This window comes from Pungitius pungitius, chromosome 14 (genome assembly GCF_949316345.1).
Source record: "Pungitius pungitius chromosome 14, fPunPun2.1, whole genome shotgun sequence".
Taxonomy (NCBI): Eukaryota; Metazoa; Chordata; class Actinopteri; order Perciformes; family Gasterosteidae; genus Pungitius; species Pungitius pungitius.
In genome coordinates this window covers 10,287,976-10,346,070 of record NC_084913.1, presented here as the reverse complement: position 1 = coordinate 10,346,070, position 58,095 = coordinate 10,287,976, and the positions used below count along the sequence as shown (strand labels likewise).

Below are 58,095 nucleotides of genomic sequence, written 5' to 3'. Positions count from 1 at the left end.
AAACGTCAGCATATATTTACAAGATTGTTACACAACTAGAAAAAAATGCATTTCCTGCTGAAAATGCGTTGGAATGCCTTAAGCTGAAATTAATTTCAGAAAGTTGCTTGAAGTACAGAAATTAAAAAAGCTGATATTAATTCTAGACATTGCTGAAACAACAGAAATTGGAAATACTGAAATGAATTTAAAAATTGCTGAAGATACAGAAATGAGAAAGATAGAATTGGAGAAAAAAAAACACAGAAAATGGGAGAAGCTCATATGAAAAAAATACAGAAATAATAAAAGCTGAGAATTAAATGTATTTTTTGTAGTAATATAAGTAGTAATATTAATTATAGTTTTAATTGTGGTAGTAGCAGTAGAAGTAAATTTTAGTTTAATAGCAGTAGAAAAACCAAAAGTAATAGTTATTAGTAGTACTAGTATTCTAGTTTCTAGACCCCCCCCCAATTAGGACCATGAAGGGCCCCCCAGAATCATGATATTTCGTTGCAGCGTCTAGAGCAGCTCAATTATTTTATCATTGACGTCAGCTGTCCCTCAGGAAGCCCTTCAGCAATTAGCTGGGTTTCCTGCCCCGTTGAGACGTCTCTGCTAGTATAATCAGCTGTAGTGCTAATACTATTAGTCACAGTAACAGTTGTAGTATTAATAGCAATAGAAATAATAGTATGGAGAGTAAAATTAGTTTCATTGGTAGTAGTGAAATTATTAAAAGCAGTAAAAAAACTAATAGTACTTTTTATAGTAGTAAGAGTAGTAAAATCAGTTGCAGTGTCACTATTACTGGTAGTATTAGTATTACATTTCCCCTGGGTCTTAAAACGGCTCAAACGGTCATTGAGAGATGACATCACACTGACGTCGGCTCTTTTATACCATATAAAAACACGTAGAACCATCCAGTGGATAAAATGGTTCTTTTAGAATCTAAAGAACCATTTAAGAACCTTTTTTCTGTTGGATTGTGCTTTTTGGGAAATAGAGATATTACGCCGTAAGAGACATTTTATTATGGTCTAGTTTTGTTTCACCTTCCACAACGTGGGGGCTTCGTGGGCCGCTGTGACTGTGCTGGGTTGAGGGTGTGTGGGGTTTTTGAATCGCTCTTAGTCTGGACTCTCCCCTGAGACCGGTTGTCCTTGGGTCAGCGTACAAGGGCCTCGGGCCACAGAGACAACACAGATCACCGCATCACTGAGCCACTCAAACTCCTCCACCACGTTAAGGTGGCGATTCACACAGTTTTTTTTAATGTGGGAAACCCAAGAAGGGGGGAAACCCACAGGGGAACCCCCAGATGGCGGGTGGGGGGAGGAATGGAGCTGTCAACCCTAGTGTGTGTATATACTGTATAATGCATCACTGCATTCCAACAATAAACAAATTTGATCACAAAAGTGATTTTTATGACATCATTTTACACTTTCTGAAAGTTTAGTCTAAATACCTTTTTTGGAAAGTGAAACCTACTCTCCAAAGTAGTAATGAAAATGAAAAGATTTGCCGTCATAGCAGCCATACTAAGGGTTACTTTAAGGTACCAAGCAGACATTAAGATTAGCCAAGAGCATGTCATTGTATTCAGTGCAAAAACTAGAGAGAAGACACCCAATTTTCACTGAGGAATATGTTTCATTTCTCTTTTGCTTTGACCTTTGAACGACCCCTGGTGCTGATCACAGATAAATGTGCCGTATTGAAAAGAATGAAGGGCTTTCAGACCATTTGTATTGAGCGACAGCTCAAATGCAAATCCGGCATGGGGACATTCCATATATGTGCACATTATTGATTTAGGTACAAAACCTCGCCTGCATCAAGCAAAGCACTTTCCCTCAGGGTTTTTTTTTTTTTAAAGGCCTGCGCTCTATTAATAATGTGAAATTCCCAAAGAAAATCAATATTTTGTTGTAGATTTTAACAATATCTCACAAGGCCGATCCCCACAGAGGGGGAGGATCCTGTCTGTTATTCAATCTCAGTAGCAGAAGCTAAAGTAAAAATCACACCACAGCAGCCTCCAAGTGTTTATGTTTCTAATCTCAGTGCTATCAGGAAACTTCCACTCCAGAGTCCTTGCCCTAACAGTGATAGTTAATGGAAAACACTGAAATGTAATTTTCTCGGCACAAGGGCAAACGCATGTTGAAAGTCCACCTGTCCCTCTTGATAGTAACAGTCTTGTTCTCCATGAACAGACTTAACTAAGCTCAGGTCAAATCTTTGTATTATATTATTTTACCACTTGGGAAAAAGGATGCTCAAAGAGGACCACGGCCTTCCATTCATTACGTAAGAACAAAAACAAGAGTCACGCAGCGAAGGGTTATGGCTCGGGGTCGGGTGACAGCAGCATATGATTCATGGCTCTCTGTGCCCTTTTGTCTTGTCCTCCTCGTGGTGGGACCGTCCACTGCTCTTAGCCAATGTTATTTCACAGCCTTCAGAGGTTGCTCCCTGTCTGTTTCAAGTAAACCGGCAATGTCATTTCCCATGTCTTGTTCTTTGCTCAGTACAGAAATAAAGAAGGAAATATGGCATGTGTCACAACAGGACACGTCCTCTTTTCTTCATTGTTTTGATGTCGTAAACATAAAAAGTATCAGCATTGCTTTTGATTCATCTGTAAAGGTTTCGTACATGGATAAATTCATTGCCTTGACTTTTGTTATACAAATAGGTAATCACCAGACCATTGGCTGGTGTTTGAGGTATGTGTTCAGAAAGAAGAAGAGAAATATGTCAAGGAGAATGAATTCAAAGCACTGTTGATAACCTTTGATATTCTACCCGGGGTCAGACCCAAGTATTTATTTTCTGTCAGATCTTCTTTTTGACCAAAAAGTGTAGTTATGTGCAGTTATAATTTTGTGCACAGGTTACATAATTTGTGTTAATATGAATGTCAATCAAAATGGGAAACACTAAAGCATGATTGAAGCATGCATTTTAATTATTTCAGATTGTTCTGTGTACAGACGCAGAATGATACGTGGCCACCACTACAATAACGTCTAAGCAGCTCATTATAAATATGGAAAATTATGACGATTATCATGAACCATATAGGATTTTTTGAACCACGTTTTCTATAACATTATATACTTTATCATTATGACATATCATTTGCAGTATTGATGTTATGCAGGCAATTTGTGCAAAATATAAATATTTGGTTTCCATATGGTGACACCAAAGGCATGCTTTCGTTTATGAAAATATGTGCTTACAGGTTTATTAAACTGAATGAAGTGGTAGACAAACTGTAGCAAAATGCTTCTGTTTGGTCTAAAGCAGTGTCTCCCCCTCTTTGTTCACACACAACGGAAATGTGGGGACAGGAGTCAAACAGCTGCTGACACCAGCTGTGGTCACTCCGTTTTGTACTGTGGGGCTCTGTGCTTAATGTCAGTCTAAACTTCTTCATGCTTACCTTACAAGTCACACAGATAATCATGGATATTCATTTATTTCATTCATTTAGGTCGTCAGACCCTTGTTAATCAGATAGATATCTGTTTAAGTTGGGTATTGGCTATTTGTTTAACATCTATATTGATTATATACTGAAGATGGTTTGTGTGCTTTTAATTCAGTTGGATATTTAGTTAAATTTGGCTTTGTTAAAGTAGGGATAATTTATGACTACGATACTGACACCAGATAATAAAACACAAAATCTTTGTCGGGATTTATGGTTATAAGGTAAAGATCAAAGGGAGGTCCGTCATCGTCGGTCTGTCCTCAGCTGTCCTGAAGATGTCCGCGCGGGAGTTCCTTCTATCTGCCATGCCCTTCATGGAGTGGCTGTTGTCAATGGGGCAATGGGCTACCCAAATATGGAAACTTGTCTGGGTATAAATTGGTCCGACGTGACAGTTTGACACCCCCCGGTTTACACATCCACGACCCGGCGCTTGTTGCGGATCTGGTGAGTAGGATTCTGCTGGGCTAAAAGAACAACTAAAGAGAACCAACCAGCGGATTTACAACACAACTATCGTTTGATATGACCACAAATTACCGTTACTTCAACCTTTGCTTAACAAAATGTAAACTTGATCTAAACCCATCACATGTAAACATCGGCAGCTGTTGATCAGCGTCGTTTTGCAGATTTAAATACTTTTTAAATACTTAAACAATATTAACTTTACAAATCCACATTCGGCTTTGTTGTGTCCGATATGAAACAATTCAAATCAATCACAGCACACCAACAGATTATTTTATTTCTGGATCTAACAGTGCCACTGTGTGGGTGTGTGAACGCACCGCCGTGTGTCTTTCAGAGCTGACATAATGTGTGACGACGAAGAGACTACCGCCCTGGTGTGTGATAACGGGTCCGGCCTGGTGAAAGCTGGGTTCGCCGGGGATGACGCACCTCGCGCCGTCTTCCCTTCCATTGTTGGTCGCCCCCGTCACCAGGTAAAAATAAACTAACTACCCAAGGAGTCAACAAAAACTCAAGATGATTAGCACTTTCGGTTATTTACATCCCACAATCGATGGCTTTCAACCAGAGTAGTTGTACCGTGCGTAAATGCGCACTAAGAATTTTCTTTCCAACTGTTAACTTTGCGAAACTAATGTCACTAATTATTCTGAAAAAAAGTTATATTCTGAGTTTGCTGGTAGTTGTGGTACTCTGTGATGGTAGAAGTTCTCCTCCACATCACATATTTCCACTATGCGTATTATCAGGGCGTCATGGTTGGCATGGGACAGAAGGACTCCTACGTCGGTGACGAGGCACAGAGCAAAAGAGGCATCCTGACCCTGAAGTACCCCATCGAGCACGGCATCATCACCAACTGGGACGACATGGAGAAGATCTGGCACCACACCTTCTATAACGAGCTGCGTGTGGCGCCAGAGGAGCACCCCACCCTGCTCACAGAGGCCCCCCTCAACCCAAAGGCCAACCGAGAGAAGATGACTCAAATCATGTTCGAGACTTTCAATGTCCCTGCCATGTACGTGGCTATCCAGGCCGTACTGTCATTGTACGCCTCTGGACGTACCACAGGTACACACATGAGGGGTTGATGCCATTTCTTTTCAGTGATTTAATTCATACAAGTAAATGTTCACCTGTGCATATCAAGGTATTGTGCTGGACTCCGGTGACGGGGTGACACATAATGTGCCCATCTATGAGGGCTACGCTCTCCCTCACGCCATTATGCGTTTGGATTTGGCCGGTCGTGACCTCACAGATTACCTCATGAAGATCCTAACTGAGCGTGGATACTCTTTCGTCACAACCGGTGGGTGGACTATTCATTCATACTTGGGGATTTGCTAGCATCATTCAACAATTCTTCAATTTATCATTACTTCAATTCATTGACACACCACGACCCCAAATATCCATACATTCCAAACAAATTAAGAAATGTTCCCAGTGGCGGCTGGTCAAGGCATATGGGGCGTCCCTCCTTGAGCCCCCCAAAAAGAAGAAAGTAAAGAAAAAAATAACATTAAATGATAAAAACGTGACAATATTTATGTTTTTTAAATAAATATGGAATGTGGCCAGTAATATTTTTAAAATATGATATCTGCATGTCATAGCACGTTCTGTCTTCATTTCAGCTGAAAGATTGCCCATGAAGGCGGGTCGAAAAAGATCTTTAGCCTATTAAATAAAATAAAAATTGAAAATAGGTACGTACAATTTAGCCAATCTGCGTCCTTAAAAACACTCAGCCTGGGGGCAACATTGGTTTTTCCAATGATTTCATAGATATTACATATATCGTATTTTACAAATATTTGAAAATTCTTTTCCTGCGCATGTTAAATCCTCCAATATCCATCTGTTACACGTGTTACTTTAGCTTTTTTGTCAATCTACATTTACTGACTTGAATTATAAATCCTTTCCAGCTGAGCGCGAGATCGTGCGTGACATCAAGGAAAAGTTGTGCTACGTGGCTCTGGACTTTGAGAATGAGATGGCCACCGCAGCCTCCTCGTCTTCCCTGGAGAAGAGCTACGAGTTGCCCGACGGTCAGGTCATCACCATTGGCAACGAGCGTTTCCGCTGCCCGGAGACTCTCTTCCAGCCCTCATTTGTTGGTGCGTAAAGCCGCGCGCAGACATCGAAGACCTACATATGAATATAATTTAAACTTAATCTTAAATTTACCCGAAGAGTGGAACAGTGTTCCTTGTATACAGATACCTTTCCTGTAAGGCAAAGGTCTAATGTTTTACCACATAATCAGTCAATTTTTTATCATTACGAAAAAAGGAACAGAAATCCAGCATTATTTATTTATTTTAAAACAACATGAAAGTAATGATGACATTTAAAAAGTTATATCAGAATTTCAGGATAACATCTCATTAAATTAAAATAAACACCGGATGAAACGGTGTTTTTATTGTTCATTGGCCAATTATAATCACCAACTGGTGATCACAGACGATCGAGCTTACTACACATATCTGATACACACATAAGTGATCCGAGCAGGGGTTGGTTGTTCACATCCACACCATGGGGCGCTCAGTGGCGGAGCTGTCCATTTCAGCACCTGTCACGACAGCTGACGACGGATCCGACGTGTCCTCGGCATCGTGGAGTAAACGCCACTAACCGCTGCGCTGCGTTTCCCACAGGCATGGAATCTGCTGGCATTCACGAAACCACCTACAACAGCATCATGAAGTGTGACATCGACATCCGTAAGGACCTGTACGCCAATAACGTCATGTCCGGCGGAACCACCATGTACCCTGGTATCGCCGACCGCATGCAGAAGGAGATCACTGCTCTAGCTCCCAGCACCATGAAGATTAAGGTGGCCGAGGGCTCTCTGAATATGAATGTGACATTTCCCAGCAGCAGTTTCCAAGATTAACCTATGTGCTTGTGTTTAGATTATTGCGCCCCCTGAGAGGAAGTACTCGGTGTGGATCGGCGGATCCATCCTCGCCTCTCTGTCCACCTTCCAGCAGATGTGGATCAGCAAGCAGGAGTACGACGAGGCTGGACCCTCCATCGTCCACCGGAAGTGTTTCTAAGCGCCAGCCTGCCCTCCCTCCCTCACCTCCAGTCACCTTTCTGTGACAACGACCCAATGTGTGGCTCCAGAGCTGGACTTTGTGTGTTGTCGTCAAATGGTTTGTTTACATTCAAGTGCATTTATATCTGGCTATGTACAGGTTTATAAATAAACGTGAACCGCGGGATTTTAAGTCTGAAACATAAGGGGACGGGGTTTAGATCTATAAAAAGCCCCCCGTCTCTCGAAAGCAGCGAGGCTATGTCCTTCTGTCACGTGATGAATGAGTAAAGGTTATTAAAGATTTGAATTAGAAAAGATTACAGTGAGCGGAGCGGATAAGCCACCTCAGGAGAAATTAACCGCACAATGTTTCATTGAGTAAAACACTGCTGTCACGTGATCAATAATCCCCAGTTTCCCAGATTAAACTAAACACTCTCATCTATAGCTGTAAACCTACTGGATACATTTATATGGTTTGAATAATAGATTAAATATATGGCTATAATAAACAATTTCCTACGAAAGAAAAAACGTCTTGACGGGTAAAAATGCAATACATAAAATAACAAATATATGTTAATACGACAGACCGATTTACACAGACAGGTGCATTCTAATAATTATTTTCAAAGTCTATATTAGTGCAATGCAGCAGTTCTAAATTGATCAAATCTCAGAGAGCTACAGGGCGGGGTCACATATTTTTCTTCTATTTTTAAACCTCCACTCAGACACACAGAGAGAGCGAGGGAGAGAGAGAGAGGGAGAGAGAGAGAGAGAGAGAGAGAGAGAGAGAGAAAGACAGGCAAGCAGGCGGGCTGCGATTAGCAACTCGGATGGTACTTTCATTCACTGTATGCAGAACATCATCTTTGCCCGAGGTAAAAACAACAGCTCCACCAGCCGGGCGAGCAGCCTGCACAATGGGGGTGGGGTTGCTCTGGCAAGCAAGGCAGTCCGCTCCGAGACAGAAGAAGTTGCATATACCCCATATGCTTTGGATATAACCACTCCAAGTTTTTGTTCAAATGTTGTGGTAGTGCACATATATTGGATTGGTTGCACTTATTATTTAAAATCTGCATAACAACAATCAAAAGTTGAAAACACGGAGATCACCTTGGCCCTGTCCCCGGAATGATGAACATGTGCACATGTGGTTCTGTAGCTCAGTGAGTCGAGTGTGATAACAAACGCCCAGGGTTGGGGGTTTGATTCTCAGTTGGAGCTGTCCATGCTAAAATGCGTAAACCGGAGAAGGCGTAAACACTGTGCAGACAATCGTCCACAAAAGCATGCACTGACTTTTAAACAATATATACAAAACTGAAGTTCTGTAAATCAGAAGTCCTGGTACCCCTGGCTGCGCTCCACCAACCTGTCTGCACGTACGTGACGCATGGGAGGGGGGAGACTACTTAAAGGCGGATTAACGCTGGCAAGACATTAAATCCAACCTCCCTCCATCCAGACGCAGCGCGCAGCCCATCAACCTGACCTGAAGATCGAAAATAGGAGGGCTTATAGTAATCAGCCCTTCAGACTCCCATGACAAGAGTGTGGCAACGTCGCGGGAGCGCTCGGAACACACAGCAGGACACATACTGGCGCTGTGCGCACAGCACAAAATCAACCAGATAGCGCGCAGAGAGACGAAGGAAACACCGGGGACGGCAGCAGCATCCCGTGACGGATGCGTTTTTTGAGCTAAACCCGGACGCTCTGGAGACCGAAAACCACGCGAGTCAGAGAAAAACAGGACGGGAAATAACGCGTTTTTTCGGAGGGATTTGAAAAGAGTGCCGTTGTGCTCTAGTCTTCTCCGGATGCTCAGAAATGGGGGAATGGACTATACTAGAGAGGCTCCTGGAGGCTGCTGTCCAGCAGCACTCTACTATGATAGGAAGGTAAGATGATCAACAGAAACCAAGAAGAAACGCAGCAGCCTCCAGGATCGTCTTTAGCATGGTTCCCAGTCCCCCGTTTCTGTGTTGTGCCTCAAGGATCTCCTGTAGCATGGTGCCCAGTGCTTCGTGTCTGTGTTGTGGATTTTTCTCTCTTGTTTCACAGATTTTTCCCTTTTTTCCTTCTTCCAACCGAGACAGCTAAGTAAATCAGTTGAGCGCTGTCCTTTCAGAAGATTGGATGGTGCTGCGAACATCATTAACCAAACTAAAATTCACGGCATTTAATGTATTCAGCCTTCCACTTATCCCTTCGATGTTTGGTGTTGGTGAGTTTGAGTGGTGGTTGTGCACTCACGGGTGGCAAAACGATATTGAGAGAGAGTCGGCGTTGTTACCTCTCTCGGTTGACACAGCTCACACATTACACTATTAAAGCAATGGCAATTGCTTACGTGTCATTTCATTCCAGCCATTTAATCAGAAAGCTCACACCAAACAGACACGATACACGCATATTAACAAGAAAAAACTCACACAGAGACGCACATACACACTCATTCTCCACAAGAGCGTCCTGTTTCAGCACTGGACAGCTCCCTAAATTTCACACATTCCCAATTGGACTGTGAGCGCTGCAGCCATCGAGGCGGCGCACAACCGAACCACATTTGTATCAGTGAGCACACATATATTTACACTTATTTTCACATTGTTTGTTTGTTTGTTTGCTTGCTTTTTAGGATCCTACTAACAGTGGTGGTCATCTTCCGGATTCTAATCGTAGCAATAGTTGGAGAGACTGTCTATGATGACGAGCAGACCATGTTTGTTTGTAACACCTTACAACCGGGCTGCAACCAGGCATGCTACGACAAGGCATTTCCCATTTCACACATTAGATATTGGGTCTTTCAAATCATCATGGTATGCACCCCGAGTCTTTGTTTTATCACGTACTCGGTGCATCAATCGGCCAAGCAGAAGGAGCGGCGGTACTCAACAGTCTATCTGACACTAGATAAGGATCAAGATTCACTGAAGCGAGACGAGAGCAAAAAGATCAAGAACACCATTGTTAACGGAGTACTTCAGAACACAGAGAACTCCACCAAAGAAGCCGAGCCGGACTGTTTAGAAGTCAAAGAGATCCCTAATTCGGCAATGAGAACTACAAAGTCCAAAATGAGGCGACAAGAGGGCATCTCCCGGTTTTACATCATCCAGGTGGTTTTCCGAAACGCGCTGGAGATCGGCTTTTTGGTGGGTCAGTACTTCTTGTACGGATTCAACGTCCCGTCGGTGTACGAATGTGACCGCTACCCCTGCATTAAAGATGTCGAGTGCTACGTCTCCAGACCTACGGAGAAGACCGTGTTCCTGGTCTTCATGTTCGCGGTCAGCGGGTTCTGCGTGGTGTTGAACCTGGCAGAACTCAATCATTTGGGGTGGAGGAAAATCAAAACCGCCGTGCGCGGTGTGCAGGCTCGGCGGAAGTCCATTTATGAAATCAGAAATAAGGACTTGCCGAGGATGAGTGTACCTAATTTTGGCCGCACTCAGTCCAGTGACTCTGCTTATGTGTAACACATGGAAAAGAAGCAGCGAAAACATGTAAAAAAGAGAACATGATGGACATGGTGGACAGCTCGCACGCCTAATTCGCGTCATGACCTTAAGAGTGGGCAGATTTCTTTGATTTGTTGGTTGGTCTTTTAAGGACTTCATGGCAAGTGTGGGTTACACGTTTGTTGACTCATTTATTATTGCACTGATGCAACTTTTTAGTAACATTTATACTCTGTAAGATGCTTAATGGACATGTTCACACATTTACTCGTTGTGGGCTTGTTCTGCTGTACTTGAAGAGAGTAAATGCAAAAATTGCACTACGAGGTGAACACTTGAGGGCCTGACCTTATCCAAAATGTGCTACTGACCTGACGGTGTTTTTAAGACTTTTTCTTTCTAACTGTTTTTGGCATCAATCTAATTAAATGGCATCGTACACAGTGTTTAAAGGACAGTGCTATCATCCAGATTTATATTTGCATAGATATAAACATCCTTACTGGCTACGATACGACCTATAGTTGAAATACATCATCGTGATTCATATTTTTATGTTGCCTGTGTTGCACCACTGACCTTAACATATGTAACCATTCCATTGCTTTAGAGCTGACTTGCAAAACAATATCTGGTGAATTTGCTGCACACGCTAACGTCTGTGACTTCCTTAATTTATGACACACCAAAGCGCCCACTGCTTTTATTTGTGAAGTGTTTTTTCTTGCTTTTGTGTAATCAAGTGCCATACTTGTATATAAACATGATATATATGTATACATATAAATATATAAATATATAATAATCATCATGAAAGCTGATACCCTGCTTGGATTATGCTAAATGCCTCCCAATTTTTTATTTGCTTTAAATGTATTTGTTGTGATTTAAATGAAAACAGAAAAAAGAAAGTTAATACAGTTTTCTCCATTTTATTTTGCAAATGACTGGAAAAATAAATGAAATGCTAGTCTTTTTTTATATTCAAGAAGTAAATGTTTCTCCCTAATCAAAGCTGATCAAAACTGAAAAATAGCACAAATTGACATTTTTATCAAAGAATGGGCAATAGAAATCTGCTCCGGTGCTACAGTTTTTCATAGTGGTTTCAATGTAACCAAAACCAACCAGAAAAAAGAAACATCTTTTTTTTCTGTGGAAAATAAAAGTGGGATTCATGTACACCAGCATTGTGTGAGGTGCAGTACTTGTTATCTGCTTCTACTTGTGTTGCCTGACCTATCACACAGATATAGCCTGCTGTATATATATCCAGTGAAGGTTTTGCCTTGGTGCAGTGAAGATGTTAGCCACACCCACTCACTCTGTAAAAAAAAAAAAAACTCCCCACTGCAGGACACACCTTGCACAGAATCTCATCTGTCTGCAATGTGTTGTACTGCTGATGCGGCTTCAATAAGACCTATCAATTCATTAAAGGATTTGGTTGTCTCTGTGCATCAAGTCTATCCCCCGCTCTCAGCATTTATGATGAGCTATATAGACATTCTCAGTGTCTTACTATGAACTTAGTTTGGGACTTGCCTTGTACACTGCAGTAATAAAACCAATTATCATCCTGAATAATGACGGAGCTGCCCTTCCTTCAGCTCTGCTCACCCCTTTTTCTCTCATTTGATAAAGGATGTAAGAAAGCAGTGTGAAGAGAGGGGAAGGTTGAGTACTCCTTGTGAAGGTCAGAATATAAACAAAAGATGAAGTGAGGAAAAAAAAGAAAGTGTTTAAGAATATGCTCACACAAGGGTAAGATACTGTGAATGAAATAAAGACACATGAGATATGTGATGCTGACTGTTGCAGGTGATATGGGAAGGCTTTTCTCTTCACGATTCCCCTGCAAAGCCGAAAGAAATTGAAAAGCAACAGCAGCGGCACATCCATCTCCAACTCAGCAAAGACCTAAGCAAGGACCTCCCTAAGTCATGAACTTAATTAAAATTTAAAATAATAATAAAAAAGAACTGTTTGACTATTTCAATCTGATGCAATGCGGCGCATGCCTGTATGCATACTTGTCTCCCTCTCTTTTCTCTGCATCTGCTTTTTTAAAGAATCTAGTCTGTCCTTTCATGTCCAACTACAAAACCTTTTACACAGAAGGATACCTGACGGCATCACGTAAGTAAAAGGTAAATCATTCATCAGTCTTGACAAATAAAATGGAATATAATAAATATTACAAACGTGTGGTACTTTCAGCACAATGCTTGAATGTAACCGTAGAGTTTGATACATTAGTGGTTCTAATTCCACAATTTTCAGCATGGTTTCAAACTCCAGCAAAGTGGCAAAAGTATTGAGGTATGTTCCAATGCAATAACCTATGCTGTCATGTATTCATATCATACACACCAGAGATTACAATCTACCTGTGCGTGCATTTTTTGTTGTGGTGTCGGTCAGGTTACAGCCCACATAGCGGCTGGCAGATGGTATGTAAAATGCGCACACTTTGGTATACATTGACGCATCTGAAATATTGCGAATGCAGTAATCTCAAGGTCCTACGCGTCTATCTAGTGGCCTTACCCATCCTGACAACTGCAAAAGAAGACATCAAGGCTGCACACAAGCTATTTTAGGACTACAAGGCAAAAGGAACACCTCCAATTTCATGTGATTGCAGGTGCTAAGGGTGAAGGCAGCGATTGTTAAGAGACGTATTTCCTCCCTTAATGCGAGTCTCCAATAGAGACACCCTAATATCAAAGGAGAGGCCTTCTCCCCGGATGTATACTGTGTGGGTGGAAGGCACTTACATGACAATGAAACTACTTTCATGAGCCATGTGGGCCACCTCATCATAACGCTATCCACCATTATTCAAGATTAAAAGTTATCGGATGCTTTACCCAAGATTTATTCTATTTCAAATTCAATTTCTTTAAAATGTGCACACACATAATGCTTAACATAATATAAAAACAAAAATATATGTAAGCATTAATAAGTCTAATGTTTGACGTAATAAAATATTCTTAATTAAGCAGGCAGGCAATTCTTTTATATCTGCAGTATAAATCATCTAAGACATTTATCATGATATAATATAGCACTGTTGCAGGTTAAAAAATGCTGAAGCGGATGGAAATTTTGGCATTCAAATATTTTGTCGTAATACAGCAATCTGTACACATTTTTATTTAGCATTCAAACTCAAAGATTTGACTTCTGTGGGGCGGATAACACAATAAATATCAAAATAACCTTTTAGCATTGATCATCTCTATGGCCTAACTTTAAAAATATAAATGGCTTAGACTCCACTTCTACAAAGAGAGTTCATGTTCAATGAACAAGTCAAAATCATGATTACATGACACATGTATCCATGTTCAAACATTAAAAATTACATATCATTTAGCAACGTAATAGTTTCCTCATGAGAAGGACATCAAAATATATGAAAATAATTGTGCATTGGTATTGCAAATATTTTTTGTGACTAGAGAATGTTCTTATTTTAAGGACACAACCTGGCTGGCAGAATTTAGTGATGGAGCTGGAGTCCTGACTCCTTTATTTACAATCACGCCAATCCCCTCGCAGCATCCCCGGAAATTAAGTATTAGATGAGGACAGTTGAACCGATTCCAAAATACAGCCAAAAGAATCATAAGAAGGCTCATAACAATTGAACATGTGTATAATTTGTCTTCTTACTTACTTACTTTCTTGCTATATTCACTAGAAACTGACCTGTTATTTTGAAAAAGGAAATTCTAAAACATTGTTTTTCTTATGGCATCCTCTGAAAAAAATGTCACAGATTAAACCAGAACTTTCACCTCAGAGTGAATCCTGAAATCCCTCTGCCACAAAATAAGCATGTCCTCCCAATTTCTCCTCTTTTCCCAATCTAAAAAGAGAATGCTGGCTCCAGGGAGCAGAGCTTTAATTCCGCCTTTTGTGCAGATTAATGCATGAAAGGGGGAGAGAAAACAGAAGAAAGACAGTGAATGTGGGTCTTCTTGATCCACTCAACCAGAAGCAATGAAATTAGCCCGGTTACTGCAGCACACATGCATGGCATGGCACGGCATAGCATGGCATAGGCAGATATGGCAAACATGGCAGACATTGAAACAAAATATACTTGAGCTTTGCATCCATGTGGAGGTGGAAGCAATAACGCATTTCTACAGTGTGACCAAGTTTCCAACTTTCTGTCTGCCAGCACAGCAAAAGCATCCGTTCTGTCGTGGCTTTGAAGTCGCTTTCTGCCTCTTCACCGCCGCCGAATCTTAGATCAGGGAAGCAGAGCTGCAAACTTCTTTTTGTGATCTGCGCTTTGGGTGTTTTGTCAATTTAATGTAATATTCAGTACAAGGACAAAAGGACAGAGAACATTTGACGAGGTCTGTACAGAGGGATTTAGGTGCGTTTAGTTGGTGGTTGGGCCGTATTGGATCATAGAAAAGGATTTGGTTGAAAATAAGCACTGGCACTGTCAAAATATACCTGACAGACATGACAGCAGATTAATTTCTCATCCATTTTTTAAATGTGACCCCGGGATTAAGAACTTTCGGGGATTATACACAGATTTGTCAACAGTGGGACAGCCAGTGCACCTGGGTGAGAACACAATGCACCCAAACCCAAAAATCTGATACACCCATCCTCTTTTTAGCCAACCTGAAGGTCAGGTCAAGCTAGAATTAGTTTGGGTGACGTTAGAACTTTGATAACGTTCTATATTTGCAATTGACTTGAAATGTTCTCTACATTCAGCATTTCCCCCCATGCATGTCTCCAGCTTTTGGAGGCCAAACCCCTCTGAATGATACAACGTTTTGCCATAGTGCACCAACCTTGTTTGTCATTTTGTCATTAACACAAAGCAGTCAGGCTGCAGCAAAAGCAAACCCCATAAACCGTTTCTTGCTTGTGATATCATCAATTTCCATTCTGGCATCTAGTGCTTGTTCCACCTCTCCATGCCCCATCGCCTCCTCCGCGTTCCCTAACAGCTTGTACTACATAGAGCACATTGACGCTGATAAGTGTTTAGATTCTGCACCATTACACAGCCAATAAAAATCAATGTCTGGGAAGTCTTAATCGGACACGGAGCGTCCACTGGCCAAACGGACCGATATAGGAGGTAAAGGGAAAGCAGAGTGCTTTGCACGATGGAAGGGACACAGAGGCAGAAGCACGGAGCAATTCATTTACAGTCCACACTCAAATGAAATTACACAGAGAGGAGAAATTGAATCATTGAAGTCTTTTTTTTTTACAAAAGGCACAGAGGAATGCAAGATATTTGCTCGTATTGTGAGATTTGTGGCTGCAGAATAAAATGACCACCTCTCTACTTGTAGCCAGATGAGCGATGAAGCTGAAAAAACTAACCAGGACAGGTAATGAAATGCAAACAAAGAGCAAGAGAAACAAAGAAAAATTGCTACTTAGATGGTGAGTTCAGCTGTGTTGATCCCAGGGGGAGTGTGAGATTACACAATGTTTGTCGGACTCACTGACTCCTCTGCTGCCGCTTGCTCTGTTCACCACACTCCACCTCACTGGGGTTTACCTTTGCACTGTGTGTGCACCAGCCACGTGCCGTCTCTTTTTTTTATTCCACATTTGATTTGCTGCTGGTATCTCTGTTTCTGCTTCCTTCGTTTTCCTTCCGTGTTTTTCGCGCCTCCTGGGAAAGAATTCACGTTTTTTTCTTTGTACAAAACGTTCCCTTCTAAGATTCCTCCCTCGCCGTTTCTCTCATCCTCCTCAGTGTTTTTCTGTTCTCTCCCGTTCTGCCGTACCCATCCCCCCAATCCCATTATGATGGGATGCCACTTCCCCATTAATCACCTAGCCGCTGTTTTACTCATCCTCCAGGAAAGGTAGGAGATCATACTCACCATTACATATCTTTGTCTAATATAGATGCAGCACATTTTAGAAAGGTTTTGAATCAATGCTGGAAATACAATTGGTGGGGGATTTGAGATAAATCTGGCATCAGTTAAGCTCTTACAAGCAAAACACATTGCATTTGAACTTTTAATATTTCAATAGCTTTAATAAAATTGTTATAAAAAATGACAGGTCAGGCTACCCTGAAATAATTCGAAACAGTAGCGTAGCATCTTTGTGAAGCCCATTCATGTTGAAATAAGAAAACTGCTAAATCACTTCTTTATACTCCATACTTGCCTGCTTTGGTCAAGTAACAAGACAACTGCTCAGTACGTCTTCTCTACCGAGGCCTAAATATTTCTCTTTTTACTTAGTTATACTATTAATATACTATTTCTTAAATAAGATGTTTAGTTTTTGTTGGAAGCAATAGGTTTTACAGAAGGATTCAATGTCCTTGTCCACGCAGCCTGTTACTCTAATCTTCAGAAAAAATATGCTTCCTCTTGTCTACTTTCTGAATATATCCCCTATTTATCACTCATCCAAAACACTGCAGTGGATAATCTTTACATTTTATGATCAGACTTTTCTTTTATGTTCAAAAGTTGGAGGAAAACACCCCTCAGTCTCCCATTCAGAATTCAACATACAGCATACTAAAAATGCATTCTTTATTATGTTAATATTGTACTGCCAGTACGAGTGAGCTTCAAGACACTTAAAGATGATTCTGATTAAAAAAATGTCACATATTCTTCATCAAAAGGCACAGACCGTAGCATCCCACATCTGTTTGTTTGCCATAAAACTTCTCTGATCTTAATGCACCTTGCCGATATGAAGCAGTTGCTAGCGCTGACCCCAAGCAGGCTGTTGGCTATATATGCACCAACAACATTCCAATATTGTATAAAAACGCAGCAATTGACCAACAGGACCTTTAGTAGGACACTCATACTCAAAAACACACCAGCACTCTACCCACAATTCCCACAAGTCTCCAAGCACACATGGCGAGCTGCTCCCTCCTCGGGGTTTCAACTGAAAACTCAGCTGCTGGGAGATTTATGTAGGAACGTATGCTGGTGTTGTTGTTGCTGAGGTGTTAATTAGTCTGAGGAAATATTGCGAGCCTCCATCCAAGCCGACACACACACACACACTCACATAAAAAAACCTACATACACAACTCCCACCAGAACATCAGCTCCGCGTGCCAGAAGTGGTGTGCAATGTGTGCGTGAAACACCAAACACCAATTGGTAACGAGAGATCAATTGTAATCCAAGTGTCATTCATTTCTCTTTTGAAGCTGTAAGTTTGTAAGTGTGACAGAGTGGCTCAGTCCACTTCAATTTACCGGTCTAGTGGGTTGGTCTAACCCAGGTGGCTTGCCACCTATGCACCTCCAATCACGGTGGGATACCCAGCTGTAAACAATTATTCCCCGTCTTTTTGATCACAGGGCGGGGCTCTCCCCGGGAGAGTATATGTTTCAGTCCACCTACCTGTGGTGCGTCTTCCTTTTTCCGCTTCTCGGGGGTATAATGGTTGCTTGGGGGCTCCTGTGAGACTCACCTGGTCGTGGGCTTTGGCCAGCCGTGGTTTGGAGGTTGCGGCTGAGGGAGCGTGCCTGCAGGAAGCTGGTGTGGCAACTTCCCATTCTGTGCCATCAACGGTACTCACCCGCTTGTCGGCTGAGTTGATTTGAAAGAGCGTGGTTCTCCAGCCTGGTGTATTCAAGTGTGACACCATATTCCGACGGTAGGCTGTCTCATCTGTACTGCGATTACAGTTGCTCTGGCCAGCTGTTTTAAGCGATGTGTTAATTTGCAGCCAGCGGCACTGGCCTGATGCACGGCTGACCAGCGGACCAACTGCGGAGGCAAGCCCCACAAGATACTGAGGAAACCCCCTCCACTGCTGTTCTGTCTGAACTCGTTTTGTGAATTAATCATTCTTTTCTTTGTTTTTGTTTGTGTGTGTGGGCCCCGTGGCCGATATTTTGTGTTTATTAATTGTTTTCTTTCTTTATTTAAGGGACAGGAGTTTCTTGGGCTGCTGGTAAGAGTGGTTGGCTGAGCCTGGTGGTGGTGGTCCCCCTCGTTTGATTTATATTACTTCATCATATATTCAGCTGTGTGGTTTTCTTTTATTTTGTTTGGTTTTCTTTGCTGTGACATTAGGGACCGTCCACCCCCACCTTTTTCTCAGAAGTCATCTCTGCCAGCGAGCCCTCAGTCTTCTGTCCCCTGTTCCTGGTTTGATTTATTTCTTTTTGTAACATGGATGACTTTTAAGCATTTTTCATTGTTTTGGTCTAATCGTGTACCAATTTAGAGACCATATCACTAGTCTCGAGACTGTTTTTTAAGAACGATGTACTCATAAATAAACGTATAATTTTGTATAATGGAATCACGTCTAGTGCCGGTGTTGTTCGAATCTGTGTCCTGTTGCTGACCATAATTAGGTGCTCCATGTCATTAATTCCGGGGGTGAAATTCCCACGGTGGCGTTGCTCGTATATTAATTAAGATTATTTGGTCGTCCTCCCGACATTGCTACAAACTTGGCGTTGCTGGCAGGATAACACTTTGAGCCGGACGTGTATTCCTTTTTTTGTTGTAAATAAATATATATATTATCATTTTTATTATTATTATTTTTATTTTTTTTTGTTATTTGTGTGAGTGGTTGTAGAGACAGAACAGCAGTGGATTAATTTGGCTTAACTATTGGATTTCTAAAATTTGCCTAGCAGGTTCTGCTCCTGTCCCTCTCTGGTACCATGGAAGAGGAACTGCAACAGCTCAGAGACCTTGTTATACAGCTGAAGGCAGACAATGAGCAGCTGCGCCGGGAAACGGATGCTTCGCAGGCTGGCCCAAGCTCAATCACACCAACCCTTTCAGCTCCGGTGAGTGGTGCTCCCTTAGCCGAGACTAGTGCTACCATAACCGAGCGACTGGTCGTGGTGCCACGAGACCGGCGGTGTCCAATATTTAATGGAAAAACCGGTATAGGTGTGGATGACTGGGCAGAGGAAATTCAAGCCTGCATGCGCACTCGCCGCTTGACAGCTGCTGATCAGGCCCACTTCATATTTGATCATTTAGAGGGAGAGGCAAGGAACGAGATCAAATATCGTACTAGCACTGAACAAGCGGACCCGGTCCAGATTCTTGCCGTCCTGAGAGAATTGTATGGTTGCACTCGGTCATATATAGTTTTACAGCAAGCCTTCTTCGCTAGGACACAACAGCAAGGAGAAACCTTGCAGGAGTTCTCCTTGGCCCTGATGGCCCTGATGGAGCAGGTTAAGCAGCGGGCACCTGATGGTCTGCTTAATTCGGCCGTTCTTCTTCGAGACCAATTTGTGGAACATGTCCTTGACGGGGCCCTTCGTAGGGAACTGAAACAGTTGGTCCGTCGTCAGCCGTACGTCACCCTGATAGAAGTGCGTGCAGAAGCTATCCGCTGGGAACGAGAGGGACTCCCAGGTGGCGTTAGAGAGCGAAGTCATTCTCTTCCAGCCGTGTACGGTCTACAGTATGGAGTACAGAGTAGTCCTCGTCTACCGCTGGTTCCTGCAACAAGCTCAGAATTGGGAGAGCTGAAGGAACTGTTGAAACAACAGCAGCAACAACTCAACCAGCTCACCCAGACGGTGGCCTCCCTGCAGACTTCCTCTTTTCCGCCTCACCCTCGTCGTACGGGCCCTGTAATATGTCGTAGGTGTCAGCGGCCAGGCCATTTTGCCAGGGAGTGTCATAGCCGACAAGCTCCCGCTCATGCTGGTTCGGCACTTGGTTTAAGTACAAGTATGCAAAGACCTTCCGCTCCTGCTTCCCATTCGGAAAACTGAAACCCTCTGAGTTCACGAGTCACAGCTCAGGTGGGGAGTCAATCGACTCAACGAGAGAGGCCGTGGGTAAACTAGTGTCATCTTGTCCCCAACTCAATCTTTTGATGGGAGGCATTAAGGTCCCATGCTTGGTGGATACTGGATCCATGGTATCCACTATAATAGAGAGTTTCTTTTTGGCGCATTTTTCATCTTGGGGCCAGGAGCGCCTACAATCTTGTCATTGGCTTCAACTTCGAGCGGCCAATGGCTTGGCAATTCCATACATCGGCTATCTTGAGCTGGATGTGACGTTGTGTGACCAGGTGTTTCAGGGTTGTGGGATACTGGTGGTGCGAGACCCTCCTGGGGGGTCGTCTTCAGTCCCCGGAATCCTGGGGATGAACGTCATCCGACGCTGTTACCAAGAGCTCTTTGGAGCACATGGCACTGGGCTGTTCACGTTGCCGGTAGTTAACCAGGCCCCTGATTCAGTTCTTGAAGCCCTACAGCAATGCCACCAGTCAACCACCCAACAATCCAGGGACCTCTCTGGAATGGTGAGAGTTCGAGGCCCACAGGCAGTACGCCTGCCTGGTGGGGTCATGCAGTTCATCGCGAGCACCTGTCCAGAACAGCCCTCCAGTCCAGTGGTGCTATTTGAGCCCAGGGCATCTGGGCTTCCGGCAGGGCTCCTTGCATCCCCCTGCCTTATCAAAGTTGTCCGAGGTACAGTGTACATCCCTGTAGTTAACGTAGGGACTACTGAAGTCCTCCTCTACCCACGCACCACACTGGGCAGTCTTGGTAGTGCCAAAGTAGTCAGTTTACCCACTGGGGTTACTGAAGTGAGATCAACCATGGCTACAGTTTCCTCTTGCACGGCTGGTGGCCCTGTGCAGAGTGGTATAGAGGAGGTAGACTTAACAGCTTTGGTTGACCAAGACGAAGTTGATGCTCGGCACCTTCTGCGCCAGTATAGCTCTGTCTTTTCGGCACATGTGGGTGACTTGGGGTGCACCGAGCTTATTTCTCATAACATACCATTGCTTGACGATGTCCCGGTGCGACAACGATACAGGCGCATCCCTCCATCGGAGTATGAGGAGGCAAAGGCCCATATTAATCAACTTCTGGAGGCCAAGGTGATTAAGGAGAGCAGCAGCCCCTATGCTTCACCTATTGTTCTGGTTAGGAAAAAGGATGGCAGTCTACGCCTGTGCGTGGACTACCGGCTCCTTAATAGTAAGACCAGGAAGGATGCTTTTCCCCTCCCTCAAATAGAGGAGAGTCTTGATGCCCTCTCTGGTGCCTGTTGGTTCTCAACTTTGGATATGGCCAGTGGGTATAACCAAGTTCCAGTGGCGGAACAGGATAAGCCTAAAACGGCCTTCTGCACACCCTTTGGCCTTTTTGAATGGAACCGGATGCCTTTTGGGCTGTGTAACGCCCCAAGTACATTTCAACGGCTAATGCAGAGGATGTTCGGAGCTCAACATTGCCAGTCCCTTCTCTTATATCTCGACGACATTGTTGTGTTCTCGTCTTCCTTCACTCAACATCTCCAACGTCTGGACGTTGTTTTGAGTCGCCTACAGAAGGAAGGATTAAAGGTCAATTTGGGGAAGTGCTCATTCTTTCAGAAAGAAGTTCGCTATCTTGGGCATGTTATTTCGGCGAATGGTGTTTCCACCGACCCGACAAAGATTGAGGCAGTTTCTAAGTGGCAGCGTCCCCGCCATGTTTCAGAGCTGCGTTCTTTTCTGGGGTTTGCAAGCTATTACAGACGCTTTGTAGAGGGATTTGCCCAGTTGGCAGCCCCTCTTCATAAGCTAGTGGCAGAAAAAGCGGGTACCAAGTCCAAACGACGCCAGAAACAAGATCTTGGTTCGGAATGGACATCTCTGTGTGATGAGAGCTTTGAGGCTTTGAAGGCCAAGTTGGTTTCAGCCCCAGTTTTGGCATATGCAGACTTTTCTTGCCCTTTTATTCTGGAGATTGACGCAAGTCACAATGGCCTAGGGGCTGTCCTGTCCCAAGAGCAAGAAGGTAGCATTAGGCCAGTGGCCTATGCCAGTCGAGGCCTTCGGCCCACTGAAAGAAATATGGACAATTATAGTTCAATGAAATTGGAGTTTCTCGCCCTGAAATGGGCTATGACCGAGAAGTTTCGGGAATACCTGTTGGGCCACAAGTGTGTTATCTTCACTGATAACAACCCGTTAAGTCACCTGCAATCTGCCAAATTGGGGGCCACAGAACATCGGTGGGCTGCACAACTGGCTGCTTTCAATTTTGAAATTAAATATCGATCTGGCCGGAGCAATAGAAATGCTGATGCACTTTCTCGGCAGTACGTTTCGGACCATGGCTTATTTGAACAGGCTCTACCAGGCACATCAGTCCCAGCTGTACTTCAGCAAGCTACTCATTCGGACTCGCTACCCTCAGCATCTCAGGCGATGATATCTGCTCTTCCGTCCTACTCGTGTGTGGACATTCATGCGATGCAGAATGGTGATCCCCTCTTAGAGGAGGTTATGGTTTTTTGGAGGCGGCAGGTTCCACCGACCCTGGAGGAAAGGCGAGAGTTGTCCAAGCCAGCCTTGGCATTGTTGCGACAGTGGGACCGCCTGGTTGAGACAGATGGTATTCTGTACCGCAGAGTGTTCCGATCAAATGGTGGAGAAGAGAACCTCCAGCTGATCTTGCCAGCTTGTCTAAAGCAGGAGACACTGAGGCAGCTCCACCAAGCGCACGGACATCAAGGAATCGATCGAACAACTGAATTGGTTCGAGAACGGTGCTACTGGCCAGGGATGTGCTCGGACATAAAGCAGTGGGTCCAAGAATGTGAGCGGTGTCAGGTCGCAAAGGATTCTGGACCAGTCATTCACAGCTTTATGGGGCACCTGTTGGCAGCCCGTCCAAACCAGATTGTTGCCATGGACTTCACGATCTTGGAGTCTTCCAGCACTGGCATGGAAAATGTCCTCGTAATGACTGACGTGTTCAGTAAGTACACAGTGGCTGTCCCAACTCGGGATCAGCGTGCTTCCACCGCGGCTCAAGTCTTGTTGAACGAATGGTTTTTTAAGTTTGGGGTACCGAGCCGCATCCACTCCGACCAAGGCCGCAGTTTTGAGAGTGCCTTGATACGGCAACTTTGTTGTCTGTATGGGGTGGAGAAATCCCGCACTACCCCATACCATCCTGCCGGGAACGGACAGTGTGAGCGGTTCAATCGAACCCTACACAACCTCCTGCGCACGCTTCCAGTTTCACGAAAGCATGACTGGACGTCATGTCTTCCGCAGGTCCTGTTCTGTTATAACACCACGCCCCACCAGGTCACAGGGGAATCTCCGTTCTTCCTGATGTTCGGCCGCGACCCTGGGCTTCCTGTTGACTTTTTGTTAGGTCGGGTCCGCGACCCTGTACCCGGGAAAGTACAGGATTGGGTGGTCGAGCATCAGGCCAGACTTAGAATGGCTTTTGAGGGGGCGCATGATCGTCTGTTGGCAGCGGCTGGTCGCCGCAAGGAGCGGTATGACCAGCGGGTCCATGATGAACCATTGCGGGTGGGACAGCTTGTCTATATGAGAGACAACAGTGTCAGGAGCCGTCACAAAATCCACAACATTTGGAGTTCTGTGGTATATCAGGTGCTTAGAGCGCCTCATGGCGAGGGTCCGGTGTATACTATTGCACCGGTAGACAATTTGGAGAGATTGAGGAATGTGCACCGCAACATGTTGAAGGCTCAAGTGGGGCCTGCTACGGTGGCCCTTCCCGTTCCGTCACCACCGTTACCAACAGTAACGGAGGGTAACTCCTCCAGTGATGATGATCTGTGGGTCATGGTCTCTGAAACCACTGGAACCGGCTACCCAAGTACTAGGGGGCCCGCTGTGGCGAAGGACTTGCCTGTCCTTGATGCGCCTCTGGCAAAGGGCCCGGCCGACACACTAGTTACTTGTCCATCTCCATCAGAACCGGTCGGTGTCTGTCAACCCGCTGTTCGTCGGACTGGTCGGTCCACTGCTGGCAGGCACCCTAACGTCCATCATCTTCCACGGCCTGCTGGTCGCTTTGACAATAACCCTGTTGAACCGCCTAGGGCTGTGTCCAATGTTCAGGTAGCCTTCCATCGGCCTTGGTGTTAACCTCTAGACCTTCCCCCCCCCGTCCCGTAGGTTCATCGCCGGGGCGACGATGCAAAAAGCTGGGGGTAAATGTGACAGAGTGGCTCAGTCCACTTCAATTTACCGGTCTAGTGGGTTGGTCTAACCCAGGTGGCTTGCCACCTATGCACCTCCAATCACGGTGGGATACCCAGCTGTAAACAATTATTCCCCGTCTTTTTGATCACAGGGCGGGGCTCTCCCCGGGAGAGTATATGTTTCAGTCCACCTACCTGTGGTGCGTCTTCCTTTTTCCGCTTCTCGGGGGTATAATGGTTGCTTGGGGGCTCCTGTGAGACTCACCTGGTCGTGGGCTTTGGCCAGCCGTGGTTTGGAGGTTGCGGCTGAGGGAGCGTGCCTGCAGGAAGCTGGTGTGGCAACTTCCCATTCTGTGCCATCAACGGTACTCACCCGCTTGTCGGCTGAGTTGATTTGAAAGAGCGTGGTTCTCCAGCCTGGTGTATTCAAGTGTGACACCATATTCCGACGGTAGGCTGTCTCATCTGTACTGCGATTACAGTTGCTCTGGCCAGCTGTTTTAAGCGATGTGTTAATTTGCAGCCAGCGGCACTGGCCTGATGCACGGCTGACCAGCGGACCAACTGCGGAGGCAAGCCCCACAAGATACTGCGGAAACCCCCTCCACTGCTGTTCTGTCTGAACTCGTTTTGTGAATTAATCATTCTTTTCTTTGTTTTTGTTTGTGTGTGTGGGCCCCGTGGCCGATATTTTGTGTTTATTAATTGTTTTCTTTCTTTATTTAAGGGACAGGAGTTTCTTGGGCTGCTGGTAAGAGTGGTTGGCTGAGCCTGGTGGTGGTGGTCCCCCTCGTTTGATTTATATTACTTCATCATATATTCAGCTGTGTGGTTTTCTTTTATTTTGTTTGGTTTTCTTTGCTGTGACATTAGGGACCGTCCACCCCCACCTTTTTCTCAGAAGTCATCTCTGCCAGCGAGCCCTCAGTCTTCTGTCCCCTGTTCCTGGTTTGATTTATTTCTTTTTGTAACATGGATGACTTTTAAGCATTTTTCATTGTTTTGGTCTAATCGTGTACCAATTTAGAGACCATATCACTAGTCTCGAGACTGTTTTTTAAGAACGATGTACTCATAAATAAACGTATAATTTTGTATAATGGAATCACGTCTAGTGCCGGTGTTGTTCGAATCTGTGTCCTGTTGCTGACCATAATTAGGTGCTCCATGTCATTAATTCCGGGGGTGAAATTCCCACGGTGGCGTTGCTCGTATATTAAGATTATTTGGTCGTCCTCCCGACATTGCTACATAAGTTTGACGAGATTGTAGCAGCCGGGCTTTGGCACGCAGCAAGTGTTGATTGTGCGATTGATTTATCTGCCAGCTTGTTTTTACAGCCGAATGTAACACTGCCATGATTTCATATCATTATCAACACGCTGTATGCTGCAAGGACCAAATTTTGTGGACAAAATTAATAAATTCCACTTCGGGCAACCAATGTCTGGTAAAGTGGGGAGGATTTTATAAACTTTACATATTTAATATATAATAATACACCATATTTATTTGTTTATTAGTAACGGTTAAGTAGGATCCATTAAAGCACAGTGGTCTGCTGGGGTAAATTCACTTATTTACAATAACTGAGGGAAACCAAACATCATTACAGAGGTGGGATGACCTGCACAAGGCCTGTGAGGGCAGAGGAAGGTACTGTAGCTTCAGGGGGCTGATGCATTAAAATCCTTAAAGAAATGGCTTATTGGTTTTCTGAGATCAATACACCAGCAGCAAACAGATGGGCTCTACCTGCCAAAGGTCTGTTTCTCCTGACTTCAGCTGATTCATGTCTTCACAAGGTGTCTAGTCTTAAAGCCTCATTTTATTTTACTCCATAACAACCATTATCTTTAAAGAAAAGGAAAACAGGCCCGTGTTACAGTATTACCAAAAATCTTGAAGACAGTTTGATTTGTATTGTACAGGGTTACAATGTAATATTAAAAAACATTTTGACAGAAAAAAAAAATCAGTATTGATGTTCATACATCATATATTTGTATATCCAATAGATCATGATGAGTGCTGCATTATTTGAGCATTTGCATAATCATGATATGGCACAGCTGGAACACTATTTGCAAGTCAAACAAAAAGCTGAACCACATCTCAATTGTCTTCTTTTGAAGGTGAGCTTTCAAGATTCCAAACATCCCAACTGGCTCAAAATCTATTGCCAGTTGTTCCAATGTGTTTTCTCTTTCTTCCATTTCTTTGTTTCCTTTCCAGTGGCACTGCTTGGTGCAGTGTGTCTCCAGTAAGAGCTGCTCAGGCTCAGGCTGGTCTGGGAGCTCTTCCATGGCCTAAGGAGGCACAACTGGAGACAAGCTGGTTTCCCTCCAAACAGAAATTTGGGTTCACATGACCTGAGCGAGCAGCTGTCCCCCACAGTCCTTCCCTGGAGCACCACACACTGTCAAATGGGAATGTGCTGCTCTGCTCATGTGTAGACCACGATTTAACAAAACAGGGCCTTCTCTCTTGCTCCCTCACTAACGCACACACTCACATACACACTCACACTCACACACAGACTCCGCGCGGATGCAGACACACGCACACGCGAACACGATAACACAAACCATTGTGGGCAGAACGCTGTGTTTTCTCTGTGTTGACATACAGGACTTGCCTCATGAAAATCAAGGGCTATTTGCCTTACTGACAACTTAACAGTCAGAAGGCATATGATACTGTCTGTAGTAGATAATGGATAATAGTTCATATAGTAATCTGTTTTTGTGCAGAAATTCTTAAAACTTAAATAGTTACTAATATATGCTTTAAAGAAAAAAAAGGTTATTTAAAAACCAAAACGATGAGTGCTTCAATTTTTGAAAACATCGCTCAAACTGCTTTTATCTGATTTTGTCTATGAAGAATGAACTGATTGATGACAATGCCGATCAGAACATCTCATTCACGTTTTGTTAATCAGGTTGACCAGTCGATCTTGATGGCAGTACCAGTCCATCGCGTGGGGTTAATGGGTTAATGGGCAAAGAGGTTAATGCCTCTTATTAAGTCCCCTTATATTTTAATGGTATATTACTTTTTACCAGCTCGTACCAGAACGTTCTTGCACTGGACTTCAACATAGCAAGCAGACTTCAAAGGCATTTAACAAAAAAACAATTTGGCATTTATTACACGCGCACATCAATATAATATTCCCAGACTTTCCCACACACACTCACACACGTGACAAACAAAACCCTCGTTGCAGTCGTAGCTTGGGAGCGTAGAGGCCTAAAACGTTGATGGCCGCTTCACTGGTTCATACAAACCATTAACAAATAGGCCCGTGCAAGATAGTCAGTACTCACAAAACTTGTTTACACTTCTTTTAATCACAGTAAAATAAAAAACACACAAACAACTCTTATTTACAACAGTCCAAACCATAGGCTAACTGGTCGTCGACACTGTTGCTCTCCAACATTAGCACCTATTCACTTGATGGTGTAAACTGGCTTCTGTGTTTCTCTGAATCCCCTGAACCTGACCGCATACGCATACGCCTAAGCCCCGCCCCTCTACCTGAGAATGGAGTTGGATTGGCTGTTAGTGTCAGGACAAACCAGTCCCACATGCGTGCATGCATACTGCACATCTATGAGACTCAATAACTGCATTGCTCTCCCTTGCTGCACAGCTGGTTCCTATGACAATCAAAACTTCATCCGCCTCGTGGTCGCTCTAATGATAAAATTGACAAGTCTGCATTTGAGAGACAGGAGCCATCAATGAAAACTTGCCTATGTACAGGATTTCATCTCGGCCAAAGGCTTGATGTTCAAGTGTGTATGTGTGTGTGTGTGGTGTGTGGTGTGTAAGGGTAGGAGCCTAGAATTGGTTATCCATCAAAGCAAAACGAAGGTGTTAATTATGTTTCCTTTTATTCAAATGATTAATCCTGAAGCACACACAAGAGATCCCCTCTAGGGGGACATTCCACATCTGGCAAAGGCCGCGCTATTATCATCACTGTCTTTCCCCTTCTCCAGTTTACTCAATGGCTTTTCTCGCTCTCCTTCCAGCAGGAGGTGTACTTAAGGTGTAAAGGTTTGACATTTGTTGCTTGTAGTGAAGATGTCTTAATTATTAAATTTTTGTAAATAGAAACAATGTACTGTCAAATATCACAAAACATAATAAAAGCTATTGATATATAGATGCCTCCATAGGTCTGATGTCTTCATAATAGGGAAACTATTATGAAGACATTGTCTTTGAAAAATGATTCATTTAGGTTGTTAGCTTTATTCGGTATAAAAGCCTTATACTCAAACAAATTTTGAGTATTTTCTCAAATCTACAACTCCAACTCCAACTGCTCTTCATTGGATTGAAGACACAAGCCCACACACACACACACACACACACACAAACACACACATTAAGACGCACACTTACTTTATCAAAATGCTCATTCAACTCTTGCATGGCGCTGGCCGCTCACATGACTGAAATAGAGTGTGAAATTTCTGCTCAAACATTCATGAGTGCAGACCTGCGCTACATCATCTCTGTACCTCATCATGAGAGCTGTGAATGAACCAGAAGAAGGCCAGAGCCATCGAAAGGCAAGCACGGGTAAATGGTGAGCAGGGCGGAATAACACATCAAATTACACTTCAATGGGAGAGACGGAAGACAGAGAAAGAGATGAAGAGTAAACGGGGAAGTGGGACGTTGAAGTAGCAGCAGATGAGGCCACAGGCGTGTTCCTCTTAGTCTGCTGTCTCTTCTAGCTAGCCAGACGTGACTTCACCACAGCTTTCGTGTTTTTACATATGACCTCACTCATGCAGACGGAGCCTATGCCATCCAGCATTAGCTGGCAGCAGCCAAACACTTTAATGCAAGTTGCTCCTCTCCTCTGCGGGAACCTGCAGCAGTCAAACAAGCTGTTTGTAGCCTTTGATAAATCATGCAGTGTTTACTACCACACAGCAGAGCAGCTCAAATCCCACAAAACGATCCTGAACTGCATAATTCATCGGAGCTGAGATGCACCTATGCTCCAGAAAAATGATGTACTGTGGGTGATACCAATGTTATCCATCAGAAATGAGCATTGTATTGATTGACAAACGGTTTGGTATTTGGTAATTGTCATTATCTTTTCATCTTGAGATCTGGGAGAACAGTGAAGAAACACAAGATCAAGGTTAGATTAGAAAATGTCATGAAACCCGCATCATCATGATCAGATAGACGTCTTTTTCCACTGTAAGATAGCTCACCTTTGCTGGGATGCAGTGACACATTTTGGATCAGTTCTAAAGTGAAATAAGTGATGTGAAAGGCAACCCTGGGGCAGTAAACGGGTACAGAAGAAAGGTGGTAAAATCCTGTCAAATGAGGCGCTAAAATCATCGAAGCCCCCGAGACACTTAAACACAAAGCAACTTTTATGTGTTGAGAAGCCATGAGAATAGGAAAAGGCACGGGCACAACAGAATGTCCTCACAACATTAAACAACTCAGGCAACTTCCTCAGAAGCCCCTTTTGAAAGTTAGCTAAATGGTAGTTAGACTTTTTAACAGAAAATTGCAACACTCCTGCTTGAATACACTAAACATCTTTCTGTATGCCGACGCGTAAATATTTTGAATCCACAGATTCTGAATGGGCCCTGTCGCTCTTTAAAAAGAGTCTACAGTCACCTTGAATGCTCTTTTGTCCCTTTTTTTAGTTTGGATGGTGACACGGTTTGCATGACCTTGTTGGATGTCCCCGTTCTGGCACGACTTTTGCCATTCTGGCCGCCTTCACTCACCCACCTCTGGGTGCCCACGTCTGCCAGCCAAACAAAAACTGTCAGTCATTTTTCTTTTGGGGTTCAACAGACTGAGAGCGTTCCCACAGGACTGACGTCTCCATTCAGCCAACCATTTTCCCCTCTCTACTGCCCAATGTCCCGACGTGTACATGTTCCACTTTAGTCTCTCAAGTGACGTGGAACAATGAAGCGGAAAGCGAGTTTGTAAGAACTCAAGCTGTTTGGTGGCGCTGACAGACAACCAGTGACATGGGACGTCCTAATGTCCGTCCCCACAAAGACACAGTAAGGAGGGACTGAAATACACAAACTAACAAACACACAGCCTTCAAGATTAGCCTCTCCTGAGTCATTCCATTGCGAGTCAGCACTTTCCTACTCAGCTGGTGACATCATTTCTACATTCTTGTTCTGTTTAATTTTGTAGTCAATGTTGTAGGAAAAGTTTTAAAAAATCAATAGACCTTGATGTACCTTATTGTGTCATGTCTTGTGTCATTTGAATATGTTCTCCTGGAGGGTCCAATCTTGACAGCAGAAATCTTGCATAAAGGGTTTGTCTTGCTAAAAAGTTTTTCATTTATCCGTATGCAATAAAGAATACTGTTCTTTTTCTTCCGCAATATCTAATTGGATTCTTCCAACCATCTTCACTTACACTGCATAATATATAACCTGCACCAGTAAAGGTCTATTTTTAAACCTGTTAATATCATGTATAGACTCTCAAACATCTGCTGAAATGTCAACCTAATTGGAACGGTCTGAAACTCTCAGTGTGTATGGGCCACACACCTCTGTGCTTACCATTCCAAAGGCTTCTAACACCTTCTGCATCACTGAGCGACCAACATGTCTGAGTGAGAGCGGGTAACACGTGTCATCGTTGCATGATGGTTTGTTCCAAACTGCACCGGCTCAGCCCGTGTGAGGAAGCTTAGGGGGCTTTACAACCACCAAGGTGGCAGCTTACAGGAGGGAAAGGGAGCTGCTGGCCTGCTTTCTTACACACTCTATTAGCAGGCTCAAGACTTCACCTTCTTCGTTCTCTTCATGTCTCTTTGATTACTTGCCGTCTCATCAGTGCTAGAGCTCAGCTGTGGCCAATGCACCGTCCTCACCTCTCGTCGACGAAGCTTTCTGGGAGATGAAGCGGCGAGCATACTACTGTAAGCTGCACAAGCACGTGAGCCTTCAGAGTATGCACATTGACATGCAGATGTCTTACGGGCACTTACGGTCGACACAAAAGGACACAATCCCTTAGTAATCTCTTGGCATGTACTCAATGAACACAATTCAATGCAGTGTTCAGTTAACACACATCGGAAAAAATAAACTATAAGCTTCATGATGGCACGTGGGCATCAATTCATTATCCGGTTATTGCCTTCAAACATGGCACTGAACTAAATCTTGAACTAAATCAAATATATATAGATAAATATATTCAGAAGGAATGTCAGGGTAAGTATAAATGTCTCTGTCGATTATTATTGATACAACTAAACTGCCGGTCATTAAATAAACAGTGTGATTTCATGGATGCCAATTAAGCTGAATTGAGTCAAAGGCTTTCCCTTCCTACCTTCAGTAAGTTGCTATGGTTTCCATTTTATCAGCCGTTCTTTCCACTTAACCCTGCGCCCTCCCCTTCCTCATGTATATTTTCTGTTTCTGCACCTGCTGAAGATTAAAGCTTTGTAAACGGTCCAGAGCTCTTTTGAGTGCAGTAGGGACCAGAGGGAGCCTTTTTCCAGTTGCAAACCTTGTGTGCTCAGGACTCTGTATTCTCTGCCTCGTTCAGTATGTGTTTCCTTTGTTAGCTCCCAACCTATCTGCTCCACAAGGCCAACAATGACATCTGTGCAATACCTTAGAATGTTGTTTCCTTACTGATATTTCAATAAAAAACATCCTTGAGAATATCTGTTCCAATTCTGCAGTGTCCTACTTTGTCCTTTTTGGCCCTCGCATCCTAATATAGTCGTTGGTATTCTACACCGCGTGGCTTATATTGGGTGTAATGCAGAAATGTCATTCAGCTTCACGACTCTTTCTCAAACATTACCATACAAATAAAGGCAGGAGAATGAAAGGATCACAATTTATGTTCGCCATGAATCTAAATAACAGTGCAAGTGAGCGTCACTGCCTCGCTAATGATAGTAGTAAAAGTAATAAAAAGATGTCCATCACTGAGATGTAAGGTATGATTTAGGCTAAGTTAACAAAACAAATAGTTATTTTTGGTGGCAAGCACATTTAAAGACTGAATTAAAAACTGGCACATTTCATAAGGTTTGTTTTTTCAAGGCTGATGAGTTCAGTTCAAGGGCGTATTACTGCATGAAACTTTTTCTATTCTAATTTTTTTATAATGTTTTATAAATGTTTTCTAAAATTCTTGGAATTTCATGACTTGAACATAAATATAGTGCGATATACGTTACAAGTCAATCAGGTAAACTGCATAAGTGTTATTAACTAACGGGCTGCATTCAACAGTTCATCCAACAATGATGCCCACGTAATGCAGACATTATCCAAGTGTGTCAAGAAATTTCACTATGTTTGTCTCGAGCTCCATCTTTTTGTGCAGTCAAAATATTATAGCCAAGGATGCCAAGGACTAGTCTGTCCATGAGTGTGCGCTGTGATAAGAGATTTGTAGTCTGATAATGGATACACGTTAGGCTGGGATTATGCCACTAAAATCTCCTGATGTTCTTATAGTTTTCTGTATTTTCGTACCAGAGACTACCAATCTGCACATAAACATAAACGAAATGCAGTCCTCAGCTATTAAAGGAGAGCCTGGATTCTCCACTGATGTTTGAGATCACTACTTCCTCTGTATTATTTTTGTACGAGATGCTAAATCATCTGAAAAAGAAGTCAGCACAAAATAGAGAATTTCTTTTTACTTTAAAGAGCGACAGAGTTCTGTGATTCAACACAAAACATTTGATCCACTATCTCCCTCTCCTCTTTCGCAGCATGGCTTAACTGAGCCGAACGAAAAGCAACCCTATCGCATTGTTTCAAAAGCAGATTATCTGTGACTTCGAAACCCCCACTTTAGGCAATGCAACACATTGCTGCGCCGTATCCGAGCCACTACTCGGTTATACGCCATAGAAGATTCTGAAAAAGGAGTTAATCTGCTTCACGATGCAAGCCCACTAGAGAGAGGTGTAATCTGCCTGTTTTGTTTGTGAGAATGATCCTCGGTGTCTCTAACGGTCTCCATTCTTGCATACATTAGGTGCTCTCCGTAGGTGAGTCACGCATGTGTTTACGTGTACGAAGGTGTGTGCCAAAGGATTCACACGGTGACTCGCTGCCACCTTGGCATTTGGGTCTCTGTCAGGGGATGAGTGTGTAAAGCGTATTGTTGCGAGAGTGTGAATCCGTGTTTATGCGTGGGCGTGTGTATGTGTGTCATAATGCCCAATGGCACCTTGGACCCACTTGTTCCCTCTGTCTGTTGTTCGGCCTCTGTGGGACTTTCGGCTCATCTAAAGTCTCTCTCTTCCCGTCTGCCCTGCTCCCATTTTCCCCGTCCTCCTACATGAAATTGAGGATTTACTGCCCTTGCTGGAAATGTTGTTCTCAACTTTGGGGCCTTTACCCTCTGCCATGAAATGCATTGTTTCCACAGTAAACAAAACATATATTAAATACTGTATAGATACCATATCTTCCTGATTGTTTTAAATATCCTAATTGTTGTTTTTATGATGGTAGGGAAATCCACCATGATTTCCTTTCTCACTGTATGTATTTCTTTGTATGGAAGCATTTGCATTTGATGCTTATCCACTCATTTATTCAAGTTTTTCATAACATTTTTCCAACCTGTAACTAGCTGTTGCTAACCAGCTGTTGAACAACTAGTTTCTTGTTGCCGCTCATGACACATATCCGTGGAACATCCTTGATTTGTACCAATAAATGCTGTCATCTATTACCTACTCCTTGATGATGTTGACTTTCTGCCAAGCTAGATATTATCCTTATAAGTAGTTTTTATTGAGTAGTTTTATTATTAGTAGTTTTATTATTCAGGGTACAACACTAATTACCCCTATAAAATTACATTTTATAGGGGTAATTAGTGTTGTACTTCTTACGTGGACTCAATATTGATATTTTAGTGACAATACATTGTTTAGCAGCATACTTTAGTGAACAGGGTCTTAATTAATGTGTACACCGTTGGGTTCTGTATTTATTCATTTATATTTGTAATCACAATCACCTGTTGTTCATTACAGTTTTTTTTACAATTTCTTAGTTGATTAAAGTTTTACTTACTTGCTTCTTATCTGTTCAGCTTTACACGGTCACAACAAAAGCAGTGGCACTGTCACGATGACAGTTTTCCCCACAATGGGTCTACTAATGGCATGTAATAGCAACAGGTAAATGTTACCACAAGTCAACAAAGGGAACCTTGTGTTGCTTTGTGTTGCGGTGGCCTTCTCCCTTCTCATCACAAAACGTTGTCTTTCCTGCACACCATAGTACCTCATCTGATACAATGCTGCAGGATTCTGCTGTCTCACTCAGCCTACAACCTCCCGCCTGCCTTGGTAACAGATATATCTTTATTCAGAACTGGCCCTGTACAGGGTTAGGACATCAATCCGCTTAGTGTCTGCACCCTCTGCCTCGCTGTTCTGCTTCTTGCCTCCTGGGTGGAGCCTAGTTATTGAATTGTCTGTGGCTTTGTTTTGGCTTCTCTTTTTTCCTCTCTGCTCCAAAATCATGGCCCATTTATTCTAACCCAATTATTATTGAAGCCTGGCTGAGCCGAGTGATAGATGGTACTTTGTTAAAGCTCAGCTATTGCTGATACACATACTGCTCCTACTGCTTCAGTTTGCAGAGGCAACGATTAGGCGCGCACACACACACACACACAGAAAAGAAATTTATGAGGGATGACAATTTTGTTAATTAACATGGCGGTGTGAGGCAATAAAAAAGATGTGAACATGAATGAGCTGGACTAATTGGGCAGTGAGTGCAAGGAAGGGTTTGTATTTTATGTGCTTCGTTTTGACACAGCTAATGAGTCACAATACAACGGAAGAGAAGAGAATCGATCCGTTTGGGTAAAAACAGAGGAAACAACAAAGTTCTGTCTCCACTATTTGTAAAGGAACGCCTCCTACTGTACATTTCTATCACAATGGCAGATATGCCTTTGATCAACCTCTGATGCGCTCATCACACTGCAGATGTTTCAGAGATTGCACGGCTGTGCTAATCCTACTGGATGATCCTGTCTGCTTGTTAGACTCAAACAGACCGGAATCACACCACAATGACCTTCTCTCTACCTGCAGCACTAACTAGCTCACTGCAGTGCGCACAATGAGGACATTACCTACTTGAATTTCTGCAGCTGTCCCTTTCCCACAATGAATGAATGAATGCGTAATGCCCACATCAAAACCAATCATTGTACATCGTGCTTAATTCTCTGAAGTACAGTTTTATAAACAAAACAGACATATAAGAAGTAAATAATACCATCACTACTACACTGGCTTCATTTCTGGACAATTTATTCCATCAAATCTTATAAATTCCCATTTGGAATTAAATTTTTACCTTGACCTTCAACTGAAAAACTGAGTAAGTGGACTTTGAGATAAGATTGTTTGGTCAACAACCGTAAACAAGGTCAAGAATGAAGCTCTACTTTGTCGGTCTCTAGAGGTTTGGTCCAAGTCAGGCATGGTTATGAATGATAAAGTTTCACAACCATGAGGCATATGTTTCATACAAATGTCTGAAAAATCATTTTTAAGTAAAACTTTTTGTGATACTGTGATTATAGATTGATTATAGAAGATAATGAAACGTCACTAAGCTTTTCCTTTACGTTATTGTTGTTGTTGTCATTTTTTATTTAATAACCTTGTGTTCTTTTAAAATGTATATGCATCACACATCATACATACATGTGTTCATTATACATACCTGAATGGACACAGAAACAATAAGAAACATGCTTGGATAGAATGGCCGGGCATGTACATTAACTGAATGGGAAACAAAACGAACCAATAACACAAAATGATTGGTTGAAAAACAAACTCCGTTGCACAAGTAGAAATATTAAAATGATGGAGCAGCTGAAAGTAGCATTTAACATCATATTCAAAGCCTTTTAGCACAGGAGCTTTCTCACTTTGTCCATTTTGATTGACCATCACCGGTCAACTGGACTCCAATTGTAACATGTTGATCAAAAGTCTTATATTATCTCGTCCAAGGGTAGTGAGGGCTGAAGGAAGTCAGGCTCTAATGAACATGTGGTCATCATATTATGTGCGTTGCTTGCTCCAGAGTGAAGCATACTCTCCTGGACCGGAGTAGAAGCACTGCCTGCATGTAAATGAGACCGATTCCCTGTTAACCAACTGAGCGCAAAAGGGTCTCTTGTCTCACACACACTAGCTGCCATCTGCACCCTGAATGGGTGTGTGTATGTGTGCCTGTGTGAGGATGGAGGTGTGGGGCATGTGAGGGTTAGAGGGGGGGTGGGGGGGGTATGAGAAATAGAGAGCTCTTCTGAGGAAGTGCTGTATTAACCCCGGCATGCCTGTCTTACAGCTTGCTGCTTTGAGAAGCAGAGAGATCATTGAGGAAATATCTATTTTTAGACATGAAATGGGGAGGGGATAAGCATGAGCAGCGTGCACGCGGGTTGTGTGTGTGTGTGTGTGTGTGTGTGAGGCTGTTTGATTCTATGGGTGAGTATGATGTGCAGTGATAGTCTTTTCCATAACAACGTAGCAGAAGAGGCACAAGCTATCTTAAACTTCACACACAATCACATGAGACACACATGACTCCTGGAGAAAAACACACAAACACACACACACACAAATCTGGACATTGTCCCATTGTGCCTGCAGCCAGGCCTGACAGCGGTGTTGGATTTACATCACACACACACACCCACACACACACACACAAAGCCTCCCTAGCAACGGGACACGTGATGCTGGTATTGTATGCCCAACCTTTTCACATTCTCTCTGTCTCTCTCTAATCCATGTCTTTCATCCTGACAGGTGCCAGCGGCTGGTGAACAAGGCTGCAGATTGATGATTAGACTGGGCAGAATGGACACATGGACTGGTACCAATCTAAGGTCATGTAAAAGTCTGTCTGTCTGTTGGTGGAGGACGATTTTAGTAATTGGAATTTAGGCTCAAAGTTTATCCTTCATTCAGGAGCTACGTAATCTTTACAGTGCATGCACTGTAATGGAGTCATTTCATATGATCCTATAGAGAAACATGTTTGTTGTGAAAAACATGTTTTCTATGCGAATAGGGTAGAAAAGTATTTCCAAACTTAGGGCCAGGAAATGTGTGGCAAGATAAGCGGTGGGGATCATGAAAAAACTGTTTTTTTATTTATCCCTTTTGAATTGAATGATGCCACGCCAGCCCCCACACATGCATTAGCCAACCATAACCTAGCAACTGCATCTAGAGTTAAGGGGATCTTTCTCGTCCCAATGAACCTAACAGACAGGAGCAAAATGATAAAGAATGGATTAAACATTGTGTTTGTCTGCTTTACTGTAAGTAATTAAGTAAAAGTAGTGGAATTATTAGTTGTAATAATTTCATTATATTATAATCATAACAGCAATCATTGGACAAGTGAGTACCATGCTTCTTCAATGCACTATTTAAAAAGCATACACAGTAGAACAGAGTCACTGCTTTCATCATCAACTCATATATACAGGCAATCATACATGCACTCTACCTTTATTTGTTCATTTTTGTCCAAGCTTTATTGACACTCTTTACAGTTCCTTTCATGTAAACATCAATGCAAGACGTCTCAATTGACCTGTAATCTGAGACTGTGACACAGCGTATCTTTCCCAAGACAGAACAAAGCTGTATTACTACAGCAGAGACCTAAAGTATTCTAAACCTCCCTTGCAGTCATGAATAAGTCCAATCACACAAACCAAGATATCAGCCATTTGTTGGGATTTGGGACAACTCCGAAGATCAAACAAAACCGTCCCTCAATTCAGTTCAACTCCTTCTGAACCCGTGACGTGCGGTAAATAGAGGCAACCCTCACCCAACGTTCCTCTCCCTGATCCTTCTCACCTAATCTCAACACTACACCTCTCCTCCATCTGTGCTCTGCGCAGCAGCTTGTTTTCATTCTCTGCCCCCTTCAGAACTGTGTCCCCGCTCGCAACCTTTCCTACTCATTGTGCGCTGACCCTGCAAAAAAGCAAAGGCCTTCTTTCGGTTTTAATTATTCATGTGTGATTACAGGCTGTAAGAAAAAAGTGCCTCTACAGTAGGTGTGCGTGTGTGTGTGTGTGTGTGTGTAACTACTATCTAATTTTTTGTGTCGTTGTGTCTGTTTATATTTACAGCGTTAACCTTGATCTTTACAGTTTGTCTCCACAGGTTTGCCCATCATTCCTTTTCCTATTGCAATTTCAACAAAGTATTTGCTGACGACTGTACCGAGCCAGTGACATTGTTAAGAAACCATAAACACTAGCAGTGAGATGATTATACATATTTTAAACAAACCAAACCAGTTTAACTAAACTAAGTTGGGAAAAGAAACAGTAACAAACAGTAATACTAATAGTTTGAATGTTTATTTCAAACTAGCAAACTAGCAAATTATACTAATCCATTAAACCTAACAGGCTTGACCAAGGATGGCTTATCATAACCAATAGAAATGGCGACCAGAACTACAATATTTGTAAAAATGTATATATAGTAATATATAGTAATATTGCTCAACTAACCTACAAGAAGATCTATTATGTATAATCTATAATATGCTATGTTATGTATACATTCCAATGCAATTGCAATTGATGTTTATTCACAGTATCATTAATATGTAGAACATGGCAAGCCTCACTAAATCTTTACCTCTATAAAGCCGCTCTAACTTTTCCAAGTTTAAAGAGATTTCTTTTCACACCAAGCAGCAAACTCACTTATTTCTTTTGTGACACCTCTGACAACTTCACATGACACCTCCAAGAGAAGCATGAATTTAAACTCCTTACACATTTCACCACTAGGCTGACAAATGAAATGCAAGCTTTAAGTCCAAAGCTGGTGCGGAGTGGACGGAAAGAGATTATAGGGGGGCCTCATCTCACCAATACGGGGCAGAACTCGCTGACAGTCTAGGAGATGCAGAGCGTCACGCTTCTGATGTACAAAATCTGAACGTTCATTACCCCGCATATCATCACTGAGCGAACCAAGGACCCCGAAGCTCTCTGCATTTCTCTCGCTTCGGTCTCTCTCTCGTTCTTACACCCTCTCATTCTCACCGTCTCTCCTTTTTGCTGAAGATGATGAAAGACTAAGGAGCACACAGTCATCCATATACACCTCAAACCCCCCCAAAAATGTGTCATGGTTTGGCCTGTCACGCAGAATAACGGCCAATTACTCAGACTGCTGGAGCCGTGTGGTGCTACAGCAGAAACATCATGAGATGATTTGAATAGAAATAGTTTTTTTTATTTGTTAAGCACTCACACCAACACCTAAGTATTGTCCATGCACTATATGTACAAATCATAATAACAAAATAAAGGTGTTTACTCCCCCTCAAAAGGCACCTGCATGACACCATGACTCAGAGCCTCCGTATTTTAACAGCGAGGCACCAGGGTCACCTACTCAGGCGAGCTCATTAGGGCTGCTGTCACGTTCACCGTGCCGCCCGTGGCTGCATTTGAAGATGACACTGTTGGTGTGTCACTGTGGGTATATTATCGCTTGTGTGCCTGTGTCTCCTTGTGTGTGTAGGTTGTGTGTTAGTGTGTGTGTGTGTGTGTGTGTGCATGTGCATGTGTGTGCGGGATAATCAGATATAGAGGGATTGCAAGTTCTAAGCAGTGGCTTGCTGTAACATATTCATATTCAATCCCACATCTTCCATAAATAAGCAAAGATATGCGGACTGCGGGGTGAACTTCATCTCAGTACCACCCACCCAACTCCCACAAACACACACACACACACACATGCACACACACACACAACCCATTCCCATTAAGCACACAAAAAAACTCCTGAGACTGAGTAAGCGATACCTCACCTCACTTATCCGTCATCCTGCTCCTCTTAATCATGTTTGTAACATTACATCTGAGTCTGAACTCTGATAATATTTCCTCCTGGTTCGTACTTTGATTTTTTCACTAAAACTATTTGAATATTTGAATTTGTATGCATGATTGCCTATTTAAATATGTAGATATAAAGAAAATATAATGCAAATGTACATCAGCAAACATGCCAGAAGCCTTCATTAGGCAGTTTGTTTCTGAGAAACTGTTGAGGCATGAGCATCTCATTTGTTGATCATTCACATTAACATAAGAGATATTGCAAATGTATTGACCGTTACTGTTGCTATGTCTCTCTAGCTTTCTATTGAGATGTAATGGTAGCAGATTCATCTCTTGAATTTCTGAAAGTGTGTTTCTTTGATGTGGTAAAAAAGGCCAATGACTGTTGGTTTCATTAAAAAAATATTTTATTTTATGTACAATTGGTAAAATTTCCCTTTGACTAATAAAAGGCAGGACAGATCACCCTAAACTCTGAAAACATGTAGGACTGTCTTTCACAAACTGGAGAAATACTGCACTGTAGATAAGTGATGAACGGGAGTTGTTTAAAAGTAACCCACATGCCAATGCAATTAAAAGGATAATGCAATGAGCTCTTTAATGTTTTAACCTAAATAAAATTAGCTAGTTAGATAGACATGCTAACAATTGTGAATGCGATATTATAAAGGGTGCTTAAGTTAAACTCTAACAGCTCACTGATTGTAGTAACTTATCTGTATTGTTTTCCCTCACTTACAACCCCTGCATTGTCACCATAGTTGGTTTATACACAGCACACAAGCACTAACTACAACTCCTAAGGTGTGTTTCTTGTGTGTTCTCTGAACCCGGCCAGCCTCCAGAGTGGATTCACTGTGACGCTGTCTCTTTGAGGGCCTCATGGAGGGAGGCTGGGCTCCCGTCACAATGGCCTGGGAGCTTGTCAGTGGGCTGGCTGTCAGCACACAGTCAGGCTGGGGACGTTTGATGTACCGCATGAGAGGACAGGAGGGAGGAAGGAAAATATAAAATGAGGCACAGGTCAAAATAACACATGCACCAGGGGAGGGCAACCGTGGACACCTCCATGATGAGGATTATGATTTAATTCACACCTAGGATAGGAGAAAATCTGACTGGTACAAATAGCACTGCCTCTTTTTTGAATAGACTATAAGACATGTATAATGCTCAGAAAAATGTGCACTTGATTAGCATACAGTGGGCAGTTTGTGACGGGTAGATTTACGGGTAAACTAATTAAGGATAGCTTGAGGTAAGATATCAGGGGACCCCTGATTATATGGAGGGTCTGTTTTTTTCCTCGCCTTAATTAGCCACACTTTCCCAACAAGCCAGCGTGTCATGGTTATATGTGCCTTAAACAAAACGAGTTTCACATGATAACATGTCAACATAACTTTAAAACCAGTAAAAAATCACTGTCTTTTAAGAAGTATTCCTCCAAGTGCTTTGTGATAAAAAAATCCATGAAGTCTGATGGGAGCCGGAAAATTGTATTAGGTGTAAATTATATCTTAATTTTTTAGTGCACCTTGAAATTTAATTAAATACTTGTGCGTATTAAAACAACAACATGATTAAACTCATTCTGATCATGACCTACATTTAAAAAGAAAGGAAAATGCTCGTCTTTGCTGCTAATCATTTTCACAAAGGGTTTCTGATTGAATAATGTGAAGGCAAGTGAAAACTAATAGTCTTTTGGCACTTTGAAATGCATGCTCTCTTTGTTCCCTCCTGACATGAACAATATGATAGCTGCATTCTCACCCTCTCACATTTATACACTGCTGAGTCTCTTCATTAAGGGCCTTCTTCTTCCATCAGAATACAATGATTAACTAATCATACCATACATGAGAACAAGGGGACAATATCACAAAGTGGAATGATTCCCGTGTTTGCTGCAGTGTAGCATATATTCAGCTAACAGCGTAGGGGACTGGCCTCCACTCTCTGATGCTTTGGGAGCGCTCCAGCCCCACTGTAAGCCCTGCACCATTTGTTGCCCTAATTAAGAATTCATTGGCCACTAACGATGAGTTCTGACCTCCATTTCCCGCACCTTTGTCCCCCCTACAGCGTAGTAAATAAGCCAAGAGCAATAGACCTGACAAACACACACACACACACACACACACATACACAAACAAACAGAAAGAGGAAGAGTTTATAAAGGAGAAGGAAAAAGAGAAAAGGCAGGTGTAGGGAGGATAAGGGGCAGATAGGAGGAGGAGGGAGTAGGTAAGAGGAGGAAAGGGAATATTAAGTCAAGTGGAGAGAAAAGGGATGATAAGAGGGGCGGAAGGAGTGGAAATAAGTTGGTCAGCCTCCAAAGCCATAAAGATGCGAGCAGGGCTGGCATTACTGTGGCGCCTTGGGGGGACGCCTCCGGTGCTGATAAACACAACCAACTGTCTGTCTGAGGCCCGTTATCTGTTTCACTGGGCTGTGTACACGGCTGTTATCCCTGTGGGAGACAGAAACACCGCTAATCTCCACCTGAGGTTACACTTGCACTTGGGCAGAACCCCAGATGTTGGAATGTCAATCTCTGTTATTGCTTATTTTCATCATTGCACTCATAGTTATAGCTACTGTAGTTGTCATCTATGGACGTGCCTCCTGTTTAATTATACATTATCACATATTTGAGTTAGTGGGTAACAGAACTTGATTGACAGATGGCCTTTAGAACTCACAGAATATGATAATAACTTGATATTTCAAATTGATTTGTATTCCAATCAAGGGGCTAGTTTTTTCTGGTTTGACTCTGACAAGCATTTTAAATGTCTATTATAGGTTAAGTTTAAGTTTGTAGGTTAAGTTTAAGTTTAAGTTTGTAGGTTAAGTTTAAGTAAGTTCTGCAGCTGAACATTGAAAGCCCATAGAAATAGAGTTTTGTGTAAATTACATAAAAAGATGCAAATACTTTGAAATATTCCCACCTGATACAACACGATGTATGTTAGCATTATACAGGTTTAATGAAGTGTTGCATTAAGCAGATAAAAACAACATACTAGATACTTTGCCTACTAAATTAGGTTGGCAAATCATTTTTAATCTCTAAAACCAACTCTGTATGATAGACTGTGACGAAGGTCTTCTAGAAATAGAAATAGGAAAGAAAATGTACACTGTATGATATTCCTCATCAGTCAATGAACCTTCAAGAGAGTTCAGCAGGTTGTTCAATGTCACCCTAAATAATGGGTAGCAAAACAGGCCAGTTGTTTCACTACATTCCCAAGCCATTGACAACATGTTTAACTTCAGTTCTATACTGATAACGGTCAACACATCCATGCTGGTATCCTAATCTGTAATTTTTTAACTTTAATTCTGTTCAGGCCTGTGCAATAGTTTTCCTCTGCTCTTTTCTCCTCCTGGTATGTAACTGGATTGGCGTGTATCAGGGATACGGCTACTCTCACTGCTGCAGATGGCAGAAAACAAAGAGATATATCCTCAGCATAAGCACTTCCCACTGCCAGAATAATGTCAAGTGATTTAAACCACCGCGTCACCACAGGCAGGGCCCGGGCCATGACTGGATATGCTTGGCTGAGTATGAGCAGGACAGATTGCTCATTTGCGCAACACAATGACAAAGACCGATCCTTCAAAGTTCCTTACTTGCACGCGTACATCCAAATACACACACTGGCATGCAAACAAGCATCCTTCACCACACACACGCACACACACACACACACACACACACACACACACACACACACACACACACACTGTTCGGCGTGATAGATTGGAAAAGACACAAAGGTCAGCAGTCAGCAGGGCTTCACTTAGACAGGACTCGGGTTCTTTTACATCACCTTGACTCAGGACATGGAGCTGACCCAAACGGATATTTTCCACTGTCGTTGCAGTGCACCATACAGTACAGGTCAGCGACTGTTTTAAAGGGCTGGAGCTGTAAAAGGATTCCAGTATCCAGGCCGCTGTCCTGCGCTGTGATAGCCAATGACACGGCCTGACTGTTTCTCATTTCCTGTCCATTGGCATATGAAGAAGGGATCCCATGTGGTTATGAATGACACGTTTATCGTCCCCGCTTGCAGATCAGCACACATCAATATGGTGGTATGTCTCTGTGAAAAGCTACCGCCCAGCAGAAGTGATTTAAAGACGTCAACATTTATACACACACACACACACACACACACACAAACACAGGCATGATTGCACACAGGGATGGTGAAGTGTCTGGTTTACACACCCACTGACCCTTGGCCTTTGCTGTGTGTACAAAGCAAGAGAATTAAAGTAAACAAGAAGACAGAAACCATCATGCATTAGAGCTAAAGGGATAAAGTGCTTGTTGATTGTCATATTCTGAGTGCAATCACAGAGTCTCGTCATTATTTAGCAGTTCTCGTTGACGTTTATAAAACCTGGATTTGGATGCACAAGGAGGAATCAAATAACTTTGCAGGGAAAATTGCTCCTCCAAAAGAACATTGTATTCGTCATTGTATTGTATACGTTGGGCTCGGAGGTTTGAAAAAGGGTATTTTGTCAACACGACAACCAGAGAACTTCTACGTCAGAGTGAAAACTTTCAATAAGCTTAGCTAATTAAATTAGAATGACCTCTCGTAGACCCCCACGTGTCCAAATAGTCTTCGGCGGCTCCTCAGACCTTGGTCTGACAGAAAATTTGGCATTCTACGTTTATGACAAAGCTGCCATAATCAATTGATATATATATCATATATCATCATCATCAGCAATCATACATATTTATGATTACCTTACCATTTTTAGGTAATAATGTCTCATGACACGTAGTTAAATGTTGACAGCAGTCCTCATTCCTAGGACAGAAAATAAGATTTTTTTAGGGTTATTTGAATTGATGGCCATGGAAATATGGCTTATAAGAAATAAAGTTTATAATGAACCCATGATCAAAGCTCAAATTGTTTCAGTAAGTATATTAAATGGGCCAAGGCACTCTCAATGTGTTCTGTTGAAATCTGGCTTGTTGTTGTCTCCTCTTCCAATCTGCACTAAATAAAGAAAAACCCAGAGGAAACCCTGAAACTTTTGAAAACGTGAGTTCACTGGAAGGCAAACTAACATTGTTGTTGCTTTGCCTTTTTTGTCCGTCCGACTTTATCGTTATCAGTGACCCCCCTCAATCCGGCCGTCCGCAACTGCCCCCCCAAAGCTGTTAACCTAAGGGAAGAACTAATTAGACTCCTAAGAAACCACACAGGTGTATATACGGTTCCATCTTGGACACATTACAGGGACTAAAAGCCAATGAGCTTGGCAACGTGGAGCCTCAGGTTTGGAAAAAAGGCTTATAGTAACAGGATTGGGTTGAGTTCACCATCCGAAGAAAGGATAGTAAAGTGGATTACCCTGTAAATCATTCAAGATCTTTGTACAAGTTGTGTGTCATCAGACATATGCAACCGGGTGTTGCTGTTGTTCTCCCAGCTGTGGATTAGCAAACAAGGGGGGCAGACATCTCCTTGGCCATCGCTGTCCCCGGGGCAAAATAGACGGTGCAATTAGCGCTTAGTGCCAGCATCCAGGGCAGATCGACTGGTGGGAACCCACTGGGAGAAAGAAGAAGATGCTAGCACAAGGGCTAGAGGCTGACTGACAGTGGGAGAGAGAGAGAGAGAGAGAGAGATAGGCCAACAATAATGAGTTACAGCTCTGGGCTTATGAGTTATTTTTCCTCTTGCATTTTCCTTCCTCCTTGGCATGCCGTGATGTCCCTTTTACTGCACATAAGTGTCTGTTTTGACTACATGGACAGGCAGCGGGGACTTCCACTGAGAATTGCGTGTTACAATAACACCCATACTCCCATTTTATATCCATGTCCAGTCAGTAGATTATTCCAGATAACCGGAATGCAGTGAAAGCCTGGTTACACGGAAGACTGTTTTGCATGTGCAGTCGATGCAGTTTAGGAGATTATGATCGGCATGCTTATAAGAAGGCTGACTACAAATTATTCTAATTTAACCCAAAACATTCATCTTTTTGTCACAGTGATTTAATATGTCTGGGAGCGGCAGTAAAGTTCATCTATAAAATTAGGTTTAGCAAGTTTATTTGACAGGTATAATGAATAAATATCTTGTGGATTATACAGAGAAATATCTTAAGGCTAATTCTAGTCCCTAATCCCCAGAGAGCTACTTACGAAACCATTGATTCGGCTATGAAATTGAAATTCATTTTTTTGGGCTTTATTGGAAGGGTCAGAGATAAGGGTCACCGCTGCCCTAGTTTTGTAGACAAAAGGATAGGATACTGTGTCTAATGGCAAAAATATGTTCTTTTAACATTGCAGGGTAAGTTAGGAGCAACGCCTTCCTGAGTGTGGATAACAGTGTCAGCGGCATGCATTTGTAGAAATAGAGACGGGAGCTCATTGCTATAGAGACTGATGAGTAGAGGGCCGTTGATTGCAGCGGGAAACCCACAGTGTTCATTCTCGGAGATTACCAAAACTGACACACTAATAAGGCTCTGTCAGTGACACACATGGTCCAGCAGAAAAAGGCACTTGACAAAGATATGTGATGCTATAAAGATGAAGAAGCCAACAAAACAATCTATTTCACACATGTAAACTACTAGCAGTATACTGTACGTAGCACCATAGGGGATCCCCATGTTACATGTACAGCAGTTACCCAACTAGAGTGAATGTGCTAATTCAAAATAATGAAAGGTTAGTGTGACAGACATGCCTTCTCTACTGGGAACTTTGTGACAAGCAGTGTAGGCTACTGTGGGCTTGTGACATGATGCACTGATGTGCCATTAGTTACACACATATAGAGGGAAAAGTGCAAGAAAAGTGCAGTGTATTTATGTGTATGTGTGTGTCAAAACATGTGACCATGAGATATGGGTGCAAGGTACGGTGAATGTGTGACAGAGGTGTGTGGGTGATTTTAGGTGCACATTGTGTTCAACCTGCAGCTCAGTTAGATGGTATCAAGGCCATCACTCCAATCCCCACATATCCATCATGGGCTTTCAGGCCTCGAAATGCAATGCTGAACCCAGACTGATAGAGAGGGGGGGCTCCTACGGGGCACGAACCCCCTTCTCTCATTTTAAACTTACGGCTTTAAACTCATTTGTCATATGATTCATAGCCCTCCTCTCAGCAACACTTCAATACTTGAGACTGATGAATATCTGCAATCAATAAGTAAATAGGAACTGAAAAGGCAGTCAGGATTTTGGCATGTGAGAATGGGATGAGCAGGGGTGTGAAGGGACTTTGGATCCAAGTGGTCCATCAATACTGTGGCTGGACACCAGCCGACCTGCTCTCATCTGAACTTAGAATCAGGGCGAGGAAGGTCTTTACCACCAAATCACTTAGTACAGCTCACTCCTAAGCTCTTTAGCAAGGCATACCAGTAACTGTTGAACAGATATAGACCTTAAGATATTACTTAAAAAAATAAAAATATTATTTGAATGAGTGGTTCATGCTTCCACACACCAATTGCTTGAAGCCATCAATCAACAAAGCAAACGAGTCAACAGAAAATAAATTGCACATTTCTGGAAAGTTATTAAAATATTGAATGTCAGCGCTTCACTACCAAAACACATGAATAAATGTGTTTTCTACATTAGCAATGGCAGGCCCATATGAAAAAAAGCAAATGTAGGCATTCGAAATTTTAAAAGGATATGTAATTTTAAATGATAAAATCATTATTTAAATATATATAGAATTAAAACCTGGGGAATTCATTTTTAACCAGGATTCTTAGACTGAAGCTGCTGAAACATATTGAGAGAAGAACCCACCACAAGGGTACTGAATATCAAACAGCACCAACCCTGTTTGTCTACGAAAAGAAGATTAATTTGATCAACAAATCACAGCTGTCAGAGCCATGGTTACTAAATCAGAGCGGCAGCAAATTTATAACCAGGCTACAGTCTAATCCCTCACACTGGAAATCAAACGTTTCTCTGGCACATAACTGTGTCAGATGTTTGGGGAATGGGTGACCACATTTGAAGTAAGAGGTTAAGGGAGATAGAAAACATTTTGTATGTCGTCATTAGAAATTTAACCCAGAGCACTGGTGAAAATGTGAAGATGTGACTAAATTCAACTCGGGGCATTTATTTTTAGAAAAAAGTCTGAGGTCCCTCGGGGTGCTCATTTAACAACTTTTATAACACGTGGACACTGTAAGCAGCGGTTGGCCACGTGTGCAGAGGAAATAAAGTCGACAGGCTTTGAAAGTCCTGCCGCAAGTTCTATATTTTTGTTCCTTCATTTTATAATGAAAAATAGTTTAAGTTGCCAGTGGGCAAAATGTTACTTCAGATACTTCAGATGGAACTGGAAATATTCGCAAATGTTTCTGAATATATTAAAAACACAAAAATGCCAACAACCATAAGCTTCAGTTAGCATGTTTTGCATTTTTGGGAGGAGCATTAATTACAGCTAAAACACTGTGACAAGATCAAATCCCTCCACGTGTGACCGGTGGCTACCGGGGGAATTTGAGCCTGCTCTCGCTCTCTGTTATAGCTGTAATTAGTTGCTTCTGGAGATTGTCACAAATATATCATGTGAAATTAATCGTTGGTATTTTTTCTCTTTCCTCAAGGATAAAGCACAACTCTCTCAGGTAAATTTCCCTCCCTTGACCTTTTGTTTCAGCAGTCAATACAACTCAAGTTCACTTTCTTAGCCGCAGGACAACTTTCTGCATCAGCTCTCAGTAACACTCCCCACTACTATCACATCTATCTGAAAGCTCAGGAATCTCTATTCTAATGTGAAGAGAAAGGCCTCAGAACGACACTATGCTCTTCACTTCAAAGAATGATAGTAAATGGTTTTCTGAGGGCTTCTCACTTTGCGAAAGGGAGGAGAACAGGCTGATGAAGCCTGGCAGAACTGCATCGCAGACACTGAGATAGAGATATCGACCTAATAATGTACAAAGCAGCCCTTGATGTTTAATCTCACTCGGTCTGCCCTTATCTCGTACGTTTTTGTCCCTCTCTTCAATTCCGACTCTAGCCGTTTCTCTTCTGCTCCTTGTCAATTTTTAAGGGGCTGATTCCTGTACCGCCCAGGAGGCCGGCGAAGCTTCTGACAGTACACTCATTTATCCCAATGACTGCTTCTTCTTCTGGGACCAACACTGTCCTAGAGTCCAAGGAGGAGAAGGAAAGAGGGAGACAGATGGAAAGGGAGGAGTGTATGAAAAATTAAGTTAAGAGATTGATTGGTAGCAGAGGGTTGAAAGAAAGAGAGCAAAGAGGGAGTGAAGGGAGCATGAGATTAGTATGCGTGACTCCTCGGGCTCAGCAGGAAAGCAGAGGAAGGACAAGTAGGGGATAAGTACAGCACAAGGTCACCCCAGCGCACCTTTGAAACCTTTCCTTATACACTTATCCTTATTTATGCAGAGCTCCATCCCATGGAGAAAATACAATGGCCCATTGGAACCACAGTAAAAGCAAATTCACAACCTGACCTATTGTGCATGTGTATTTAACTTCACCCCAAGTGCCCTCTATTGGTGTGCATCTCACTACTGTAATCTGAATCCGATTGGTAGGCAAACCCATAACCCCTTATTGTGAAGGTCCCGGATATTACATTACATTACATTACATGCCACGTTAAAAGCACTGACGGTCATTTTGGCGACCCTTTAACCAATGTTAAATCTCCGCTGGGTTTACAATGACAATGAAGGTCTACTGGGTTTAGGGCAAAGTGCACGGCTGATTCACAGGCGTTGACTTCCTTTAACCGATATTGGTTAAGGCAATCTTGAATTTCATAATTAAAACACTATTTAGTTCAAAAGGTAAGAGGGTTACCACTGTTTTAATCACCTAAAAACCATACAGGATCATTTTTATCAATAATTGACTAGATCATTAGCTATAAACAACTGACTTAAAACCCAGTGCCATCAACCACTCATCAAAAGTCATTCCCCCCAAAATATGCTTTGACTAACCGTTGCGCATTGTTATGTTATTTTCAGTGTGCACAGAATAGAAACGCTCAGGTACATTTAAACAGGTGCACAGTACCTCATGGCTCAATACAGTACAGCCTATGACTCACTCTCAACCAATCAGAATACGTCCATAAAAAAGGTTTCTAAAACCATGCGAATGGACTTAGTATTCAATGTTTCACCAGAAAATGGGAGCAATGTGTGACATAATTAAGGCTTGGTTACTCCTACAGCCTGCTACACACAGGCGAGAAGGTACAGCTAATGAGCTTCCCACCAAAGATCAAAGCTGTCTCAAACAAGCACACACAGAGAGACCACAGGACAGATGTGCAGATTTGACAAGAAGCTGAGTGAAGAAAATGGGTGGCCATCTCAAAACCTGCTCAGAATAAAAATTATAATTAAGCTATAATTTTGGTCTCACACATGGGATAAAAAATGTAAATATCAGAACTTTCTTGCCCACGACCCAGAGATGGATACATTCCTGGTAGCTCGTAAAAATGACCATAAATCTGAATGAAACAGGGTCTTGAATGCAATCTTCCGATTTAAGCAGACAACTAGTGAATGAAAGGCAATCAGAAATCCAACCATGCTGGCATCACCATGATGTGCAAACAATTAACGAGCACCTCTGGCCTCTGTGTTACTTGCTCGAATTCACCATTAGAGCTACAGCCAATTTCTTGTTCCAAATTTTCCCATCAGTTTTTTTTGGTGAATGGTTCCCTGAAAATATTTACTTACAAGTCCCTTACTCAACGGCCCCTCTAAAACCGAATTTGCATTAATTTTGCATATACTAGAGAGATTATGCAAACGCGCTCTGAGACAGCACTATGGGTCACAGAATCCTGTTTTTAAGATATCAGCACAAAACCTAATCTGGAGGTGGCACAGTTTGGAGGTAAATTAAATATGCATGTGTTTTCATGGGATTATAAGTCTCATTTGGTGTCTTGCAGGATTGGGATGCTGGGATTCGTTGACTGTGTCCTGCTCTAGAATTCTCAGGACAGGTCGCTGGCCGCCAACGCGGGATGACACGTCACCCTGCTGATGTCAGCCTTTTTTAGAGGTTACAGCGCGACAGGACTGGAAATATTTTCTGCATCCGCCCGTTGACATGAAATATCTGCCTTGACAACCCGTTGAGACGGGGGAGATTCCATAAAAAATTCTGCTGACACCTACATCCGTCAACTTCGATAACTCAGCAGACGGTAATTTCCCGCTCATCCAGTGTCACCTGCTCAACTTGTCTCCTAACTTTCATTTCCTTTTTTTTTCCTTTTCTGATAAATAGTTAAAAGATGTATTAAGAAATAAATATATTTCCTTTCCTTTGCATGTCATTAATTTGCTATACTTTCTGTTTGTGTTAGGATGATTATAAGGAAAGGCTCTCCTCTGTCTTCACTGCGTTGCCTGAAATGGGGTCAAAATGGGTCCCCAGCTACAATCAATAATACTGACAGTCGTTTTAATAACATTTCCGCTGGTTTATAATGACATACAGTTTTCTTAAGGGTTCCACACGACACCATTTTTTTAAATTTCCACCATCGGAAAATGTGTCTGCTTCAGTAAAGATCATACCAAACAAATACAGCCTATGATTTGAACTTCATAGTAATTTTGTAGTTCTAAGGGCACAGTGATGCCCCAACTTAAGTGCTTGTTGGCTAAACCTAAAGTGTGTTCCACCTTTCCCTGTTTCAAAATGGCAGAATGGCAATTTCGACTTCATGAATGAGAACACCTCACGTCCACTTTGTGAGACTCCTGTAAAGGTGTTAAGATGGAAAAGTGTGCATTGTGAGAGTGTGAGAAGGTTTAAGGGTACAAGGTTTGTTAGGGCCGAAAAATGCTGTCTTAACAGACAGCCACAGCTAAAGGTGAGCAGATGCCATTTCACTTGTCTCAAACACCATCTGCTTTTCCCCTATAGGTGCTGGTTTTCTCTGCATTTTTTTGAATGGGCACACATGTTTGTGGGAGAATCCATCAGTCTGCTTTGGCAGTAAGCAGCTTCAACCTCCCTAAACACACATTATGGTGCTCATTCGTTTGCATATCACTTTTCTCTTTTGCTCAAAGCTCCATTTTAATCATGCCATGTCAAGAAATACGAGGATTATGAGATTTGCATTGTTTTCCACATGGGGTCTATTTTTTTAGACGTGTCAAAGTGATTGCTTTGTTCAAAACAAAATGAGCATGCATGCGTGTGCATACTCAAATCCAGTTCATACGTGCACACATCACATACACACATTCATGTGGCTGCACAGAATTAAGGGTTTTACGGCCCACACTGGGATTTGAGAGGGGAAGATCCCTGCAGCGGGCTCTTTGCTTTGTCGAGCTCAGCTCTCCACAGCGCACATCATTAATAACCTCATAGAAGAGGAGAAAAGAGCAACTGTTAGTCCTTTTGATTTATGGCAGTCTCTGTAGTGGATCAGGAGTTTCAAAACAGTAAGGCACAGTCTCCGGAGTGCAAGGCCAAGGTTTGTTTTCAGAGAGGTCATCTTGTTTTGGATCAGGAGGTGGAGTGAGACACCAACAGAGAGAGAGAGAGGGCAAGCAGCAAAAAGGGGTGTAACTTCCTGACTGGCACCCCTTTCCCCTGCTGCTATTCCTTCCACTCCGGGAAGGTATTTGTCCCTGCAATGGCTCTCTGTGCCTCTGCTGATGCTATTTCAAGAGCAGCATGCCTGCGTTTAGAATCAATGCGTACCCAGAGCAAACAGCGACTACTGGGCACATTCTCTTCGTACTGCAATGCAGAGGGGAGGATGAAAGGTGTGCTAACTCCACAGTGTTCTGGGACACGCTGTTCAAAGCTGTTCTACCTGCCAGAGAGGTTTCCAGGTTTTGGAAAGACCTCGGCGGGAAAAGTTAAGCAGAAGCTTTCATGTTTGTCTTCTCCCTACAAACTTTATTCAATCTCAGAGAATGAAGGTTATATCCAAGTGGCACTGAAAGGTTCACCAAACTTAGCAGTGCAAAGAGTTTCCAGGAGAGAGAGTCAGGATGCTTGAACAAGTTGTTCTCAACAACAGTGTTGTCTCCGAGTCAGCATCGACGTGCACATAGAGGTGAGGATGGAGAATGTCAGTCATGCTCTCCACTGACAACCTAGCATGGTCCGTCAGCTATTTTTCCCACACAGGCTTCATGCGCCTAGTTAAGGAAAATGAGAGGGGAAGTGAGAGGGTCAGAGAGGGCAAGGGACAGATAATTCAAACATAAAGAGTAAGTCAAAATCAGTGACTGAAGGCGTATGACCATAAAATAATCGAGAAATCCCTCAGATGTCAAGAGTGGGTAGACAAATCCAGCAAATGTACAAGCATCAGCACAAGTGGAAAGTTAAGAATTAATAAGCATTATCTCTTTGGGATGGTAGGAGGAAAAGATTAATCCTGATGGTGTCATGTTTTTGGTGGTTCTGATTTTACAATTCAAAAAAGGATCAGATTTAATATTCTGATTAAACCTTGTTATTAATTCACATACATAACCAAGGTCTGTCCTTCATTATCTCGGTTATGAAAGTGCATCAAATCTGGCTTGGCCATCCTGTTCTCCATCTCCAGGGGTTATACGTTTCTTCATTGCATCCTGGGAGGAGTTAAAGCTTGTGTTTAATTAGATTGTTTGATGTTATCCCGGCTCCTTTAGGGGAAACACCTTAGAGCTGGATTCATGTTAATAATGCAGCTTAACAGATAAACTTAGAGAATTAACAAATATTGTTTGTATTATCCATCTTTCCATCTCTACTAAGTTACTGCTGGTCGATGTTAAGCAACACAGGATATATCGGAGGAGCATTCTTCCAACGTTACACACATTCACAATTGCTATTATTTCATAATTAGTGTTAAAAAAACATTTTGAAGTTTTTAACTCGTGGTGTGTAAATAAACGTGTTCTATCTGACTAGCTAATCCATCCTAAAACTGTACTTGAAAGTTTGCTGCTCGTTGAAGTAGCTAGTTAGTAAGAATATTCCTTACATTTCAAAAATAGCACACTCTGATTTAACAACGGCTCCCTGGTCCCCTTCCTCCTGATTTTACAACACCATACAATGAAAACCGCAGGAGTTGATTTAAAGCACTCCAATAGACCCCTCCAGCACATCCCATAACAAATTTGACATTAACAAAGATAAGGATGGTATACATATATATATTCTGTTTCACTGTGTCAGGTATATGCATTGTACATTAACAACTGTAACAGCTCAGGGGGATAGAACAGGTCGTCACTAGGTTCAATCCCCTGCTCCTTCTGCCCTCACTTTAAAGTGTAATGAAGAAACTGAGCTCTAAGTTGCTCCCATGCACTTCACAGCACTTCACATGTTATTGATGTACCTGTATGTGGGTTTTTTTACCATTTCTTTTGGATTAAGGGGGCCGGCTCTACAGTCATATGTAATCCTCATGACGCAAAAAAGCCAAGGGGGATTTGAGTGGAACAACGATGACCTTTTACCAGGTCTTCTCAAAGGCCATGCTACTCAATATCTCGCCGGTTCAAGGAAATATCCCAAACCAGAACACATAATTCTCATAGTCCCCCGCTGTAAACAAACACTTTGTCATCACCTTTATCACATCACGCTGTATTACAAGGTTATCTGAAATGTCAGCAGCTCAGTTTTATGGCTACATTTTGCCTTGAACAGAAAACCCCAGAAATGGAGTAAACTCAGTATCTCATCTACATGCATTCAGGAGAAGAGGGATAGCTCAGTACCTTACCTTCAACTATCAAAAGGACTTTTACACCTCATTTATATCCATCACAAATAATATAAATCAACTATAGGCCATGGGTATCCAGGCTTGGCCTAATGTTATCAAGTTAGACAATAAAAGTGTCAAATAAACGCAAATGTTTTAAAGATCTATGGTTTTCTAATCGAAGCACTGGTAAAAAGCAAGGAACTGAAACTTGAGTGAAATTCAAGGTTTTGTTTTATAAATGACGTGCTGTCTTAGAAAACCACAACTACCCCGTAATTGGTGGTTAATATATGAGGCTGTGCAGTGTTGCAGCCTTTAAGCTCCATTAACCCTCCAGATAGATCCACGGCTCACTTTATGGGTCTTGTTGGCAGAATGCTTTCTATGAGGGCAATATTTCAAGGGCCCTATCAATATCCAATGGCAGCATAAGCTCTGAGGGCATAGCAGTGAGTGATGAGCGCAGCACTGTCATCATGCAGGGAAGGCTAATGGGAAAACAGTTCCTGAATTGCACAAATGATTACCCATGTGCGGTTTGACGGGAGAAGTTGTGTTAAGTGGGTGTTGATAACGAGAATATGACTTCTCAGAGAGACTAGCATCGGTATCATCCTGTAATCTGCAGCCTGGTAGATTTTCATGGAGCTGTAAAAGATGAGATTGAGTTACGGTGACCTCCGTGGCTCCCTGACGGGGCCTGCAGTGTGTGGGTGGATGTTGTGGTGGTTGAGGGAGACAAGCGTGTATGAGGTTGAAGGAGTCAAGGTTCCCCAGATGGGAGGTTGGATGGTTATGTGGAAACAGGCGTAATTAATCTCCAGATGGGTTAGGGGGTGCTGGGCAGCGGAGTGTGCTTTGCCTTTTCTACGCTGGGGTGTTCTGTGACGGCCCCCACATCCTCCTCACTCTGGGCCCTGGGGCCATCCTTCATTCTTATTTATGAGCTTCCACACGGCCACTCAGCTCTGTTGCACCACCTCTGCATTGATCTCTCAAGGTCGACAAGGAGCTAAGCTGCTGTCGGTGAGCTGTATGCAGGAGGCTGGAGTGTGTGTGTCTGCGTGTGTGTGTGTGTGCGTGCGTGTATCCTGTTCAGGAGGGGGTTTACCTCTGAGCTGCCATGCAGCAAAAACCCCATGGTGCCACACCCATCCTGCCGCAGAAATACATCAAGGTTTCCTTGTGAACAGAGACACGCCCAAGTAAACAGTCCACAGGATTCTCTGAAGCCTCCTGTAGTGGTACCACCGTTTGCCAGAATTAACTAAGGAAGTGATTCTTAGCAAATAAGTTAAATAAAAGCTACCACATCTTCATCACTTGTATGTTGCTATACACTTCAATAAGAATAAAGATTCCAGCTGCAAGTGCAACAAACACTCCAGTAGGAATAATATGGTTGGTATTAAATCATAATCGTAAATATGATAACTCAGTTTCAATCAGAGGATGGTAGAACTGGAGCCAATCACTGTCTGGACCGGCCTGATAACCCTTGTCCCTTCCAGCTCAAGCCTTTCAACTTCTTACAAGTCGCACAAGCTTGTGTAGCCGTGAGCCTGTTATATCTTTCTGTAACTCAAGTGACTAATCTTCTAAAACTCTGCACGCCTTAATGTGTGCCACACACATGTCCGCCTGGTGACCTAGACTTCGACTTTTTCAGTCAAGCTGTGAGAAAAAGTCTGCAGCGTCATCCCTCGTCTGATAGAACTTTGTGGCCTCTGAGCATAAGTGAGCAACTCAAGGTCAGAGGTTTTCAAGTTGGGGGACAATGTCATCGCTGCATCCAGGCAGCAGGAAATTGCGGGTAAGGAACTTCCTGCGCGTCCCTCGGGGGGGGGGGGGGGGGGACAGGCACAGGGTGAGTGAGTGACGCACAGCTTATAAACCCCCTTTGGGCCAAGGCGGTACACTTCATGACCTTACTCATTTAGCTCTGGAGCATCCCCTGTAATTGTCAAGCTGTGAGTCACACCCAAGTCAGTGGTGTTTGTCTTTGTTTCTGCTAGTCTCCAGTTTTCACTTTCATGAGGAGAGATGATCATCTGTACTTTCTGACCGGACCTTGGCGTAAATGGGAGAGGTCATCCAATTATATTAACCACAATGCTCTCAACAAAATGAGCAGCAGTGACGATGTAGGAAATACTCTACTTGAAGAGACATGTGGAGGCAATGAGCATCTATCTGTCGTCACATAAACATGTAACAAACTGAACAATTTGCACTCAAGTTCTTCATATGTAGCGTTTTGCTTTCTCCATTGCACAGCACCGTGGCCATTTGCTGTGATTTAATTATGCTGCCCACCCTTTTGATTCATGACACATCTCAACTGATATTGATGTTCGATAGAGAACCCCACATTTGGTCATTAATCTTCTGGCTTATATGAACATTGCTGTGAGGAACTGAATAATGTTGGGTGTTGTAAAGAAACGGTACAGTTTCTAATATTGTAATGCTTTCCAATGCACTTGCCTGCCAGAGGGATCAGTTGTGGAAACATGAAGATCTCTTTTTCAGGTGAACAGTGAGAGGTTGAGAGGTTAATCCAAAAAACAGAATTGGAGGGTTTCAGAATAGGGTACAGCCTCGTCTCAGATTGTATCCTCAAGCTTGTAGTTCATTCCATTCATCGATACTCATTAACTGCCATGAAAAACAATGACCTAAATAAGAAGAGACATAGACAATGGAAGATGCTTAGATCATTCATCATATAATGTGCATTTTTCTTATCAAAAACTAGGTTAGGGGTTAAAATTGGATAATTGTGAAATCTATTGATGTATTACTCTATAAAGGCAGATGAAAAATGCATGACC

At 42.7% G+C, this 58,095-nt stretch overlaps 2 protein-coding genes across 2 annotated transcripts; both read left to right on the top strand.

Moving 5' to 3' along the window:
• The first annotated feature begins 3,808 nt into the window (after positions 1–3,808).
• On the top strand, positions 3,809–7,215 carry LOC119227458 (actin, alpha cardiac muscle 1). Its single transcript, XM_037486242.2, has 7 exons — positions 3,809–3,940; positions 4,302–4,440; positions 4,717–5,041; positions 5,121–5,282; positions 5,905–6,096; positions 6,643–6,824; positions 6,904–7,215. Exons 2-7 carry the CDS (start codon positions 4,312–4,314, stop codon positions 7,045–7,047), a joined length of 1,134 nt encoding a protein of 377 aa, XP_037342139.1. The 5' UTR covers positions 3,809–3,940; positions 4,302–4,311; the 3' UTR covers positions 7,048–7,215.
• A 144-nt stretch (positions 7,216–7,359) lies between these two features.
• Positions 7,360–11,695, top strand: LOC119227459 (gap junction delta-2 protein). Its single transcript, XM_037486243.2, has 2 exons — positions 7,360–8,941; positions 9,682–11,695. Exons 1-2 carry the CDS (start codon positions 8,871–8,873, stop codon positions 10,523–10,525), a joined length of 915 nt encoding a protein of 304 aa, XP_037342140.1. The 5' UTR covers positions 7,360–8,870; the 3' UTR covers positions 10,526–11,695.
• Positions 11,696–58,095: the final 46,400 nt, after the last annotated feature.

What these genes read in the sequence shown, in the direction of transcription:
- LOC119227458 (XM_037486242.2), top strand. Translation starts at nt 4,312, where the DNA reads ATGTGTGACGACGAAGAGACTACCGCCCTGGTGTGTGATAACGGGTCC. An exon ending in CGCCTCTGGACGTACCACAG is followed by an intron (nt 5,042 to 5,120) that starts GTACACACATGA and finishes GTGCATATCAAG; the next exon opens with GTATTGTGCTGGACTCCGGT. An exon ending in CTTCCAGCCCTCATTTGTTG is followed by an intron (nt 6,097 to 6,642) that starts GTGCGTAAAGCC and finishes CGTTTCCCACAG; the next exon opens with GCATGGAATCTGCTGGCATT.
- LOC119227459 (XM_037486243.2), top strand. Translation starts at nt 8,871, where the DNA reads ATGGGGGAATGGACTATACTAGAGAGGCTCCTGGAGGCTGCTGTCCAG. An exon ending in CACTCTACTATGATAGGAAG is followed by an intron (nt 8,942 to 9,681) that starts GTAAGATGATCA and finishes CTTGCTTTTTAG; the next exon opens with GATCCTACTAACAGTGGTGG.